The following is a 72089-nucleotide window of genomic DNA, read 5'->3' on the forward strand; positions in this document are numbered from 1 at the left end:
TAAATAGAATTGCTTGGAGCCTAAATTAAACCTAAGAAAGGTAAAAGTTGACATAATTAGGTTTAATAGTATTAAATAAGAGTAAAATTGTTATGTTATAATATTTTTAAAAAATTAAAAATATAACTAAGTCTGTGTACTTTAATTAAAAAATACCTTGCAGAAAGGCAGAAAAGAATAAAAGGAGAAATTACTTTATCGGTAACGTGAATACAATGAAAAGATAAAATAAATTATTTTTTAAAATGAAGAGATTCAAGTGAAAATATTATAGATTCAAAGACTAAAATGTCATATGCTTGCAATACTAAGGGGACATCAATTTTTCGCAAATAATAATTTATTTTTATAGCTTGTTAAGAGAACATTTAGAAAACGATTGGCTATTCCGATCCTACTAAAAGGTCGTCTTTAACTAACGATTAAGATGAATGTTTATTTAAAAATACACAATTTTTACTCAGCAACAAGCTAGAATCACAAACTAGAGGGAACAGTGCCTCTTTCAACAAGAAAGAAAACACATTCCCCCAACGCTTATTCCGCCATAAATGTAACATACTATCTACAGTCATATAGTTTCTCAGCTTAACACCGAAGAATTGTCAAAGCCGTTTCACAGTCTCATTTTTGTTATCCTTTACAATCCCTGTTCATCCATGTTTTGAACTTCGTGCAGAGAGAGAAAATGAGAAACTAAGAATTGACGGGAAAAAAGAAACCTGCACGCATACTTTGACCCTTTTGCCAGAAAAAAAAAGAATAATATTGGAATTTGGACCTCAACAGTGGCCCACAAGCATGTGGACGCTGAGTGTGTTAGCCTTGATTTGTTTTCAAGTATACATCGAAGTTTCAATCTTTACTATGTCAAATTTTAGGTTTCAGCAATAGTTAAATGCATATACAATAGTAAGTCAGCTATATTCATATTAATGTTATTGTGTAGCACATTAGATGAGTTTAATAGGCAGGGAAATTGATTAGTCTTGGTCTTATGTCCGTTGCTTCAATTGACACCATAACCCACTTGGGAAGCCTCCACTATTATATTGTGCACAAATAGGCATTCAACCTCTTTGGTAGAAGTTTAGCCAAAGATTACGACACAGTAGTCCTGATTCCATTGGCTCTGCCTTCTGATCACAACTGGAGACCAATAGTTTACAAATTAATAACAAATTTTGGAGTTGGAAAAAATCTCTTGGAGGAGGCCACATCATGCTAAGGACGTAGTATAATTGAGAGAAGTTGAGGCAGACAGACCAACAAGCTGATAATATAAAATTGTGATTTTGATGAGGCATTGATACTTTATGCTAAACTAATTATATAGCCTATATACATGACCACAAAATAGAAAAGACAAACAAAAATAACAGAATTTTGAGTTTTCGGGTCTAATGTCTATGGACCCACCTGATCACCCACAAATCTATGTACCAAATAATGGTAAATAAGAGGGATAATTGTGGAGAATTCATGTGAAAATCACGTTTGAGAAAGTAAAGCGCACCCACTCAAATGTACCCGAGTAGAAGCTGCTCTCAAAAGGAAGACACAGTACAAACACACGTGAAACAGAAGAAATAGGTACTCTACACACTAATAATAAACAAAAAACGATTTGTAGGTAAAATATTTGAGCATATAAAATTACAATATCTAAAGTCATGCTATTCAATTTCAACATGGGCAACCAAGTCGCTGAACTGTAGCCTTCTGGAGCCCATGCTGGTTTATATTCCTTTGTCTTTTCTTTTTCTTTTCTTTTTTTTCTCCTTTAGCCTCTTTTTCTTTTCTCATAATTTCTTTATTCTTTTTCTTTCCTCTTTATATAAATCTAATTTTTTTTAGGAGAATCATAAAAGACAAACAGCTCTATTTTTATGTGTCTTCCCCTCATTCTCTGTTCCACTCTAAACCAAAACCTCCCTAGCTTAGGAAAACATATCAACATGGAAAGTGATGCTCGGGAAAACTTGTTTGGCATAACCTGCACCTCCACTTCCATCACCATTCCTACTTGCTCACCCTCATCACCAACATCTTCTACTTCATGCACCAACCAAGACTCCAAACCAAGTCCTCCAAATGAATCAACAACAACTGGAAACTCCGAAAATGGCAAGGAGTGCAAGAAAAGACAAAGAAATGACAATGGGAACAAACACCCAAGTTACAGAGGTGTGAGAATGAGAACATGGGGTAAATGGGTGTCTGAGATCCGTGAGCCAAAGAAGAAGTCAAGAATATGGCTTGGAACATACCCCACTGCAGAAATGGCAGCAAGAGCACATGACGTGGCAGCTTTAGCCATCAAGGGTGATTCAGCTTACCTCAATTTCCCCAATTTGGCTCATGATCTTCCAAGGCCTATCACCACATCTCCCAAGGACATTCAAGCTGCTGCTGCAAAAGCAGCAACAACATTCTTTGAAGATGCTAAACATTGCCAAGCCGAAGCAGAACATAACCAAGCTGAACAAGCTTCATCTTCAACTCTGTCTTTGGACAACACTGATGCAGAACAAATTCTCGCAGAACTAGCTTCATCTTCAACTCTATCCATGGACAGTACTCAAGAGTCTTCATGTTCTCCCTCTACTGCAGACGATGACACACTATTTGACCTACCAGATCTTTTTCCTGATGGAAACACTGGACTATTCTCCTATTCTTCTTCTTGGCATTTATGTGCAGTTGACAGTGGATTCAAGCTTGAAGAGCAATTTTTGTGGGAGAATTACTAGCATTAAAGATTGTTACATTTATGAAAAAGTTATGATAAAAAAAAAACCAATAAAATTGAAGTTTCACCTTGTTTAATCACTGCTTTCTGATATAGCAGAATACCACTTCAGGAAAAGTTTTACATTTGAATCTGTAAATTGTTGTCTATTGCTATTTTTTTTTATTTATGCAATGAATGGATTAAAATAGAAAGAAGAGAAAAAAAATGATGCCAAGTGTCTGGCACTGTACAAAGCAATAAAAGAAGCTTCTTTATGCATACATCATATTGAACTTTGATATCATGAGTCTGTGTCTTTCTTTTACAACTAAGGTATTCACTATCATTTTCTCACTATCATTGGCTTATCTGGCAATATCAAGAAACAAGAATAGATCTTTATCGAAAGAGCATTATTCTTTCTTGATTTTGTTCTCAACATTTTGATGAAGGTTTGATGCTGTTGACTGTAAAGGAAGGCAACCTAAACTCTTTCTCACTTTTCTTTATCTTTCTTTCAGTTGGAAAGATATCCGTAAGACTAAATGCATCATATAGTAATCATTTCTTTACCAATTGGCTTATAAAATAAAACTATCAGGTGACAAGTTGTGCTCATTTAAGCAACCAGAAGGACCTCGAGGGAATAATTCTTTTCCCGTAGCATTACTTTTTGCTTCATCATTAAGTATAACAAAATTTATTCGATTCCCTAATTGTGTATACGTACACATGTAGGTGCCCAAAGAAGTTGACAACGTGCATCTTCTAACCCAAGAAGATTTATGTATGACTAGTGTGCTTTACACACACTAAAATTTTTCTGTTTTTTTAGTGAGTTTCTTTTCTGAATATTCATCCAAATTTAGTGTAATGCATAAATTAACTTAATGTATAACATAGTTAAGGACACGCGACTCACTATTTTGATCAATATATTAACAAGATTCAAGTGCAAATTAGGAAAGCAAATGGCTGGTTTTCAAAACTAGAATAATTTAAGTGCATTAAATAAAAGTGCTATGTGACCTCATCAGCTTGTGCAGGCAAGGGAGAGGAGGAAAAAAGTGAAAAGATCAGTGTCAGGTACTATATCTGCTTTGACAATAATGAATAAGTGTACACGATTTAATATGCAATTGGTTAATTATCATTTCCACGTCACAATCGGCTCAGTATTCGAATTACAATGATTACTGCCAGCTTTTCCCCACATAAGTTTTGGCAAATACAAACATGTAAGCTCATTGATAAACCTGACCCACTTTAGATAGTTTTTATTACTTCAACGCAACAAGTATTGTTCCTGTCAGGAGTAACACTTATTTCTTTTAAAAATAAAATAAACAATTCTGCATTCCATTGAAACGAAACACACAAATTTAATAAAATTACTTTTGTGGCAACGCATGGTAAAGTCTTCGATGCTTGTCACCTTTTTTCAATCCTTTTTTTTTTCCTCTTTTTTTTTTTTAACTATTTTTCAATTTTTTTTAAAATTTTTATATGTTCTTTTTTTTTGTAAGTATTTAAATTATTTATTTATTTTTTGATTTGAAAAAATAGCAAATTAACTATTATTTTTTGTATTTTGAATTATTGAAATATATTTTAGATTACTTTGAATACTGTAGTATTTAACAATAATTTTTATTACACAAATAGTTATTATACATATGTATTATTTTGTTTGTTTCGTTATTTAACAAAATTTATTGTCTAAAGAAAACAAAATTAATTACATGACCTAAAAAAGTAAATACACAAAGTATCCTAGGAGGAAAGGAGCTCTGTCAACAATATTACAATTAAGCGATTTTATATGAGTAAAATAAGTTAACACACAATCATTGTAACACTTTAAATTTAATTTTAATAAATAAAAAAATTTCACAAATTTTTAAAATAATAAAAGTTATATTTTTAATCTAAATTTTATCAAACATTTCAAATAAAAAAAAGAGTTACAAATTACATCAAATAGTTGATACAGGACTTATTCAAATACAACAGTTTTCAAAATAATATCCTAAGTCCTATAACAGTTCCATCTACCTCTTCAATGAATCTGGTGCTGATCGTCTTGATTACTTGAAAAATGAATATAAGGGTTAGTACTATATACTAATAAAAAATATATAGTCAGTATAGAATCTCACCTCCAACACATTTCTAATACATTAAACAAATACAATCACAGGTAGCATTATCACACAACTCATGTCAATTTAACACCGATGCACTCATGGAATCGGCAACATTTTACATCCATAAGTACAATTCATAAACTCATGCATACGCACGCCAGCCACACTCACTGTGGCACTGTGATCACAGATTTACACCATGAATGATTGTCGGTTACTCCCGCCTCACGGATACCACGTGGGCAGTCACGAGTCGCTCAGTAAAGATAGTGGTCAAAGGTCTAGTCAGGAAGAGAGTGTGTGGCCCGTGGTGCACCCGTTCTACAGTCGGTGTCACCACCACTCCCTATTCCCCATAGTATTTCTACCGTTCTCATCTTCCACACCCGTAGTGTATCGCTGAACCATTCACAGCACATTACAACGGTGCTAACACGTCCATTCACACATATTCCATTCATGCATACAATGATCATGGTTACACACAGCCCACATTGCATTCAAATACACGACACTAAGCCCACATTTATTTCACATTACACGACACATAGCCAATATTCATTTATATTACACGGCCCTCAAGCCCACATTTGTTCACAATATCATTAATTCATCAATCAATGGCATTCTATCATACACAATTTTCCCAACGGGGCCTAACTATTCCAGCACACATCACATTGCACACCAATTTCCATCAAACACACGAATTCTACTCCCTATCTCAGCCACATTGCATTAATCATTAAAACACACAAAAATTATAATACATTGAGATAGGATAGAGTCCCCCTTACCTTGGATTGAAGACTCACACATTAAATCCACAAAGAAGTGTTCTCTCTCATGGATTTCATCCTAAACACATGGAGAAACTCCATGAAAACTCAAGAAATTGCAAAAACAGAGAGAGGAAATGAAAACAGAAACCTTAATCATTTAAACTCACCTCCAAGCGCTCCCCACACGGATCCAACCTTCAATCAAGCTCCCGAACGACTTTGAAGGCAATATAATCGGTAGGAAAGGGTTCTGAGTCGAGGGATTCGAAGGGATATTAAGAAATAACTTCTCAAATCCTAAACCCCCTTTTAAAATCCCTCAGATCGCGACACTCTCGCTATAGCGAGAAATTTTTGCTGCAGCGAGGCATCTCTTGCTGCAGCGATACCCTCTATCGCCATAACGAAAATCTCAGACGAAATTGCATTCTGGTTTCTGTAGAATCTCGCTACAGCGAGACTGCACCTAGAAATGCATCCCAAACTGTCTTTCTCTTACTACAGCAAGATGTCTCTCGCTACAGCAAGAAGGTGGCAGTTTTGGTCCTTCCTCCCAGTACCCTTTCGTTACAACGAGAATCCTCTCGTTGCAGCGAGGATAGCCTAATATTACAACCTGCACTTAGGCGCTTAGCCCATTTTCAACCCTATCCAGTCATGCATACACATATCCATACTCATTACACACAAAATACCATCATTACACATTCAATGCAAATTTTTAACATCCATTTACACTTATACACACATATACACGCATTTAGATTTATAAAAATAACAATAATTAATATTACAAAATTCGGGGCGTTACAAGCATCACATTTTATTTTTTTTAAAATAATATAATTATTTTGTTAAACTCCATATGAGCACAAGTTTATTTAATTCATCATGTAATAATGATCTAATTATAATAACAAATAAGAGAAACAACTATCATTATTTTGGTTATCTAAAATTAACTATAAAGTCTCCATAGAATAACTTTGTATAACATTTATATACCTCTTGAATGAAATTAAAAAGAATGGCTCACAATTCTGTCTCAAGAGAAGAATAGGGTCTCACTTTATATATAAAACCAGCAATAAAACTAGCATATACTTCTTGAATAAAATCCTCATGAGTAGTAGAACTTGTTTTACTAGTACCAAACTATCAACATTCAATTTTAATGTATTTTGGGTAAGGAGAGACAATTTCAAGGGAATATTTTGTTCAGTCTATTGAAAATACATTTCGCAAAATTCTTGAAACAAGAGACAAAATGTAGCATATGATAGAATTTAAAAAATAAGAATAAAAAGATAAACAATTTTTTTATTCATCAGTCCAAATGTTCCAAGATGTTATTCTAAAAATAACATTCTAATTTGGATTCAAATTCCCTCATTTTTTGGCGTGAACATGAAGAAGGAATCCTTTTCCCTCAAACGATTATTAGTTGTTTTATAGGTAAGACTAAAGTTATAGTAGTTACTAAGACTTGAATAAAAAAATTTACACCAATTAGCTTGAGAAATTAGTTAATTCCAAAATGAGGATGAGAAATTAGTTAATTCCAAAATGAGGATGCATAATAGGAGTCCCTTAAAACATGCATGACTAACTCAAGAGTTGCATTATACCTAAGATATAGCTCTAATGTATATATACCTTTATGAACTCTTTCATTATTAGGTAATAGTTTTTCATGAGCAAATTTCACCAATTCTTTTTAGAAGGGCAAGCCATTTTCAAACCTAGTTGAAATAGTTTAGCACTTAGACCAATTATGTATAAGTTCTTGTAAATCATAGTATATGTAAATTTAATAGAGAATTCACCATCTATGATTAAGGACCAAACAAGAATATCATTCCTAGTCTTATAATTAGGATGATTAACAATAAATATTTGATTGCAAATATAGGGAGGCAACACAAACTTAATTTTATCCTTATGAGACGGAAATAAAACAACTAAAAATCTAATCCTAAAATTGCATAAGAACAAATAGCATAAGCATAAAGGTTTTTAAATCTAAGACCTCAACTATCTATTCAAAACATGGTAGACAATTCATCCCTAATTTTTTAATCCAAATATTTATAAAATTTAGAGTAAATTTGAATCATGACTCTCTAATTATTAGGCTTCTTATAATTTCTACCCATCATTAAAGGCTTACCTATCTAAAAGCTATATTAGCCTTAAGAAAGGTTGATATTTGGGAGTGAGTGTCTCTCTAGAAAGAAAAGAGAAGCTAGTCGCGTTGCTAGATTCCAGGGACTATTCTCGTGTAAGTAGTTCTTTGCAGGACTCCGAATGAATGAGACTATTTTCACAAACCAAATGGAGGAATATTTCAAAGGGAAGAACTGGCCCGATAGAATACTGAGATAAGATAGCGTCTAGGCAGACGCTACTAATTAAATAGTCCTACTACCAATCCTGCTAATCAGTATCTGGTGCTCGTTCAGTCCCACTAAATCATTTAAAAAATTAATAAATCTCCAACATAACTTTAAAATTAAGGTTATGAATGTCTCTAAATCTTAGTCCTCATTCTTGCTTAGGAGCACAAATTTTAGTCCATCAAATTAAATGACATTCCTATTTTGCAAGAATTCCCAAATAATCTACTTATAAGTCTTATTATTTTTCTCACACACAGAAACAAGAATAAAATAGGACTAGAGAAAATAATTGGAGATGCTCATCAAGTTAGATAGGATAAGAGTAACTCTTCTTGCCATAAATAAAGAATTTGCTTTTCATGGAGTCAATTTCTTTCTAATTTTATCAAGGTAGATCTACTTGAAAATATAGGAATACCAAGATAAGAATAAAAATTATTAACTTGATTTGTATTTGAAACATAACTTATTTAGTTAGCTTTATTGAAATCAATATTATTAGAAAATAAAAGCTATTTTCATTTCTATTAACCCATTGATTAGAAAAATTTATTTAACTTGATTCACAATAAGAGCTTGATCAAGAGAAACTTTGGAGATTAAAATAATATCATACACATAAAATATGTGAGAAATTTTGGAACTATTATAGCCAAAAGAGAAAGGAATCCATCCAATGACTCTTTCTTTCAAGATCATGTGTCCTAAGAAATGGTTCTTTTCTAGCCAAAACTCACACTCAACTAATTTGATGTTGAGTTGCTTCTCATGTAAAATCCTTAGCACGAGACTCATATGTTTAACATGTTTCTTATGACTACGAGAGTATATGAGAATATTGTCGATGAACATGATAACAACCAATATATCTAAAGGATGCAAAATGCGATTCATGTAACCCATGAACACTACAAGAGCATTAGTTACACCAGAAGACTAGGTACTATCTTCAGAATATCCTTAGCATTGTCTTGAATTTGGCGATAGACAGACCTCAAGTCTATCTTTCAAAATACAACTACTTCCCTTGATTGATCTATCTAGTCATCAATCATCGACAATGAATACTTGTTTTTTTTATAACTTTGTTGAATTGACGATAATCTATGCAGAATTTCATACTTCCATATTTTTTCTTCACAAATAGCACTAACACTCTTCACAAGGATATGTTGAGTCTTACTAAGTCTTTTTTCAAGTATTCCCTCTATTTGATGAATCCACTCAGTTAGAGGTGAGTTTGCACTGACCAAATTTGCAAAAAGAGTGTATTACAACTTTTTACTAGAAGTTTAACTATGAATAATTCTATCTCAAGAGAAGAATAGGGTCTCACTTTACATATGAAATTAATAATAAAACTAACATCTACTTCTTAAATGAAACCCCCATCGGTAGCTAAACTTGCTTTACTAGTACCAATCCATCAACATTCAATTTTAACGCATTTTGGGTAAGGAGAGACCATTTTAAGGGATTTTGTGTAGTCTATTGGGAATGCATTTCCCAAAATTCCTAAAATAAAAGACAAAATGTAGCATATGATAGAATTTGAGAAACATGGATAAGAAGAGAGACAATTTTTAAATTAAAAAAAAGAATTCTTATCAGTCCAAATGTTTGAAGATGTTATTCTAAAAATAACATTCCAATTTGGATTCGGATCCTCTCATTTTCTAGCGTGAACATGACAGTCATGTTGTTGTGTTTTTGCATTTTTACTTAAGTGAAAATGCAAAAACACAGAACATGAGGGTTATATAATAAGGGGGAATCCTTTTCCTTCAAACAATTTTTAGTTGTTTTATAGGTCAGATTAAAGCTATAGCAGTCATTAAGACTTGAATTGAAAAATTTACACAAATTAGTTTGAGAAATTAGTTAATTCCAAAATAAGGATGCATAATAGGAGTCCTTTAACACATGCATGACTAACTCAGGAGTTGCATTATACCTAGGACACAACTCTAATGTAGATATACCTTTATGATCTTTCATTATTAGTTAATAGTTTTTCATAAGCAATTTTTTACTAAATCTTTTTAAAATGGCAAGTCATTTCGAAACCTCGTTGAAATTATTTGTTTCTGAATGTCTTTATTCTTGAATTTATCATTTTTAGTGTTTTGATTATTTAATTATCTCTCTTTCAAGAACCCTAGATCAAATTTTCTTTGAAGAATGTGTTTCATTAAGACTACTTTTTACAAATTTTAAATTAAGTATTTATTATTTTTATTATAATGATCAATAAATAAATTTTTATTTTAAATTTAGATTAGTACACGTAGTATTTAAAGTAAATCATTTGTTATTTTAAATTCAATTGTTAAATACAATTTTTTGACAATTTAAATTATATGTATAAATCTAAAGTTTAAATGAATACTTTGTTTGGCCTAATTTAGTTTAATTAATTAGAAATTACAACATTAAAATATTGAATTACTTATTTTCTATTATAATTATAATTATAATTATTTTTAAATAGTTTTAAATTTTATATTTAAATTAATAATTTGTTATATAATATTAATTGTTAGTTCAATTTAAAATTGTAGTAATTAGTAGTTAAAAATTAATTTTAAAATAAGTTATTTGATATTTAATTTAAATTTAAAGTAAATCTTTTAAAATTTAGTTTTAACTAATGTTGTAACTCGTTATATTATACACTTAAATTTTCTGATTTTAAAATAGTTTATTCTTTCTTAAGACTTAATTATCACATTATTTAAATTAATACTTTAAATTGATAATTGATTATCCTAGTTAGTAATTCTTAATAAATATAATTAAGTGTTTATTTTAAGTTAGTAATTTCTTATATGATAAATTTTTGTATTTAATTTTAAACTAATTTGTTACTTAAATCATAGTTATTGGATAAATCAAATTAATGTTTAAAATTACTAATTAATTAGGTTAAATATTAATTTTTACTAAATATAATTATTTTTTTAACTTATTAATTTCTTATAAGATACACTTAAGTATTTAATTTTAAAACAGTTTGATAATAAATTTTAATTAGTAAGTAATTTTAATGAAATTTAAGATAGTTGTTATATAAATATAGTTTTATTAATTAGTAGTGTAATATTTTTGGTAAATAAGTTAACCTATGAATCTGTCATTGTTATACTTCTAGCATATTAACTCACATGTCATAAAGAATGTTTAAGCATATTAAATTATTTGTTAAAACATGTTTGGATGTTCCACTAAAGATTATGTCTCATATGAATTTAGTGAATTTCGCTTAGAGTTTTGCAATTGACTCTTTTTTTACTTGATTGATATCTAATTATAGCATTAGTAAATAAATAAAGGTTAAAGATATACATAATCCATATGTAAATTGAAGAGTGTATTATTACTCATCAATCATCAAGATATTACAATTTAAATTGGTTTCCATATTGACGGCAGGCACTAATTACTATTTATTATGCAATTCAGAAGATGCAGAAAGCACATTGGAAAGGGGAGTTGTCGTTTTGCTACGTCGAGGTGCATTATTACATGCTACAGTGAACAGAAAAGAAGATAAAGGGCTATTAGTGCTCAAATATTTAAAATGTTAAATACAGAAAAAAAATTATTCTTTAAAATAACGTTATTTTATATTTGTCACGTTTTTTTAACAATAATAATTAAATTGAATGATAATTATTAATCTTATAAATTAATATTTAAAATTTTAAATTAAAAAATAATTTTATTTAAATTACATATTTCAGTGACTTTCATACATATATATTTAAGCTGAATATATGTAACCATGTGAATCATCTTCATATAATATAAGATAGCTGTTCATGATCCTTGAGGATATTATAATTCCCCTTAGTATAGAAAGACGACGTTAACAATTGATGGAGATATAACGCCACGTGAACCATTCCACAATAACAATTTCTGATTATTTAATTAATTAAAAATTCAATTATTAGATGTTTGTTAATTTAAACAAAAACTGTCGAGTGGAAAAGGGAGACACAATTCAGTATTTCATATTTTCAACTAAACCTGAGTCTAAAATTTTATTATATTAAATAATATTAAATATAATTTTACTGAGAAAAATTATAAAATATTTTCTTATACATAATATTTTTTATATATTTTATATATTTGTCATTTTTTATAATAAATATTTTTATTTTTTTATTAATATTATTCTAAATAATGTAATATATAACTAATCATTATTAAACACAGATTTTGATAAATATAGTTTAATATAATTTAATAATTATTCTTCACTTTCATTTATTATTATTACATAACATACTTTTATTTAAAAATTATTTTTAAAAAAAAAATCATTTGAAGTCACTCACGGTTAAAACTATCTGAAAATAAGTATTTTAACATTAATATTATTTTCAGTAATTATTTTTAAACTCACCCTTCTCAGTTCTGAACTCTGGAGCACACCCTCTTTGTCTATTTCTTTGTGACAATCTGATTTATGAACCCACATTATCTTCAAGATACTGAATCTGATTAGGAAATCACTTTTATTAAATGTTAAAGGTTTATTGGCTTTGAAATTTTGATTGTTTAATTGTAACAATGATTTCTGAATTTTGATTACTCATTACAAAACCGTAACATCTTCCTAATTTTGGGTACTATTAAACTTTTGAGCATTTATATTTGTGTACTATAATTTTTTTATATAATTCATTCCTATAATTTGGCTGTAGCAGCCATCCCTTTACATACTATCCTATTATAGTAATTTTGCTTATTTTAATCCATGCTTTAGAAGGGGGCAGTGCCTCCATATTTTTGGTTCTGGAGGGCCACACCAGTGTCTTCTTATCAATGGCAGGTAAAAGAAATCTTATAAGGTATTAAAGAATAAAATAATTTAAATAAATATTATTTACATTTAAAGAGAATTTAAAGTAAAAGTAAAATTTTATTTTTAATTAAAAATTTTATTAAATTTTTGTGAAAATATTTTCATACAATTTAATTAATATTTTTTTCTATTTTTAACATTTGACAATGAATTTTCTGAATTTTTTATATATAAAATTTTAATAATTTTTTTTATTAAATATCATTCACAATAGTTTTGTTGTTATAATTTTTCACATAATATAACTATCAATTTTAATAAATTTTTCTTAAATATAATTAAAAGATAATAAATATCAATCAAATATAATTTCAACTTTTGAGTTATATAAAATATTATAATTAATTTTAATAAATTTTAATTTAATGTAATTTATAATAATTTTTTTATATTTTATATTTTATAAAAAATAATAATTTTATGAGTGTAATTTTTTAAACTAATTAATAAAATAATTTAAATCAATACCATTCAAATTTAAATATAACTTAAAAAGATATAATTTTATTTTCAATTAAAAGGTAACTCGAGAACTTTACTAAATTTTTGTAAAAATATTTTTGTATAATTTAATCAATATTTTTTTTCTATTTTTAATAATTTACAATAAAATTTTTCAAATTTATATATATATATATATATATATATATATCTATTAAAATTTTGAAATGATTTTACAACAAATGTGTCCCGTGCTCCTTGATTATAGGTTGGTTGATTCTAAGATTCTCCTTGATGTCATTGCACATTGAGATGGTAATTTGATGGCATGATTGACATTTAAAACATCTTTCATTCAATGAAGGCATCTAGCTGGGAGAGGAACTGACTAGAGCTTGGAGTTAGAGTCAAAGAGGAGGGATTGGATGGCATGGAGAGAAGAGAGGTTAATGCTCCAACATATATATTGAAAGATTTGGTATGGTTTGATAAACTCTGATACCAAATAATATGAGTCAGATCCAACAAAGGGGAAAGATTTGAAGTTCACAAAACATATAAACTTGAAAGGGGAACATGAGTTTGTCAATCCTCTCTCCACATGATACCTCTCTGTCTAAGAGACACCATTCAAGCCAACAAGAAATGGAAATCCTAATGAGTTGTCTGCAAAGGGGGTTTTTGGAGGGGAAGAAGGGAAGACAACTTCTATTTTTAAAATAAATATATTTAAAATTAATATTTTTAAAAAAAATAAAATATATAAATTGATATACTGACAATGATATATATTTTTTAATTTAAAAAATTAAAAAATATTTTCTCTCCTCCCATCTCCTTCAAAATCTACCTTCCAAACATATCCTAAAGCAAATTTGTGACTTGGATGATATTAAGATATATATAAAGAAATGGACTGACCAAAAAAGAATGTCTCATTCATTTGTTCTCCAACAAGCCACAAGCAAAGGGGACTATTCTCTTTCTTCCAAAACACACCACGTCAAGTTATACTCAGAATCTACTTGCAACAACCACCAAAAATTGATTTCGAAATAATTGGAGACTTTGACGGGGTAGCAACATTCTCTAGTTCAGTGGCCATAGTCATGGTTAATTTGATGTTTGTCCTATACTCTTTATGGAACCTATTCACGATGTAAATCAAAATTTGAAGACCTGTCTAAACTCTCAAATGGTTACAGAAGCAGAGTTCCTGTCAGAAAGTGTGACGAGGCAACCACGAGGTCCACGAAGGTGAGGTTTAAGAGGATTTTCATATATGACCTCAGGTACATTGAAACAGTTTCTTAAGATAGCCAAGAAAGCATAGTTGGCATCCCAAGCAAACATAATGCCGCAAAAGGATTATTACAAAAGATAAAAAGGTAGGACCGAGTCTCAAAGGCTTGAGAAGTTCGCATTTTGAATTTAAATACGTTGTTGTGGCAAACATTACTACCAATGGTAAGTTTGGAATAGGTAGACCACTCTTGAGAAACGTTTAAGCAGCGTTGAGATGACTGGTGAGGAAGGCATAATAAAAGGCAACAAGGTCCTATTGGTCAAGTGCATTCAAGTTCATGCAAACATGGTTCACATGAAAGGGAAGTTCTCTCACTCTTCACAAGTGTATTTTAATTATAAATCTATCAACGAGTTTCTTGCAACCTTTTAAAGATGTAAGAAAGGATTACAAGCTTCAAGCCGCTATGAGAAAAATTATAACGAAAACAACATATGCAATTAAAGAAAAACTCCCTTCAAGTGAATGAGTTACTGTTTGAGAAATGCCCTTGATCAACCAAGACAAAGATGACATCTTTAAAATTTTGTTTGAAAGTTTAAAGAGAAAAACAAAAAAGATTTGAAAGATTAAAGAGAAGAAAAAAAAATGATTAATACAAAACTCTTATTTAAAAAGAATTCAAAAAAATGAAATTAAAAAGGTTTTGAAAACTTTATAAATGAGCTTCTAAAAACATAATTACATAAATTTTCTGATTCTTTTTCCTTTTCTCCTATTAAATAAAGCCCAAATACAAAGACTAATTTCTAAACAAGTGTCACCAATAGGGTAAATGAATAATTTGACTTTAATTATTATATGTTTTTTCCTTTGTAAATTTACACAACGATATATGATATCTTCATTATAATTTTTTATTACCAGATAAGACATTTGGACAGAAGACATAATTGTAACTGAAAAACTATGAGGATTAAATATAGACAATTTAAACAGTCTAAAATTGCACATGAGCTAAAATACTATAAGTGCGATTAAACCTTAAAATTTCTAGTTCAAAGCACTAGCTGCAATACGCTACAATTTATACCAAAATGGAGCTTTCGTATCTTTACACAACATCAATTACAATAACATGGCATATCACCTACAATTACACAGATTACAAGCTGTTACAAACAAAATTGAACGACCACTTTTAAAAACTAACATATATACAAAAGCCTTTGAAGCCAAAATTTGTATTTCTGCTATTTCAGCAGGAAACAGGACTACAGACGTAAGACATTGTCATTGCACTCTAAGGAGTAAACTTCCAAGGAAATTTTCCATGAAGGCCAATTCAGACTTTTGAATAATTTGTATTATTAATTGCATGGTCGAAGACCAACCTTCGTGACCTCTCCAAATCGCATTGGATGATGTATTTTGATAAATCTGCAAAGAACAAATATCACGTTTCCTATGGCTTCAAGTTCTTTCTATTAAAAATGTAAAACTGAACATCCCAGATTCAAAAAAGAATACAGGTGGTACCAAGAACAAGTACCAGTAAAATTAATCAGTTTTGGTCCAAATGAAAGGAGACAGGCACTCATTGATCGCTGCCATTGTTCCTTATCTCAACAGTTGGCATAAGCATACAATTGAACCTCTTAGGTATACACCAGATCTTTTTTTAAAAGAACACCGGCCTCTGCTCAACAAGCAGGAGAGAACCAAATTTCTAGTTACAAATAAACAGACTTAACATCATTAGCCCCAAAGCTAGCAGCACATTGTGGACATTTGCGATACCTACTCCCAGCAACTTTCTGGATACAAGAGTAGCAGAACAAGTGGTAGCATTTTGTAATTACCACCTGACAAAAAAAATAGATACATAAGTTTTTCACCCCAATAAAAAGTCAGATTTGCTTTGCTTTCTTTCAAATTCTAGTTTGAAAACAGAGAAACAAGTGACAAACGTGCACACCAAAACAGAGCACATCTCACAATATATCCAACAGTGACCAGTGCAACAAGGCTGATATAACGATAAGGAAAAAATCAGAACATATTAGCTGTAGCCCAAGACTTTTACACCTCATGTGTCTACCTTAATCATGCAGTTGATATCCATCCAAAGTACATGTGATAGTGTAGAGTTAATTAGGATTACCTCAGCATACAAGCAAAAAGAAATTTCAGAATAAGGCTAACATTTTGTTTTGTTTTTCAAAGGAGCACAAAACCAAGGCACTATCATCTTGTGTGTTGCAGAAGCTGAAATTTGTCATAAAGACAGAAGGGAGGAATGGTGGGTGATGAACTACACAGGTTAACAAGTCAAAATCAATAAGACAGCCAGAAGAAAAGTAAAATGAATATGGAGTAGGGATCCTCCAGAAGAGTCACAAATAATAAAGACAAAGCAGAAAAAGGAAACACTAATTGCGTACAACTTGAAGAAACTGTGCTCGCAACTAGCCTCCTTGACAAAGGTAGTCGGAAGGTTGGAAATAGAGGTTTCAAAGAGGCAACGCTAAAATTTATTTTCCCTGATCTGTGGAATGAAATTGACAACAGTGAAGTAATTCCCTTTGGTGGACACTGATAATGTATATTAGAATTCATAGTGTTGTCCTAGAACATGTTCTGCACTTAGAAAGAGAAGAAAAGGTGGAAACCAAGCATATCTTTCTAGAAACCACGTATCTAGAACTGAGTTTGAAATGAAAACTTTTGGCATTTAAAATTTTCAAAATTTAAGCTGGAACATGTATATCAGAACAAAATCTAAGGTTTTCAAAATCGGGGTGGGAAGGATCTAATCCAACGACCCTGCTTTGCATTGTCCATTTCACATGAAACACAATTCAGATGATAGTGCGACTCAAGAATGATGAAGGTGCAATTCTGGTCCCATACCAATTCCCCCTTGGATCTTTACTAACAGTTAACTGAATCAGATTGAATTGCATGAATCAAATCTAGATTCATAACGGTTTAACTACAGCAATCAAACTAATCATGCCAAGCATTTATTCTTCCTCTAGCATGACGTACAGTAACTATTAGAATGGTTCATAAAATAAGACTACATTAATCCACTAGTCCTTGAACTATTTGGAAATTTTTAAATAGGTCTTATACCTTAGAAGTCTGTAATTTAGTCCCTAAACTTGCAAATCATTTTTAGTTGCATCCTGGGTTAGGGTTCTGTCGAAGATGTCAAAGTACAGGGACCTATTTGAAAATTCTAAAAAAGTTCAGGAACTAAACGACTGGTTTAATAATCCAGCAGGTCCCTAAGCTATTTAGAAACTTCCAAATAACTTGGACAAGGATCAAGAATATTTTGTCAAAACTTTGACAGAACCCTAGACCCAGAGGCCAATTAAAAATGATTTATATGTTCAAGAACTCTATTGAGATCCCACATCAACTACAGCTTATAAAGGTTAAGAACTTTGAGACAATCGTCACCTTGTGAGTCAGCTTTTGAGATTGAGTTGTACCAAGCCTAAATTAAAAATGGTCGTCATTCCAATATTGGGTCAGCCTTGACTATAATAAAAAAAAATAAAATAAATTGATGCCACAGATTTTTCCAATTCAATTAACTTGACCTCATGAATTTCCCAATGCAATTTACTCAGCCACAGCTTTCCCAATGCAAACAAGAACAACAACCAAGTCTTATCTCACTAGGTGAGGTCATCTACATGACACAATGCTATTGAGCTTGGTAAAAAACCAAATTCTCTAAAATATTATTTATTGCTAGATCTCTATTAATAATTTCCTCTAAATATCTTTTAGGTCTTCCTCTAACACTAGGCTTTCCCAGTGCAAAAAACTAGACTTGCTATTTCCTTGCTCTAGATATTCAATTTTGAGCATTAGGAGATGTATTATGATCTCACACCAACTACATAGATGACCAAAATAGAGCTTATAAAAATTAAAGCAATCCTTACCTTACGAGCTAACTTTTAGTATTGAGTTAAACCTAATCCTAAATTTAAGAACTCAAAGTATAGGGATCTATTTAAAAATTCCCAAATAGAAATAGTCAATGGATTGACAATTAATTTATCATCAAATCAATAATCCCTTCCAGAGTAGATTCACAAATGTATATTTGAAATTATACACTTTCAAAGTGTTAAGGACCACTTAAAAGCACAAGTACCTAAGACTTGCTACAAATTTATGAACAGATGTTAAAAATTGCAATACAGTTCACAGAATCAAACACATGTATATCTGGATGGGACTTAAGCAGGGATCACAAATCACATTATCACAACTTGAAACAGAACGGATGGGTATACAAGACTCTCTTTAAAACCAAGCAAAAGATTGTACAGGTATTCTGGCTATGGGAAGGAAAGGGATACCTACCAAAAGATTGTCGTCAAATTATTCCATTAGGTAATTTTATATTACATAAAATTTCAGAACCATTGAATAGAGAATTTGCATTAAGTAGGTCAAGTCTACAAAGTTTCATATAATTCAAAATAGCAAGGATCACACGTTCAAGGTTGCTATGATTCCACATTTTACATTTATAACAACCAAGCATTATCTCACTAAGTGAAGGCCAAGTACATGGATCACACAATGTCATTGAGCTCAGTCAAAAGCCAAATTTTCATAAATTTCCCTCAAGCTTATGTTATGGACCTATATTTCAGTGTGCTTTTAAGGAACTATATTTCGGGGTTCTAAGTGTGTATTATTTATTCTACCGTAGAGCAGGTTCAGTAGGTTCAATCTAAAGGTGCAGGAGAAAATAAGGAGACTAAACTTTCGTAGGAGTGTGACTTCAGCTTTTATGGCATTATATTGTCTCCTTTTCTTTTCCATCATTTTCTTTTTCTGTCGAACAAAAAATAAAATTGTTTATTTCATGAATAAAATATTGTAGTTGCAAGGTCAAGTCAGAAAAGACTAAAATCTGGCATAAATTTTGAGGCATTTGGTATAACTGCTGAATTATTAGTTCAGTATCATCACACTTTCTATCCCACCGATATCAGGAAAGGGTCATGTGATCTCTCCTGGATGTCTACCTACATGGAAAGGGTCCTTTGTATAGGAGAAAGGGACGACGAGAAAGTAAAACTTTTCCAACGTGGAACTTGAAATCAATGTCTTTTTTTTATCCTTTATCCTTTATTCTCTTTCATTTTTTAGGAAAGCAAAAGCTATTTCATTATTATTATATTTAACAAATGACCCATTCAAAATTAGGTATTGACATTAAAATTTTGAAAAAAAAAACAATCTGAAAAAAAGACAGATTTCTGATTATTGAGTTGTTTTAAGCTTATCAAAGAAAGCAAAAATTACAAGTACCTTCTAAAATAAGAAGTATTTATAATCATAAAAAAACGAAATACAACATAAAATCTCTTAAACATAAATCACCTTTTTATATATTCTTTAAATCACTTTTTCAAAAATCTTAAACAATAGAGTCGTTAGATCCATTAGATGTGAAGCTAATCCCCACTCCGGAATCAGCTTGACCATAACAAGGTGTTTCCAATTGGTTTTGGACCCTTTTACTGCAAGTCCACCCACAGTGAACTAAATTTTGCCAACTGCTACAAACCTCAAGGCTAATACCCTCCAGCATTCAATTGCAACTCTACAAACTTCTTTTAAGAAACCCACATCTAATAGCTCTCAGCACATTAAAAAATTACCTCTTTTGCTCTGTCTTGGCAGACACTGCACTTGACAATTTCCCTATACTCTTCAAGTTCCTGCTGAAGCTTTTCAGTTAAGGAGGAGCCCTCATTCTGTTCTTTAATGCATAAAAACTTTCTCCGAGCAACCTCCAGATCCTCCTCTACTCTTTTCTTGGCAAACCTAGTGACAAAAAGACAAAAGGCTCACAACTGTTGTGGACCAAAAGCATTAGAATAAAATATAACTTGTACACATCACAGACTAAATACCTTTCTTTCTCAAGTTCTACTTGTAACTCCATACGAATCACTCGACTACTTCCAATTGTAGAATGCATTTCCACCACTGTATCCCTAACCAGTTGAGATTGTTTTCTAATATCAAACAGCCTTCTTTGTGTATTTTCCCAAGCAGCAGAACTTTCAAGCTTATCCTCTGCAAGTCTTTGGAGCTGATCTGAACAAAACTTTAACTGCATACCAAGTAAACATTAGTCAACTCCATATTCATAATTGAAGTGCAATTTAAATCAAAACCCAACTACCTGATCCTCAATTCTTGAAGCTTTCATATCATATAAATTCAGGGATATGCTTGCTTGCTGGATCTCTTGTTCCATTACCCGCTTCTCCATGACCAATGAATTCTGCTTCTGTCTTGCCCTTACACCCTCTAAAACAAGCTGCATCAATAACACATGTCAATAAATATGCAACAAAAATAACAAATATCATTATAACAATATACACCTGGTCTTCAATCATAATAAATGTTCAATGTATAACAAATTTTGGCTGACAAGAAATTGCAGTTCTATATTCTGCAAGTAATATTTTCAACTATTTCAAGATGACATGTACCAAACTCAAAACACAGAATTTGCTGAGATCTCAAATTAATAAAAATGAAATTCATTTTTCTTTGATTATACAAACGTCCACCAACCCACGAACCTTGAAGATCACAGAATGATATTTGATATGCAAGGGAACTTTGGTAGTATACAAGTGAGGATGCTTGCGAAGATGCCTTCTCTTAATAATTTTATCATTCTACTAGTCAGCTTATTCAGTCCTATGGACAAGCATCTTGGTTACTTCGATGCAAGGGCTTCAGTTTTTCCTCTTATTGTTGAATTTGGGCTTTAAGGCTGACTCAACCCCAAAAGCTAGCTTATAAGGTGAGGATTCGTTTAACCTTCATAAGCTCTTATTTAATTATATCTTCTTTAACCTTTATAATGCTTTTTCAAGACACTGTATTATTCTAAGATGTAATCAAGACACAATTGGATATTTTTCAAATATTCTAACACTTTCCCTCAAGCTCAAGATAAAGTTTTTACATATAGACCCTTTAAATATAATATGGGCTTCAACATGTCAAAATGATCATCATCCTGAAGAGCTGGTTGGAATGTAGTTCTTTTCCACTTCTATTTGACGCTACCTTCTCGGATACCCATCTCTCTCTGCTTTTTTAGTGGGCACGTCTCTCTCTGGTTTGGGGGTGGCTCCCTTCCCTCGTCTGCCTATGTTTTGCTTCCATCATCAGTCGCTGGAGATGGAGTAGTTGTTGTTGGAGCTGCAGCAGCAACAGTTGCTGGAAAAATAGGGGTTGACGAAAACCCAAAACCCCAACAAGAACAAAAGGCAGAAGATGGAAGCTGAACCTCGAATGAAGAACAAGAAGAGAGGCAATGGTTATTTTTAGGGTTGGGCTCACGGGTTCTTTCTTTGGACTGGGTCGAATTTGCGGCCCAACCCATTTTTTCTGCAAAATCGCCATTTTTCTGTCATGGCTGCCATTACTTCCGTCACCCCCATGTGCGTAACAGCTGCCATGGTGCCACCACTGAAAAACACCGTGCCTGTAATGGAGAGCATGAAATCCACCACCGATTCCCATTATGGCAGTGCCATAACAGTTATTTGATAACACTAAGCATGACCATGCAAAAATTCATCACCTCATGACTCATTACTGAGATAGGAGAAACCACCATCAAAATAATTCAATATGATGGGTTGATATTAATCACAACCGATTTATCTGTCATTATTTTGATGGAAAGAAGTCACCACAATTATCATAATTGGAAGAGAACATCATGATAGACAACAAATAGTTTTGGAGGGAGAAGAGGGGAGGGAGAGTGTTTGGGATTGAATTGGACTGGCGACCCTCCAAGCCACACGATGTTTGGCACAAAAATTGGGACTAGATCAAGTCTAGGACACAGATAAACAAGGCCTGATGACATCTAGGATTGAGATTTCAGACATATCCAATCTAGGACAACAAACCATGACTAGATTGCATCTGAGGGCAAAAACCAGCACAGCCAAACCACATCTGCAACAAAAACCAAGGAAAAATCACATCCGGGAGCAAAAGATAATGAGGACCAGACTGCATCTAGGGCTGTAGATCAATGGGGCCAGATCACATCTAGGATAAACACCTTTGTAATTCTCCATGCTAAACTAGTAATAAAAACTTGAAAAGTGCCATTCCAGTAGTCAGAATAATCACAAAGACAATGCACAAGTTAACATAATATAAAAGGATTGGGCCAACAAGAATGTGGCAGCAACTACCAGACAATACTAAGATCACTTATGATGGACTGCTGGAGACATTAGAGACCATCAGCCAAAGAGAAAAGGCTTTGTGTGTCAAATACAACCTAACAGACGTTGTAAAGGAGAAAAAACCCCAGGTATGGAAAACAAATGTGTACAGATCTAGACAAGCAAGGCCCAGAAATTGTTGGTGGAAATAGGTCTGTCACACACTGGTACATGCACCAAAGATGGTGGAGGAAAATGCACTCGTATCCTTGGGATACAAGACCTGAGATTTGGGCAGCAGACATTTCAGCCCAATGTGAATCTTTCAGTGGGATTCCAGCTGGAAAGGTTGCCCGAAAATTTTTCCTTCAACTGCAAACAGCAGCAAAGAGGAACGGAGACTGCTGGGACTGGGAGATTAAAAATGCATGCAAATAGCTGGGGAGGTTTATAATAGTAATAGGGACATCACTAGGCAAAATCAACACAGAACATGTGGCCTGCAGCAGAAATTGAAAAACAGGATGCAAAAAGGATGACACACAGCAATGGTGTTTTGAAATGGTGTTTTGAGAGACAGAAGGTGGAACATAGCAAGACAGAAAGCTAATTTCAAGGAAGAAAAAGAATGATGAAAAAGCATAGCTCAGGATTTTAGCAAACTCAGCAACAAAGTAGTGAGGCAGATCACCAAGTATCATATTGTTCTAATACCATGTTCAAATTACAAGATTTTATATTGAGGAAATAGTAAGAATACGTACTTTTTGAACTCCTAAGTATTATGATGTGCTACAAATATAATGTGATACAAAACATAAAGTACTAACCCTTTAACAAAAACTAGGTCATAATCCTAACTAAATAAGGAAACAAATCATGAATTAAGAAAATATAGAAACCAATCATAAGAGATAGTAAGGAAAAATGGGAAAATCCTATGACAATCTTAAGATACTTTTCAGGTTAAATAATACTAGACATTACTCTTTGTTTAGTCCCTTCCTTACGTGAAAAACTGTTTACAAATCAGTCCCAACTGTTTATTGAAGTTAAAACAGTTTATTTCACGTAAGGACCACTGAAAAAAAGATGTGTTAAGTGAAAGGATTTCAAGTATAGAGCTTTATTCGTATCAGGACCAAAATAAAGTGCAAATTTATTTCATTTATGGACTAAAATAAAAAATGGAGTCATGTTTCAGGGATAAAATCTAATAGCATTTTAACTTCAGCAACAGCACGGATCAATTTGTAAACATTTTTTCATGTAAGGACCAAAATAGAGTATTTTGTGTAGGAACTAAAATGAAAAATGGTGTCAGGTGTATGGACCAAATTTATAATTTAAAAGTTAATAATATAAACAATGAATGAAAGAACAATAACATATAACAAATGCAGAACAACCAGAATAGAACAATACCATCAGGTTAGCTCTAAGTTCTGCAAAACCAAACCAATTCCCATTCAAGAATGTATGTTTTATGAAATACAGAGGGCCTTGTTTATATGAGATGGAAAATGCAAAGGCCACACAGCTTTAAATTATAATCACTTTTAAAGTAAACTGTAAAGGTGTAACCAATTTCAAGACAAATTACCTTAATATTATAATCGTCTCTCTCGGTAATCTGCTGCAGCAGGTGTTGGTTTTGAGTTTGCATGTCATCATATGCTTGTCCAATTGTCTGAGGAAAATCATCTCAATGTCAAAAGATCAAAATTAACATTGTATTAGTTATAACAATTACAAGCTAATAATCAGTAAAAAGATCATTATGTGGCAAAGAATTCCATCCCATTAAAATAAGAAATCCAACCTCTATTTCAGATAAGTAGGCCTCATTTTCTTCGTTCTTAGATCTCAAGACATCAGACAGTTTATACATTTCCCTGGAATAGGAAAACATTATGAATATAGTTAACCACCATAAAGATAATAGAGCATGGAGTTAACGGCATACAATTGCAAGCCAGATATGAGATCTTATTAGCTGCTTTCACTTAAAAAAATGCAACAACTTCCACTCTACTGACAAAAAATAAGCAAACACATTCAATAACTGAAAGAAAAATGAAGTATCAAGTTTCAAGCTCCGAAGAGACAACCCTCAGCAAGTACACAACAATATATTACAACTATTTTTCCTTATGCTAACATATCAGGAGAATTTAAGAAAGAAACATCAAATAGGAGCATTTATAGAATAATAATGAAGTACTGTGGATTCAACAATCGGAAGCTCACACAGAAATGCAGAGAGAAGCTCATAGAAAAGATTAACAAAAACAAGTTTTTGTTTCTTAAATAAGAACTCCAGCAACCATAATTATTAGAAAATGAAAAATGCATCTGAAAGCACCTACTATGAGAGGGAAGAAAAAAGCACATGTAAGATAAATATATTTGATCAGACCACACTCTCAATGAGTAACAACAAATTACGGGTTAACCTTTTAGAAGCTTCTAATTTCTGTCTCATGTCTGCTATTTCAGCTTCAGCAGCAGCCAGCCTTTGTTGAGATTTAGCCTCTGCTTCAATGGCTGTCTTAACTCGATGTTCTAAGTTGTGCTCATCTAGAGATGATTTCAAACTTTGAACACGGGCCCATGCTCTGTACTCTGCATCCCGCGCATCCATAACATCCCTGCAGATGCAAATTTCTGTCAGCATTCTACATATTTGTTTCATGCATTTGCTGACCTAGCATGGCAATTACCCCAAACAAGGACTAGATGAGACAAACAACTTCACTATGTTACTAGTTTAACCAAATTTCTACCATAGTCAAAGCCTACATGTCATTTTTTTTAAGTTAAGTTGTGTCTTAAAATTTGTTAAAAGCAACTTAAGTTAATGAAGTCAAATAGTTTGGAAATTAAATTATGTATGAATTGAGTGCAAGACTACATATACAGCTAATGAAGTTACAGAACAATGAGTTGTACCCATTTAGTAGAAATACATTATAATAGCTAAAATATCCTCAACTCTAACAATCACCCCTTATGGAACACATCCTCATTCAAGCATGAATACCAGTTTATCCAAACTTTGAAAAAAATATGGAGGAAGTAGAAGCAAGCATATCAGTGCTTTAGTGCTTTTCCTTTTGTCTGTGTAGTGCCTATGCTTGTTCAGGTTTTTGGCCCCATTGGTCTTCTGTTTAACCTAGACTCTGTCCTTGGGGCCTTCAGATGTCATACTGTTTTTAAATTAATAGAGGGAAAAACAAATAAAACCTATACTCTGCTTTTCAGCTTGAAGCTTCAGCACCATAAGTTCATAGCTCTCTATCTCACTCACCAAAGTCAATTATTCCAGGTTTCCAACATCAAGGAATGATAAACACTTTCCCTCCAATCTCAAAAAAACCTGCCAAAAATCATGTTTTTCAGAACTGGCTAGAGTGACCCAACCCATCATATTTGTGCATCATGCAAACATGCATGAATCAAAAAATTAATCCCAGATTTGCGATTCTCGCAATTCAGATGCACTTCAAGTCATTGGAGACCAATTTGTGGTCAAAACTGATACACTTTGCAACCAGTCTAGATGCTCCATGAATCAAATTGAATCGAGATATGAATCATTTCATTCTATGCATAGTAGTTAATCCCGGAGCAGCCGACTCCAAAAACGCTATAGCGGCATAGTAGATAGCGGGATGACTGCTATTATGAAATTCTAAGTATACCTATTATAAATTAAGCTACACACATATATGCTAAAAAATATAAAATTAGTATCCAAAACAGAGCAGGAAAATAAATATAGAGAAAGAAATAAAAAATAAAGAAGGGAAATAGAAAACAGATAGTTAGTTAGTCACTGGAAATTCATCAGTAGTTTTGTTGGAGATGGAGAAGATGACTGAAAAATGGGTCACATCGTAAGCTTCCCTGGAATTGAAGATGAACATAGATGAAGACGACAACTAAAAAACGTCTGAGTAACATCAAAAGCTTCATTGGAGATGAAAAAGATAAATGGAGAACGACTTTGTCACATCAGAAGCCTTGCCAGAGATGAAGGAGGACGCCGGAAGCAAGATAATATCGCAGAAAACGAAGATGAGAAAGAACAAAACGAGAGAGAACTGAGAAAAACTGAGAGATGAGAATGAGAACTTAGGGCTCACAAGGTAGAAGATATTAGAAATGGAAAATGGGACAAAATTACAAGATTGCCCCCATTTAAAGTCATCCAACATTCTAAAAGGGAGGGCAAAGTCGAGTTTTGGCCAGGGATGAAATAGCCGCTGCTATTCTCCAGCAATTTGGCCGCTATTCGCGGCGCAGTGGCCGCTCCACTAAAATGCAACAATACAAGCTCTTCATAGTGGCATAAGTGTACAAACTACAAAGGCATGATCACCCTTAGCAGTCACAGACAGTTGTGTCAGATGTAGTGACTTGTAGTCCGTAAGTCTGGTGCAAGCATCAGTTACCCCGATCTCTCTCTATAAATACATCTTAAATCAGCTTAAGATTAACTTGAATCAGCTTAAGATTAACAATAGAATATTCATATTCTCTTCATATTTTGATTAAATAAATTCTCTGGCATGATTTTAACATATATAAATTATTTAACTTGTATGTAAAATTTTGCAATAAGCGCCATCCCACTATTGCACTATACCAGTTTCACCCATCCACTCCACACCACTATCCAGGACTGATAATGCTGTTAATATTGTGTCTCATGTACAATAAAAAGAAATTTTAATTTTTTTTAACTTATTTCCACAATTCATCTGTCCTAAATTTTCTCAGAAGGCTCCTTGCAAAGTTAAAACTTAAAACTGAGTTACAAAAAATAAATAAACCAGTACAATCCAGAAAATCAAATGTATTCAAGTTCATAATTGAAACTCGAACCTTGAATCAATGGACTCACGTCTAAACATTTCCAATATCAACTTCAAGTCCCGCTCACTCTCTCTCAAGTCTTGAGCCTGCATCAAAAGCAAACGAAAGCTTTCAACACAAAAAGGAAATGAAAGATTAGAAAAAGAATTGTATCTGCCTTCAAGCTTAACTGTAAGAATTTATGACTTTGCATGCATAACAATTCAAATTAATAATCCCTATTTATTATCCAAGTAAATTAAAATGTCAATAATGCAGAGAGAGTAACGAGAACCAGCACAGCCTGGTTAACATGGTCATTCCACTTGAGGATATCAGATTGTGATTCAAATTGTGAATCCCCCAAGGTAACTTTAGGGATTGTTTGGAAAGGGGAGTTTTGGAGGGGAGGAAAGAGGAGGGTAAAATTTCTATTTTAATTAAATATATCTCAATTTGATAAATTTGCAAAATTAAAGATATAAAATGCTAAATTAGCATAAACATAATGTATCAATTATTTATTTATTATCACAAATGACATATAACTTATTAATTTAAAAATAAAAATTGCCCTCCTCCCCTTCCTTCAACTCCAAAATCCCCCTCCCAAACAACCCTTAAAGTCGTGAAGTATCCCATATTAAACCATAATCCGTAAGATTCTTAAAATGTGAAATATACCTTCAATAATTAAGATTTAAGATAGGAGATAATATTTGAAAAAGATACTTGAGAGAAACTACATCAATTGAGTTAACTGGCACTTGGCAAAAAGGAATTTATGGACAAAGTGAATACAAAACTAATAAATACAGAATATAATTTTCAACAAAAATTAATGATCTAATAATTCTAATTGTGTTCCCGGAGTTACAAACTATCTAGGCTACTAGGTAAGTGGAAGTGTGGAACAAGTATTTTATTCTGCAGTTTCCACCACTCCCCCTCAAGCAAGAGCATAGATCACAGAAGCATCCTGCTTTTTGCAATTTACAAAGGTGTTGATTTTGCCAAATGTAATCTTCCAGTTAAGATTGCAAACATTATCTGTGTTTGGCCTGTTAATGGAAGACTGCATTAGATGCAATGTAGAGTGCTACCTGATTGAAACAAATTAGCTTCATATTTCCAATCTCTATCTCTTAAGAGCTGTATAATGATATACATTCACATGCTGTGTCCTATAACTCAATATCCTACTTTAGCACTTGATTGAGCAACAAAGTTCTGTTTCTTGTAGTTGGATAAAATTAGGTTACCACCAAAGAGAACACAATAACCTAAGGTTGACATTTAATCACTGGAAGACCCAGCCCAATCAATGTAAATAATCTTGCCTTCATGGCCTCCTTTTCCAAGAGATATCAAGGCCATATTGTATCTTGAAATTTTAAAAAATTCCCATATCACTGTATCCATGTCAATTAAGTATAAAGGCTTCATGAATCATAAGACGTTGCTAAAACAGATCAGGTTATACTGCACAATCTTTTCTGTTTTGCTTTGCGCACAGAACTACCATCCAGATCCCAGAGTATCGTTCAGAACCAGTCAAATATAATGTCATACAATGTCTTATACTATAAAATATAAATAAATAACTGAGACAAGCTTAAAAACTGCTTAAAAACCACATAAACCGGTGTAGCTAAAGTTTTTGTGAGTCAAAATACAAGTAACATACCACAGCAAGTAGCCTCTTTATCTCAGTAAGTTGACCAGTAGACCTAACAGATAATACATCACATTCATTTACCTGCAATTTAAAACAAATTTTTCAGGACCTGTGATTTTATGCTACCAAAATGTAAAGTTCATGTAAACAAATAGACCAACCTTTCTGTCAAGAATACTAGAAACAGACTGCACATCTGCTCGGAGAGAATGGATATCCGAAGCTGATTCTTTATACTTACTTAGTTGGCTTTGCATAGACCCCATTTCCTCAGGAAACGAAGAAACCAGAGATTTAAATTCTGCAATAATTTGTTTCCTTCCTGAAGCCAAAGCAAGGGAATCACCATAATAAAACCACACAGCAATAAAATAGCATGCTTTACGGGAATACGGGAGAGTCCAAACCTGGTTCTCTTGCTTCCTCGTTCAGCTTATTTTCAATCACATTTCTTTCCTCTATCTGCTTCTGTATCTCAGAGCGTATATCAGCCACTCTAAAATCTGAAACTGCCACAGATCTTTGAAAAACATCTGCTAAATCATTTTTAATGTACCACTCCCTCTCCCTCCAAGCAAGATTATCCTTCTCAACCTTCAAGAATATAACAAAATTTGGTGTTTGGAGATGGGAGGCAGTGTCATTGTCAGAAATATATCCTAGGAAACAGGACAACAATCAGAAGACATAAATGAAACTACCGACCAGTTACAACCTGTAGTTTCTCATACAACGCCTGGTACTCAAGAACTTCTGATTTTGACTTCTCTATCTGCTCTCTAACCAATTGGAATGCAGGGGAAGAAGTAATACACGACAAATTCTTCAAAGTGTTCTGATGCAATCATTCAACATCAAACATTATAACATAAAAAGAAAATAAACATACATGAATTGTATATCATAAATACTAACTAAAACAAGGACAACAAACCTGAAGATCACACAACTGCTGTAATAATCTTATTCTTTCCTCATGAAGACTTTTCAGCTCCATTAATCGAGTTGAACCTTGGTCCTGAGAAACTCAACAATTAAGGTACAATATCCTACAAATTCTAAAACTAAATCAAAGAATTCAACAACAATACCAATAGCTCCTTCAGAGCAGATTCCATATCTACCAAATCCTTTTGCTTGTCTCTGATCTTATCACTGGCAATGTGCGTACTTCCAACATTTAATACTGGGAGAACTGCCCCTTTTGCTGCATCTCTTTCTGCCTTAAGAGTTGCAAGTTTGTGATTGCTTTCATCTAAATCTGCAACAGTGCTTGCCAGTTCCCCTAAGTAAATCAATGACAAGACAAAAAATAAATTGCATATTACAGCCCAACCTTTAAAGCATAAAATAGATGGCTAGTAGGAGCATATTTTTTATCTTTTCACTTTTACTTAGCCCTTTGGAGGAAGAGAAATGAAATAAATATTAAAAGTGCATGTGACATCCAAAACAATTAAATTATATACATCTCTGTCAATTATGACAAAATAAGGTAAAAACATGTACGGAAGAATCTTGAAAGATGAAAAAAAGAAACAGAAATTTTAAATTATAAAATCTAAGAAGACATTTGGTTCCAGCTCCCTTCCAGGCTCAAATGCAGAAGAATGCCAATAGTGAATTCATACATTCTGGTTCAGCATGGAGAAGAAATGGTGATCCATGATTCCAATAAAACCTTAAATTTCACAATTTTGTCCATAATGGGTGTTTTTGGTTTCACTTTATGTAGTTTCCTAATTTATGACCATTTGTTTTGTATTTATGTGTCCATTGCACACTAACTCAATGTAATGAATACAGAAACAATGAAATAAAATGTGAATCCATCCATAATTGACCCATACAATAGAATGGCAATGACCATTCTATCCTCATTCTGAGTCAGGAAAAAAAAAACTTGATATTAAACTGCTGTCAATGCAAGGTTGATGGAGTTGCACGCTTGCAGCAGTTGCACTCAGTGGACGAATATATTGAATAATCCAAGTTTGTGGCTCATGATGCTCATCAAGTTCCTAAAATTCCTGAGAAACAATTCATGGCATATTTTATACATGGATGCATGATCCTCTAGCGCAGGTATTGATAATGGAATCGGCTTGCACAGCAGTCTATATTATCAATGATGGCCCCAGATTCACAAACCGGGTCATTCTGTTAGAGGGAACCAGGAGTTGCATACGGAGAACAATCATACTCAGTTCTAAAAATCTGAAACAGAGAATTCTAGTGGAGCTATGACAGGAAGTAGGCATGGCAGAACCAGAACAGCGGGTTAAGGAAGTGAATACAACAGGGCGCAGAGGTAACAGCAGAGGTGATAAATGGGATTTAATCCTACCAGGAGTTAATGGAGCAAAGGAAGAAAGGCTTGTGTTACGAATGTGGCCAGCATTTTCATCCTCAACACTATTGTCCAGAGCAACATTTAAAGATAATCATTCTGGATGATGATGATGATGAATCAGGTTCAGAGGGCAGCATTATAGCCCATGAAACGGATGACTGTGCAGAAATAGATTTTGCCAAAATCAAGGCCAAAAATCTAAATAAAGCCTTTATTAACAAGACAACCCTTCTAGAAATCTAATTTGCTATCAGGACCCACTTCAACAAGGAACAACCACCAACAATCAACTGCACATGTTCCAACTTCCAAGAGATGTAGAACAAATGCATGATGGAAGTCCAAGACTATACCACCCATGGTAGTCAAAATCAAGATTCTACATAGGATTGGAGAGGGGGTGAAAGATTGTAATTCGTAGGATCGTAAGATCCTACAAAATTATATGAATGCATGTAAAATAGTATAAATATAAAGATGAGGGAAGCTAAACAAAGATAAATGAGGGAAGCAAGCCACCTTCAACTCATAACAGAGATAGAGATATGCCCACTGAAAACAGAGACAGAGAAGAGAAGGAAGAGATGGATTAGGTAATGTATTCTAATGGAAAGACTATTTTACCCTTAAAAAAACTTAAAGTCATTTTAAGGGCAAAAAGGGAAAGTCAGATTATTTTTAAAAGATAAGAAGTCCTTTTTACCCTTAAAAAACCCTAAAATCTGCTTCATTCTGATAGAAAGGGATAGTCGACAGCTTTTACTCCAGCAGCACTGTTGCACTGCAAATTAGGCTACGATGGCTGCAAATACAGATGCGATGGCCACCACAACAAAACGGTCCACTATGACAAGGTTGCCGGTGTAGAGAAGAGTGTCAGCACAGACAAGGTTGCCAGAGCAAACACAATCATTGCAGTGAAAGCTTTAGGGATTGCAGAGGAGAGGAACAAAGTCAGATTAGAGGAAAGGTTTAGGGATCGCAGAACAAAATCAATTTTGCGGTTTCAAGCAAACTGGGTCACAAAGTGGGTTGCAGGTCGTTAGGTTAAAAATTGGGTTTGAAAACACGGGGAATTGCTGGTTTTACATTCTGGCACGGCGATCCCACCTGATCTCACTAATTCAAAATCCTGGCACCAACCTAGCACGGAAAGGGGGTTGGAGATCGTAAAATCATGCAATTTTACATTCTGGCACGTGATTTTGACTACCATGCTACCACCTCAATCATCATAACCCATCAATAGCCTAGGTGTGAAAGCTTTTAATTGACAGATTCAGGAATAGAAATAAAAAAACAAGACACAAGGCATGATGGGATGATGAACAACAATGATAGCTCAGAAAGTTGAAGCTAGGATGAGGATTATGGGAAGCCTTTTATGCATGGATACGCAAGAAAGGTTGACATATGCATGTTGTATTCCCGTCTGATATGGATACACATACAATACACTTGCATCTGTTTCTATTTCATTACTAGTGATATTTTTTATATTTTATGGAATTTTTTAATATTTCCCAATTTTTAGGGACATTTTTTTGTAAAATTGTTATTTGACTAATATTAGATCAAAATTATCATAAAATATTGAAAATCATACATAAATATAAGTATATTTTAGTTAAAATATCTTGTTATACTTGTATCTTAATATTTACAAAAATTTCCATATTTGAGTATCATATTGTACCCAATAGTACTCATACTTGTACCCGTGCATCACATGGAAGAACATATACTCTATGCTTTATTTACCACACAATTTGAACCAGACCCCATCTTTCAAATCTTTTAAGACAATCATCTTACAATCTTTCCCGCCAATTGTGATCCCGATCTCAGCTGTAACTCATTGTTTACTAAATTGGTGGAATCATCACATAAAATCGTAGGATTGGTACCCAATCTTTCACTTAAACCTGAAAACCCATGGCTGAGCCATTTTCTGACCAAGCCCCACATACACCCTAAATGACTAGTTTTCAGCTGTACCTCTCTTTCTCTTCTAGTTCTTGTGTGCCTGTGGTGCTGCCTTGTGCATGTGCCCACCTCTTCTCTCATCTCTTTCGTTCTGTGTTTCTTGCTTGTGTGTCTGCTTTGTCCTCCAGTACATCCTCTATCTCACTCACTCACTGCCTATTTATGCTATTTTATAAACGCATGAATTTATATGCAAATATTTATGAATTTTGTAGGACCATACATACAAGCCACAAGTTATGATCCCAACTCCCTTTCCCAATCCTAAGCTAAATCTTGATTTTGTATACCTTGGATCTGTGCAATACCACTTGCTCATCTGGCCAGGAGCAACCATGTTTTTTTTTAAAAATCATTAACATCTAACGAGTCAACTTCAACGTACCCCTCAGAACAGAAAGAGAAAAAAATACATACCAAACATAGGCGCATGCGTCCAAATTTTACAGGCATTGAAATCTCTGTGGTTTCAACATATTTTTTGTACTTGAAACAAGTTAAAGATTTCATACCATATGATATAATTTCAAAGCAAAAGGATAAAATGTAAGAGAGCACAGTAGACAAAATTTACCTTTTAATCTTTCAAGGTGAGCTTTATTTTTGGCATAAATATCTCTCCGAATTTGGAACTCACTTGCAATAGTCTTGTGCTTTAAATGAAGTTCACTGAATTCCAATCTCAAGTTTTTAACTTCCAATTCTAGATCAGCAGACAATTTCTGCCTACATAAAACTATAGACAGGAAGTGTAACCAATAGAGCAGAGAGACTGTTCTGAAAGTATAAGTCTAATGTTTGACAATCATACACAACAAGAACTCATATCTTACCATCTCCAGGAAGCTTTTTCAGTAATGCAGCATGCAATCCATCCTTCAGAACCCAAAAGTTATCAATAGCAGTCACTATATTTTTTAAAACGCTTTTAGCTTTTTCAGTAGTAATTTCTCTATGCTCTTCCATTTGATTTGCAAAGTTATATGTGGAGGAACATTCAGTTGCACCAGTTTGCATAAGTCTGCTAAGGAAAACATCCTGAACAGTAGACGGACTACCATCTAGCAAAAACAGACCAAAGGATCCTTGTTAGCTAATTATGTCCCCAACATACAGACATTTAATAAAATTCCTGATTCAATATCAAAAGAACAAGAAATTTAAAGATAGAATTTGTAATGCCAAGAAACATAGGTAGCAAAACACCATACATTGAAAGTAATTCAAACTTCAGCTCTTCAAGGGAGTCTTGAAGAAAATAGACACATCAATACAGGTTTGGGAGACAAAAACATCAAAAACCAGAAACATGAAAACTCCAAACATCATTCCAGGCTGTTAGTTCCAAATAAGTATTCCAAACAGATTGAGAAAACATTGCCAAAATGAAACACATTTAAATTTTAAAATAAGAAACATACGCTAAAGACTTTCTGCTAGATATAAAACTATTTCAAAAAACAATTAGTCTAATACTATCATTGGCATGAGGAAGAGAAGACATGAATGAATCAAAGTTTTGAAAATTTAAAACATTTTGTCATATCGATAAAGGGAAAAGGGAAGAGGAAAAATATGAATAGAAAAATTCAAAATAATTTTTTTCTTCAACTCAACTTAGTGCACCTTGCTCTATTCCAAAGATAGTAAACAAGCTGCAGCAGCGCAGTTCTGCTTTCATGAACAAAATAGCTCTCTTTCAATTATCACATAATCTAAAAGTTAAATTATTTTTTCAATTTTTTACCTCATCTGAAGAAAATCACTTCTATTTTTCTAGATGTTTTTTGTTCTGTTGTGTTTGAAAACAAAACAGTAAAAAAAAATTTAATATGCAAAATATTAGACAATGTTAAAACAAGTAAATCAACTGTAAAAAGCTTTATTCAGATATTTTTTATATATTTTCTTTTTCTATGTTTATCACCAAATTTGAAAAGAGATATCCTTTCTAATTTTTTATCTTTATTCTTTTATCACATTGCTCTTATCTTAAGAATTTGTAATCAAAATTAAAAAATCATTTATTATTTTTCAGATTTTTTATTTATTATAATTGTTTAAATTATTTAAAATAATAAATCAAATAAAATCAAAGAGAAATACAAATAAAAAAAAGTGCATTAAATGTGGCTGCACAGCACTACATAAAGGACCTTGGAAATTCAACTTTGTAAGAAGTATGTGTGTAACATTTCTATCATAGAGTTCATATTGGTTACTCTTATTATCAAAAAAAATAAAATAAAATCCATGGCCCTGCAGCTTTCTCAGTGCAGTCTAACCAGTCCTGCAACTATCCCAATGCAACTCACACCCACATCAACATAAAAATCAGTCAACAATTTCCATGCTCCAGATATCCAATCCTAAGCATGGAAGGGTTGTACAGAGATCCTACATCAACTATAGATATGGCCAAATTAGACCTTATAAAGATTAAGGCAATCCACGCTTCATAGGTAACTTTTTGGAGCAAGTTAAGCTCAACTTTGTAAGACTAAATTATATCCATTCCCAAAAACCAAACTAGAATCTGCTTTCCAATCATTTCATCTCTAATACTAAATTAGAAAAGGACTCATTTTCCAGTTTAATAATTCCTAATCCTAATCAATCAATTACAGCTTTTGCACCAAATATGACCTTAAAACTAATATCAGCTGGGGATTTAACAGTCTAGGCTAAATGTTTTAGGGTGTAGTATAGCAAGTAAATCAAGAACTTGGGTCAGAGGTTGGTGTAAGACTGTAAGAGTAGGCTGCAAAGCAAGCAGCAGTAACTATGAAATACTGAATTGATAGAATTAGATATGAAGTATATATAATGGCTCTAAAATATGATTTTCTTGGCATGTTTTATAGGTCCACATACAAAAGATTATATAAGGAATCTATCAAAGTAGAAGGAAACAGACCAAGCCTTGCTGTAAGTTGCATGAAAGAAATCAATTGAAGAAATTTAAGCTAGGTATAGGGCTGGGATCTAGGTGAATAAGTTCCACAATATGATAATTACTTTTAAAAGAACATAAAATTAAATTACATCCAATATAGATTCATCAAAAGTTATCCAAGAAAGACCATGATAGTGCTCTAATCCTATAAGGAAATAGGTTCCCCACTAAAAGTAATACCAAACCAAGGATGGTGCAGCAAAATCAAAGAATCAGCATTTAAACATAAAACAATGACCTAGAAAAATCTAAATAGTAGATAATTTAAGTTCCGTTTAGCCAAAGCCCTAAATGAAGACAGGAAAAATTACTTGATGAATGAAAATGAAGCATCCAGGCCTATAAAACATTATAAAGCCTAAGTTATCGAACTCTAAGGTTCCAATGGGGATTTCAACAATAAGACACAAACAATTGGGAGCTAGAATTAGCTTTTACACAGCTTTATTAGCTGTGTTTTTGAATTAGATTGATTTGCTCCTAGAAAAGATTTTCTTTGTTCCAATGTCCTAAGACTAAGAGATAAGCTTTCAGCTAAAATTTAGAGCGCAGAAAGCTATTCCAAACAAGCACAAGGCCCTTAAACACCTTGCAAGAATGATCAATCACATTGGCTGAATTGATATCTGAACCAAAGAGCTACAGACACAACTAGAGATATTTAGGCAATTAATGGTTGGTTTATCTGGAAAGTTAGGATACAATCTATAACTCTAGTTGATTTTTATGCTTAAACTTAAACCAAAAGTAATGAATGCATGAGATGCATGTTGCCCATTTAAATAAAGAAAGTTCCCTCTTTTTTCATGCCTACTGATATAAATTTACATCAATGTGGTACACAAAATAATAGTTGGGGACACACTAATGAAAGATCACAATTAATAACCCAAAAGAAAAGTATAAAATTAGTGTTTGTATACACACCCAGCACAGAAAGTAACATATTTGGTAAAATGATTTTGACCTCCATGGATCAGTTAATTTTATATCTTATCTATTTTATACAATATACAATTATACATAGAACAAGCTTTCTAGCATACAATGTTCCTCAAATTCTATAAACTGAAACCTTCTGCCCAAATTTTCAATCCTTTCCACCAAAAAGAAAAATCAAGGATCAGATGTTAATTGAACAAAAACAAATAATGTGTCAAATAAATGCACTTGAACAAAGAATTAAATCAGTCCTGCAACAAGACAACAAAAACAGAACATCAATGGCCACCAGCAAATGATCTCACCTTCCATGACTGATGCAAATCTAGAATTTGATTTGCTGCTTGACTCTCTAGTACGTTCTGAAGATGACTCCAAATCATTAACCAGCTATGCACACGATGGACAATACCCAGTATGTCATTGTGATATAAATCAATGGAAAAAGATGATGATATAATACTACAGAAATATTATAAGCAAAAATGAAATGGGAGCCAATTACATGTTCCCAAGAGTTCTTGACCACTGCTAAAGTGGAATCATATGATCTTTGCCTCTGCTTCAGTTGAGAAAATTTATTCTCAAAAGCTGCATATTCTAACTTCTGAGCTTCTAATTTCTGTGTAAGCTTTTGATTTTGATACTGAAGTACAACAATATCAAGCTGCAACATAAGAGAAGAATGCATGAGTTTAAATAAAACAGCAACCCTGTTTATTAGCTCAGTTCTCCCTATGTACTATGTAGCGAGTCAGTACATGAAATCCATATAATGTACCAAATACACAACCTACATTGCCATCCAATTAAAGTTCCCCAAGGCAAGATAGGGTAATAACATTTATTCAGGATTTGTAATCTGGAATAATCATATGAGCATTACTTTACGAAGTAATGAAAACTAAATCAGAATTTTCCTGCATAGTCATAAATTTCTCTTCTCATAATCACTCAATAGTGTGCAATGACAATCAAGGAATCAAATGAATTTAGTTAGAAAATTTGCAGTGTTTAGACCAAGAATATCATTTTCATCCTCAACACAAAGAAAAGGGATTGGCAGGAGCATAGGAAAACTCAGCCATAAAAAATATAGATTAAACCCAAAACAGGCTGAAGCCACAAAAAATATACTGCAGCTGATTAGAGAAACACATTGGCAGATGTTCAAAGGACTGTAATATTATCAATCAATAGACAATCAAGCATATAAAAAGTTGAGAAAGAAGAGCAAGGAGTTATAATTAATGCACTTGCACTAACAAAGTAAAATATCATCCATTACAGAATTACAAAAAGTAGAAATGAAACCTATTAATGTATACCTAATAAGCAAATTACATAGGGCATTTGCTTAAAACCAGGTTCAGATTAACAGCAACATCAACCAAGCCTTACCCATTAGGTAGTCTCAACTAGATCAAAATAGACAACATATGCATATTATCCAATTTCATTAAAAGCATAAAATAAAAAATGAGTTCATCAAAGGGCCAACAACTAATAATCAGCCACCTATTTTACGAAAAACAAAAATAAGCAGAAAAAAAAAGGGCGATATTATAAGCAACTTTCAGAAAATTATTTTACTTGCAAACATTCTAGCTAACCATCATACATAATCCTCTATGCTAAGCCAAGAAAATTCAAGCAACAGACAACAACTTTAACTTAAAAGCATTAAAGCTATCTCCAGAAAAACAAGAAACTCGTGAAATGCTTCATGTTAGAAATCTGAAACAAAAACTTCAGATATTAAAAAAAAAAAAGCAATGGAATGAAAAAAAGCGGCACCTTTTTGTCTTCAGAAACAGGTAAGAAGGGTAGTTTCTTAGCAGTAGCAGCGGCAGGTGTAGGGGACAAGGAGCTAAAGTGACGTCGTTTTCTGTCAGAGTCACCCATACTCCCCATTGAAACCACACACACACACACACAAAAACCCTAGAAGCCAACCACTTCACTCACATCACAAAATTTCAAAATTATTGGTTTGAAAAACATCATTCACAAGGTGCCCCAGTTACTCGAAACACAATCACATACTTCAAATCGAAAACAAACACAGATTAACCAATCCCGCAAAACCCTAATTCAAACCCCACCCAGTAATAAACCCAAAATATAGAAAATTAAAGAAATAAAAGCATTTTTTTCCTTTGCTCTTTCTAATCTACTTCGTGACCTTGATGAGAGGTACCAAACCTAGGGTTTCAATTTCAGTATGTTTTTTTCTCTCTCTATAAGTTCCGTGCATAGCTGTTTTCTCTCTTTCTCTGAAATGAAACGCGAAAGGGGAGAGAGAAATGATTTTGTATTTTCTACAAAGAAATGGTTACAGTGAAATTTTGGCACGGCTTGGAGGGTAGTTTCGTAATTGACGATTCCCGCAGTGAGAGAGGCTTGGATGCGTGCCAAGAACTCCGTGGTGGTGGTGGGGCTATATTCGGGAGGATAAATTTCATTATTTTATCACTCTTTTTTAACATCATAATTATAAGTATTTACTTTAATTAATAAGTATGCATTGTATTAATATTATTAAATTAAAGTAAAATTACTAAATGAACAATTAAAAATACTTATATATAATTATTTTAAAATCTTATAACCATAAAAAAAAGTAATATAATTATTTTTATTTTATAAAACTCTAAAACATATTTTTATTTAAAAATTTATGCTTATAAATTATATACAAAAATTTATTAATAATCTTAAATATATTATTAGATAACTCTAAACTAAATTTAAAATAATAAAAAAGAGTAGTATATTATATGTTAAAACTAATAAGTAAACTTACAAATTAACAAAAAGTAAATGTTAAATATATTAATTTTTTACTTTTAAAATTATCTTATTATTCTTTAATACGGGGCTATCAAGTAAGTTCTTAATGCGTGAAAAATGATATATATATATATATATATGCCTTCTCTAAAATCTCATTTTAACTTAATTATCTATCATAATTAAACATTTGACAATACATATTAAAGCACATCATACATTAAGTCAAAAGTTTTACGTAGTTAGTATGAAATATCAAATATGTCCTAACTCTATTTTCACATGCTACAAATATAATACATCGAAATTAAAAAGAAATAAGCATCTTAAGGATAAAGTACCAGCAAACATATCTTATAATATATATATATTTTCATAGTAAATTTATAATCAGTTTAACTGTCAATCATCCACCAACATCAATCCAAGTAATGTAAGGGAAAGTTTACAAGAAATGGAATTTTAATCCTAAGTAAATCAACCACTACTAATGGAGCCACACAAGGGTTATCAGATTTCCATATAGTATAATGTATGATAGCTTGATTGATAGCATTATAGTCCCATTAACCCATCCTAAATGAAAATACTATGCATCTCAAGATTGTTCTTCTATTATTCATCATGTTCTCAATTATTTATGCAAAAGAGACACAATGAACAAAAGGGTCAATATATTCAACACATAAACTATTAAGAGAGAAGAAAAAATAAAAAAGCATTTATAAACTATATGTGTTTCAACTACACAACAAAAATTACATTTATATTAATAATAGCAATAATTCATAATATTTAAAAAATGTTCAGTTACCTAATTAACATAATTACAAAGATAAACTTACCTTATTATTATAATTACATATATTTAACACTCCCACAAGGTAATGAAGCATATAGGTCATATGCACTAAATTGAACACATATATAATAATACAAGGACCTCTCAATGATTTGGTGAATATATAACACCCTAATTTTATTTTTTATTTTTTTGTTTTAAAAATGGAAGAGTTTCTAAAAAAAAATCCTTTAGCTCAAGCAAAATTTTTTAGTTCAAGCTAAAATAAAAAGGAATTGTCCATCAGTATTTTAGCTCAAGCGAAAAATTCTCTACTCAAGTAAAAAATCCCTCACTTAAGCGAGAATGGGTACCAGAAATTGAAACTATCTAGTAGATTTTCACTCAAGTAATAATGATCTTGCTCAAGTGAAAATATCAGCAAATGTGTAGCAGATTTTGTCTGGTTTTCTTACTTAAGCGATAATCGTTTCGTTCAAATAAAAATCCTCGAGAAAAAGGGGTATATAAGTAACTTCAATGTTTTAAAGCTTGGATTATAAGCCAAGTAACTTTTCCTCACTATTTTCTTTGTTCTCTCTCATTCCTTTTCGAGAGAAAACTCCCTTAACCCCCAAACTATTCTTAAATCTAAGCTTGGACGTTTGTTTCACTCACTCCCAAGCAAGTTTCTTAAAGTTTAATCTCTCAATTTCATTTTTATTTCTCCATTTTCTTCTTTCTCAAAAGTGTTCCACTTTGTAATATGTAGGAAGAGCTTAATCTTTTGGACAATATCTTCTACAAATCTTTTCGCAAATTTACTCATCAAGGTAAAGAGAGCTCTATTCTATCATTAAAATATTATATATATTTTGTGCTCATGAAAGTGTCATAGTATGCTTTTTTATGAATTATTGAAAACACTTTTAGGTTTATGTGTGTGAGATTATATGCTCTTTTATGTAGAAATATATGTTTGAATGAGATTGTTGATAAATTATTTAAGTTGATGAAGTGGATGAAGTATGTTTTCATTATTCTTGATGGATATGAAATATATGTTGTATTGAAAATATGATTTAGATTGAGTATAAAAGTGTTCGACCTTCGGCATGATTAAATGATTTTATGATGAGAAATGAAAAGGGTAAAATTTTATCATGATGATAAAGGACAAAGGGAGAAAGTTGTGTTTTATTAAAGGTGATAAAAATGCATATGGATAGTTACAGATATATACTTAAAGTGTGAAAAAGGAAGGCAATTTTAGAAATCTATAGGAAATGTAAGATGATGAATGCTTTTTGTTAATTATGCATAATTAATGAGTACGAAAGCATTATAGACTTCATACTCATTTCCTGACCTAAACTCTTGACCATACTTTTTCTAAAAGGGACCGTATTGACACATGTTGTATTCGTGTTTCTATGGCTAACTAGCAATTATCTATACATGTGAAAGATCTCAAAAAATTCCAAGGGTAGTGAATAGTTGAGATAAAGAGCCCAAGAATACTACAAGTTAATATAATGTAATCACAATATACAAAAAATGTTGTATGCATATGATAATATTGTTGATAAGATTGTTGTTATGAGTTGATTGGTGTGTTGCCTTAAATATGTGTGTTATAAAATTATTGAATTGATCATATTTTAGTGGTAAGAAGAAAAGTTCATCATTACTAATATTTAAAGAAAACAAGGATGACCACCTTTTAAAGATCCTTTAGACTAATTGAGTGTACTATAGAAAGTAGGTTAAATTATATATTTTAAGAGTGGTAAAAAGTTTGCCGCTATAAACTTGTAATAGCTAATGAACATGGAACTGATAATGTAATTACACTATAAATCATTGTAGGGTACAATATTCCCTTTTCATACCCTTTTAGTGGTAGAATCCACCACACCCTCAACTTGTATATATATAGAGGGACAATATAGATGCTAAACACTGTAAATTTTGTTTGTACTTTCTGTTATTACAATCATCTTGGAAGACTAGTTTGTTTTACCCAAGAATAGGTAACCAGCACAAAGGTCATTGCAGACGCTGGAGATTTCTATATAGAAGACTTGACATTAGAAGAGTTGGAAGAGATAGAAGGCTAGTTTGAGGTCCTTATAAAGTATTTTAATTTTGTAATCATGTAAATGAAATCCTTATGTATTTTGGATAATAACTTGTACATATCAAACTTCTGAATTTAAATGATATCTAATGCACATGTTTCCTTAATGCTCAAGCAATGTATAACTTGATAGTAAATGTTTACTCATATTTTTACGTTTACCATTTTGTATATCATTGAAGTTATTTTTTAATTGAATAATAATAATTTAAATGAAAGTTTTAAACTTTTATTAAATTTTTCACGTCATGAATGCGAAGAATTTTATTTAATCAATTTAATTTGAAGTTAAAACTTTGGATTAAATGTATAATAAATTAAGAAGGTCACAAAATATATCTACTAGTAGATCATTTGAATTGACAAAGATAGTGGTGATGTCTCCATATAGGATTTTCTCCTTAATGAAGTGGCTATCTATCTCAATATGCTTTATTCTTTCATGGAACAATAGATTTGAAGCAATATTAAGGCTGCTTAATTATCGCAAATGAATGTCATTTTCATAATATCTCCAAATCTCAATTTTTTAAATAGTTGTTTCCACTAAATAAGTTCATTTGTAATAACACCCTAAATTATCACTACTTGAAAATTAGTTACTAGATATATTATTCTTAATAAACTAGAAATAAATAATACATTAAAACTTAGAAATTAAAGCATACTTAATGAAATTTACTCGAAACAAAATCAATTAAGGAAGACTCAGGTGATGTAATTAAAGATTAATTATCCAAAAATTAGTTATTAGATATATGTATTGTCTGTTTAAGACTTTTCAAACCATCTTCTTTCCTTGTTATGTAATATTTAAATAATTAGGAAAAGTGTTGAAGGTCTGTAATAATTATCATGCATTATGAATATGACACCTTTAAGACATTATATTAGGTATGATATTTATGATGGTGTGTTATCTTAGGGATCATGATTATTATCAATTTTTTATTTTATTATTCCTAAAACTCACCATTAGAGTTGGGATGACAATTGAATAGGGATGTCTCACATGTAGCTAATATTATGGGTTGATATTCTACTTCTACATTCTTAAAGATTTGACAAGTGTACCAAGCTTTCGATGTAGTATAAAAAGTTGTTGTGTCCAAAGGGAATGATGATACTCAAGTAATTCTAGTTATCTAATTAAAATTAACAAATTTGTAAATATTTACAAATGTACAACTAAGTTATATTTTGGGTTTTTGATAGTTTGGTCCATAGAAAATAAATGCAACTATAAATAAAGCAAATTAAATTACTATGATAAAATTGAGGATTGAACTTCATCAATCATTCTCTTCATATTTTTATTCCAACACACATTAACAATTATCAAAGTTCTATTATGCACTCTCATTATATTCACTTGTTGAATTCCTCTTACTCGATATTCTAAGATATATTTATTGAGTGATAATTCTTTACCTAATCAACAAATAATCCAGCATTACTAGCAAGAGTTATATAGCATACAATAGATTAAAATCTATTTCTAGAGTCCTAACCTATTATGTGTATTTACCCCAACTGGGTTCCAAGGTAGTTTCCCAACTCACCTTAGATTCTTGGATCATGAATTATTCCTCGTAAGATAGAACAAACATTAAAATCAAAATAAACACACCCAACTCATGGCCAATGAACAAACATATATTAAAAATATCAAAACATTCAGAGTATAAAGATTACATCCAATCCCTAGAGTTCTAGTCATTCATAGGATACATTACAATACAAAAATGCAAGGAAAAAGGATAGAAATTGGTTCCCCTAATGGTTCTTGATCACTCTCCCAAGTTCCTCTATTACTCTATAATGCCAAATTAGGTTACTGTGTGCTGGAGCTCCAAAGCTCACTTCAGCTCTCCCTTTTTGAGCTAAATCTTCTATTTTTATAAGACAATAAATAAATTCTTGCTCAAATGAAAAATAGCCTGAGAGCAAAGTTTGTTCCAGGATTTCTTGCTCAAGCACCATTTCTAACCTAGATTCTCGCTCAAGTGAGACACTTCTCGTTCAAGCAAAAAATAGCTAGGAAGTAAAGTCTGCTGCAATATTTCTTGCTCAAATTCTTGCTTATCTTGCTCAATTCATTGCATATCGTAACACAAATGATTTTCCCTTATTTGTAATGTCCTTATTTGTTTATATGATTGAGGAAATAATTTTATATTGAAAAGAGGAAACTAAATTAAAACTTGCTTGTATTCATAATGGAAAGTGTGGAAATGTAAAGCTTTCATTTAAATTACTTATACTTAGTAAAATTTTTCAGTAATAAAGTAATGGGAAACAAACAAATTTAGGTAAAAACAGAGGCTAAAATGACAATATGCACACTGATTTCCTTAATAAACAAAAATTTGATATTTACAACATATGATTCCAAAATGCATTAGAACTTATTTACCATATTTACAAAATATAAAATGCAGTAAGTACTAATGAGCAGTATATCCACGAAAAGACTAAAGACGATCCTAGTCGTCATCCCTTTATATTTACTAGTTCCTCTTGGGATATATCATCGTCTTCATCAAGAGCGCCCGTGTCAGCTACTACTTCAGTACCCGTGATTTGCTCTATAGTAAAATGGCTTGGTCTTCCATATGGATCATGACTCAGAAAAGTATATACGTAATTCCACGCATTTGGTTGTCTAACTAAACCAGTGTATATGAACAAGCATAGGGTATAATAGATCCTACCACTGCTAGGATAATCAAAAGGTACATCGTATCCTATTATCATTTCTAAGTAAATAAAATGCCTGAGCCATCATTACTATTCACAATAAAGCTACAATGGCATAACCGATGCCATCTTATATTCATAATTTAGCCTACTACTAATAAGCAGCTCTAATAATCTAACGAGTCTCTAGAGATCTATCATCTTTACTCCTTGAAAGCTTTTTTTTAAGGATGAGCCTCTTTTCTTATTGCTAAATATGAATTCACAATAATATCAAAAAATACAACCAAGAATAACACATTAATCAATTAGAAAATACAGTTCATTTTCATATGCATACAATAATCATCAATATTATGACTTTATCATATTTCCTTTATACCATTTTTGGATTTCTCATTTCAAACTTTTACTGCTTTTGGGATCCCTTGAGGTCTTTCTTAGTATAAATAGTTGCTGGATAGATAGTTTAGTTCAAGAAATGAGTGTGAGGCCTGTGGTGCTTTTACTCTTATTAATATGCACAAATCAAGAAAAACCTCCACCACCCTCATTTCTCCAAGATTTTTAAAATTGCCTCCATCTTCTATACTTCCAGTATATCTCTGAACTATTCACACTTGTCCTTATCATCTTTCCTTTCTCATCACCATTTCCTTTTTAATATTTCTCATCATAATCTAAACTTAGTACTTTCACACTATCATGTTGTCTATCTTCTCCTCATTCTATTTTCTTCAAGTTGAATGCCTATCTCACATATTAATCATTCATTACCGGAGATTGGTGTCTCCGGACTCAGTCCACAACAAACATATATTTTCAATACACATGTCATTCCAAGTAATCAAGAATAAGAAAACACATTTTATGAACGAGAACAGTTAGACATATATTCACAAACAAGAAACACACAACCACATCCATATGAGCACAACACATCTTGTTATCAGTAACAAAATAAAACTCTCCTTACCTCAAATCGACAATATTGTAAAGTAGTAAGTGGAAGAGATTGTCCACAGACTAAGGTTTTCCTACATATTACACAGAAGAGTACCCTTTTAGAAGAGAGAAAATAAAGGTGAGAATGAAGAGTCAAGTTCTAAAATACTCACTAGCAATTTCTTAGTGTGGAGATTCAAGCTTGGATTCAGAGTTAGTTTAGAGGATTTTCTTTGATAGAAGGGAAGAGAGAGTTCAGAGAAAAGAGTTAGAAAAGATTTATTGGATTGTAATGCAAGTTTCTAGGTTGGAATCCCTTAAATAGCATTGAATTCTCATGCCTATTGCTTGGGCGAGACTATTCTTGCCTAAGCGAGTCCTTTCTCGTTTGGGTGAGAATACCAGACAGTGTTTCTTTCAAGCTTTTTCTACTATTCTTACTTGAGTAAGAGTCATTCTCACTTAAGCGAGAAGACGTAAAAAAAGTTGGCCATTTTTCCTATGAGTGCTTGCTTGTACGACTCATCTCGCTTAGGCAAGATTCCTTCTTACTTGAGTAAGATCACCTTTCATCTAAGTGAAGGGACAATTGGACTAAGTTTATCCTATTCTTACTTGAGCAAGACTTATTTTGCTTGAGCGAGAATGCCTTGAAATCTTGTGGTTCTGTGTGCTTAGTCTCGCTTTAGCAAGATCTGCCACACTTGAGCGAGATCTGCCACGCTTGAGCGAGACCCCTTTACACCAGACTTCTACCAAACACACATAAATCATTTCGAAAACAGATTCCAACATTATATCAAATAATTCACCAATTTATATATAAATGAAAAAGAGGGTGTTACATAATTTCTATACTTAATTTAGGTTTAGTTTGTTGTGCAACAACTAGGTGCAAAATAAAGGAAGTTAGCTCCTTAATTCTGCTCTTATGTTTGTTCTCTACTGCCATTTATTTAGGTTGATGTTGTCAGATCAGTGTATTTATCATTCCAATTGAATTATGCTGAGTATGCTTAAAGTGTATGAATTATCTATTTATCTATCTATCTATATATATATATATATATATTGGAATGCGAATGTAAAAGCTGTATGATTGTCGTGTGATGAGCTGTATATATTTTTGAATGCTGTATTATAACGCTGTCGAGTGTCATGGGTAGAACTGATAGAAATTAGTTGTTAAGTGTGTTGTACATGAGATAAACTAGGGAGTATGATCAAGAACCAATATAATCTTATCCGAGAGAGAGATTGGGAGTTCTGGGTGTAGGGTGTCTCGCACAAGCGAGAAGTTGTCGTGTAGAATTAGGAGTCCTGGAGTGTTCTCGCTCAAGCAAGATCAGTCTCGCTCAACCGAGAGCAGATAGGATCACCCCAACTGTCCCCTCACCCAGCCGAGAGGGAATTGCACACAAGCGAGAGGTGACCTCGCTCAGGTGAGGAGTCGCAGGAAAATTAGGTAGTTCTCTGGATCTAATCTTGCCCAAGCGCGATGCATCTCGCCCAAGCGCGATGCATCTCGCTCAAGTGATGTGTTTCTCGCTCAAGGGAGAATATAAGAAAATTTAGAGATTCCACTGTTTAGTTTTCTCGCCCAGGCGATAGCAAATCTCGCTCAAGGAAGAGCGCGCGGGCTGGAAGGGTATTTAAGGGGCCTCAGCGCCCAAAAATTTCATTTTCTCACTAGACATCTTTTCTCTCTGTTCTCTCTCCTATTACTCTTAGAGAAAACTTCCTCAAAGCTGAATTCCTTCCCGATCAAAGGAAGACTTTCCATCTCATCGAGGTCTAGGTGAGTTCTCGGAGTTCAGTTCTTCATTTTTACCTTATTTCTTCTCTCTCTTTCTCAAGGGACTTAAATCGAATTATTTTAGGTAAATCTAACCTGAACAAGCTGTATTCCACACCTAAAACGGTTGATCTCTCTATGGAACTCACTAAGAGTAATATTTTGGAACACATTCCAGGTAAGGAGAGCTTACCTGATTTGATCCAGTTCATTTAATAGAAATCGTGATGTCTATATAAATTATTTTATTCTAGCTGAGAATAATGGGCTGTATGTGTTAACTTTGGACAAAAATCCAGATTCTGTGTAGTTAATTAGATTCCTCTGCTGTCTGATGATTGTTTAGAAAATTGTGCTTGAATGCAATACGCCAGATTCTGTGTAGTTAATTAGATTCCTCTGCTGTCTGATGATTGTTTAGAAAATTATGCTTGAATGCAATACGTTATAATATAGTGATATATTAGTTGAGAGTGTTAATATGTACTGGAATATTTAGTTAATATTTTGAGTTGCTTAGTTTTATTAAGTATTATGTACTTAAATGTTTGGTATTGTTGTTAGAATATGGACATAGCTGAGTTGTTGAAGTTAGGTGAAATAATATGTTTGACTGAAATTGCCGAAATTGAAAAGATAAAAATGTATTTACTGCTGTATTGTTGAGGCTGAAAATGAATATTTTGTTGTGCTGTAATATGCTGATTTTGCTGTGTTGCATTCTATTCATTATTATCATTTAGAGCTGATTAGGATGATGAGTTGTGCTGTGTCTAGATCCAAATATCGGGATAGGTCGCTCCTAGACTGGAAAATAGTTCCTCTAGATTACTTAGGCTGTGAAACTAGATGGAAATTGAATCACTGCATTTGCATTAGATGGGCTGGGAATGGGTTGAAAATGCTGCATTGTTGCATTGAAATTGTGTAATACTGTGTGCTGACTAATATGAGTTGTTTAAATGATTTTATCTATGTTTCATTAATAATGTAGTCAATTATATAAGCTCATCCTTGCATTTTGGTTGTGTTGGTATGCATGTGCTGCAATGATCGTACAATGCAATGCATCTACTTCTCAAGCTAGAAGGTCTGGCTAAGAGATTTTGGAGTTAGCCTTTTGGAAGAGCATGGAGTTAACCATTTTGTTGGGATAGATTTGAGTATTAGGCCTAGACTAATGGGTCACTAATTGGCCAAGGAATGTAATTATATTTTTAACTCTTGTATTTTGAGACCTTCACTGAATCATTAAGTTGTAAATATATAAATTTTATGTAAATTTTTATGTTACATGGAAATATCCAAGAAGTTTCGTTATTTTGTTAATGTGAATGCCGAAGTTCCATTTGCCATAAGATTATGCTTTTAAACCCATGTATATAAATTAAATAAATGAATTAAGAAAGGTGAGCAGAAATGTCATTGATTCTTTATAAAAAGAGGTCGTGACAGATGCATATTATGAACTTCTCTTACCAACATCATGACTCTAGTATTAAACTATTGAGAAATTTTTGCCATATGATCAATTAGTGCTCTAGCTGCAGTTGGTATTTTATCCATAAAGGTTCCATCGTTCGTTGCATCAAGCTTGCTTCACTCCACTAGAGCAAGGCCCTCATAAAAGTACTGAATAAGAACCTAGTCGCTGATCTAGTGGTGTGGACAGGTTGCACATAATTTCTTAGACCTTTCCCAATACTTATATAAACTCTTTTGAGTGAACTGCCTTATGTCACTTTGTCTCTTTCTTGATTGTTGCTGCTCTAGATGTAGGAAATTTTTTTTCAAGAAAAATCCTCTTCAGGTTTATCCAACAAGTAACTAATCCTGATTGAAGATAATAAAGCCAATCCTTTGCTGCACTATCTAAGGAGAATGGAAATGCCTTAAGTTTGATGTGATATTTAGGAACTTCTTAAGGTATCATTGTTGAGCAGACTATATTAAATTCTTTCAAATGCTTATGAGGATCCTCACCTACTGATATGGGCATTAGGAGTGAAGCCCAAGCCCAAGCGCAATCGCAGGCTCAAGCCCAACTACCACAAGAAACCCAAGATCCATTACAAGGCTTAGGAGGACCCATGACAAGAGCTAGATCAAAGAAGGCCCAATAAGCTCTAAAACACCTGCTGAGCACCATGCTAGAAGCTAACCCCAATATGAGGCCCAACCCTTAAGTGAAGTCTAACACTTGAATTCTAAAGTGTACACATGCATAGCCCACGTAGAATAAAGAAAGAGCCCAAAGCTTCAATATGAGATAGACTTTGTTTTATTTATTTTTTGAAGACTTTTATTTATTTTGGTATTGTAACGGCGAGACCAAGACTCTTACTGCTTCCTATCACTTTACTTTAGATAACTTGATGTGTAATGTATACCGATTGCTATAAAGAGTCTTGGACCAAATCGAATTTTTTTATTTTTTATAACATAAGCACGTAAGATCATTCAACCTGGTTTATGGATATCACTATAATTCTTGAGTATTGAGAACTTACTTTTAATATATTTTTTTAAAGTGATATGTAGTCACGACATTGATCTTGATTCTTCATGCACCTGATAGACAACAATTTATAAAAATATATGTCATGCTCTTATTACTAATAATTACTTATAAGATTCCATTTCCTTATTTACGCATACTCAAAACCTTTAGAACTCATGATATTAGTAAGTACCACTTGAATAGTATAGCCATACCATGTATTGGCGTAACCATGCAAGTAGACTCCAATCTTTTTCATATGCTCATGAGCCAATTACTAACAATATCAGATACAACATGTGGTTTATCCCTTTAACTAGAACTCTCTTAGGGGACGAACTCGCAGAGTTCATATTTCTTACCTGCATGCATTCAAGAACCAATTTTCTAGCTATTTAATTCCATCCAAATTAAAATCAGAAGACAATGAATAACATAAACCTAGTCATATAGATAAATCTCATAATTGTTAAAAGTAATCATAAATTATCCAAGAGTCTTAAAGATGCAATCCACAACCATCAGAGTGCTAAAACAAAGTACATTACACCTAAGTTATCAAAATAAAACATAATGTATCTAGTCCTCCACCATACAACAAGTGGAGTCTTATAACAGCGAATAATAAAAAAAATAACTAAACATCAATTAGGACTTCTTGGAAGGGTCCTCCTCTATCTCTTCGGTATCAGAAGGATCCTCCTCAAATTGAGCTCAACGTGGAGAGTAAGATGGAGAAAGGCCATCCTTAAGATTTGTGACAACTAAAAGAAAATGTCAAACACCACAACATATTTCAACAAAGAAAAGAAGTAGTGAGATATATTTCTAAGTAAATAACCTTCAGAAAAGAAACAAAACAAAGTATGAGCATACATCACATTAACATGATCGTAACTTTTACAATCTAACAAAATGTAAGTCTAATTACATGATGCATGCTTAATGCAAATGGTAACTATTGATTTGGCAAAATCTCATTTTCATGCTTATGCGACTCTAGATCCATAACAATCCTATTGTTCAGAAGTTCGTGGGAGTTTCACTAACCAACCTATATTTTACATGTATGGTGGGGACTCAAACCTCCACCGACCAATCCAGCTCGACCAACAAGATAAGTCTTAAGAGAAGGTCAGGATAAAGAAGCATCGTGTGGAGACTCTCAGCCAGAGTTCCGGGGCCTAGGACACTTATAGGGCTATTGATAAGTCACCCAACTCCATTAAATCCCCTAGACGTTGAGGTTCTTCCTATCTTTTACCAACAACAGTTACAAAATAACCTCATGACTTTCTTCACAGGGAGTGAGATTTCTGACACATTTGCCTTTTGAATAGTCATGCACACTTTTGGAGTTTCACTCTTTTAATCACGCACACAGGCGCTGGTCAAATTTAAGATTTCATATCATTTTGTCAACTATTTAGAACCATATATATATATATATATATATATATATATATAGAGAGAGAGAGAGAGAGAGAGAGAGAGAGAATTGGCAAGTACTTATACCTGTGCCTCAATGCACTTTCTCTAAGTGTTCCAAGCTCACTAGCTTCTTTCCTTTAATTCCAACAATTACCCAACTAGAGTTACATTAATTTATTTTCAAAATAAAGAAAACAAAGTTTTCATAAAGATTTACTTTTAGTCATTAGATTCAATTATTGAACTCAAGGTTGGAGCTGAAACCATGTCCAAACTCCTTAAAACGCATATACTTACATACCAATTTACTCTCAGCGTATCATCATGCATTTCCCTACCCTCAAAGGGCTTAAGTTCACAAATGGTGCCCACTCAGCCTGCATATGCCTATATGCATATTCTTAGTGCTTTACACAATCAACACATGCGTCAAACCATATATCTTTAAGAGCACAACACACAAGATATCTAGTTCAAATACACTAGGCATATTACTCATATTGGACATTTCGATAAAGCATTCCATTTAATTGATCTTCCGTTTTCAACAAGCTTTGAGTAAATAGTTCACTTCAAATAATTCATAATTTTCACAAAATAATACTTACTCAAACATCAAGTGTAAAATAATTCTTGTAACATCCCCAAATTCGTTCTACCTTTATAGATCGTCTATTGCTAACTAGTGTCTCTTTTCTTATTCTCTTTCATCCTAGTTTGATTCTTGTTGTGAATTAAGCTATTTTTATGTGTTGTTTAATTATTGACTCTGTTTTTTTTTTTTTAGTTTTGTTTGCGGCCCTTGCTTGCATTTTATTTATGCAATAATGTGATAATACTCAATGTACTCTTTCTCTTATATATATATATATATATATATATATATATATACATATATATATAAGTCTTCATTGTCATGTAGAGAAAATTTTCATTTAAGAGAGAAGTGTGCACGTGTGGCTCTTGCCTTCCCCTAGCCTTTATTAATGATTCTCTCTCTACCATTAATATCCACTTTAGCCTAGTCATAATGGGCCCAAGCCTTTTTGTTTCTCCATTAACTAGGCGCACCAGGAGCCAACCATTTAATTTGGGTAATAACTCATTTTGATGCTATATTCCACGCGAAGAAGAAGAAGCCCAAATGACACTTTCCCACTTACCCCATTCCATCTTAATTGTGGTAACTGAAAATGCATAAATGCTTAAGAGAGAGGGAGGGAACAAGCCTTAATGACCCTAATCAAAACACATATTATTTATATTTAATGCAAATTTTCGTATTCTTAGCAACCCATTTATGACTAACTGTTTCACCATAAATCACCATAATTTGTGTGGCAACTATTTGAAAACCTCCTTAATAATGACGCCTTATTTATTTCATCAATAAACCATGTATATTCCCCCCCCCACCGTTCAAACCTTCATGGGAATATGGAGTGACATGCAATTATTCACCTCCTCAATTAATTCAAAATCGTCGGCCTGTATTAAATGGGCATCCTAATCAATGCCAATTAATCATTCAAAATTATCTCCTATGATAATTGTTTCTAGAAACTTACATCTGACCTTAATTCTTGCCTTCCTACTTTCTTCAATTACCTTGCATTTATTGCCTATCATGAAGACGTTTTGCATGCACGATGCTCAAAGGGAGGCGCAACTCTTTAGGAGAGCAAGTGAAAGGTCACGCCCATTCAGATACATAGTGGATAGAGGAGAAAACGAGTGCCTATCCTGGCCTTTCATGTGCAGATCCCTGACCATAATACCTATTGAAATGAAAAGACACCACTTGCACCTTATACCTTCCTTCACTCTCATAAATCATGCTCACCATATATAAACCTTCTCTACCTCATGCGTTCTCTTTCTTTTTTTGAAAATATCTCTTTACCATCGTGACTTGCTAAGAAGGACAGAGGAGCACGAAGAAGACCCTTGCCTCTCACACCTTCACCTTTCTGCCAACACTTACACAACCACTAAGAAACTACACCGTGGATGATTTTTCTGCAAATGACAAAGACGACCTTCTAACTTCTCCATCATTCTTACTTCCAACAAGGCAAGGGGAGCCCTTGTGTGTGTGTCAATGTGTGTGGTTGAACGTATGATTTTTAAATGTTGCATGCTTCTTTCTCTCCTTATTCTTGCTTCTGATCCTAATCAAAAGTTTACATGTAAATGATTTTTCTTTCATCCCTCAACGATTCCACTTGAATGGTACCGTAAAAATGACATTTTATGACTTGCATGAATGCGATTGTGGTTGAGTTGTATTTGCATGTTGCTGATTTCTTGTTACTCTTATTACTCTTGGTTAACCTTGCTTTTTGATTTAGTATATAGAGTAATACTGAAATAATGTGTTGTTGCATGTTATTGTTTTGAAATCCACTTGTTTCCTTTTTGGTTTACATCTTTCTATTCTATTACAAGTTAAATTCTCTATGAAACCTATTTCCTTTCAAACTTTTACTCTCACTGAGAGCAACTAAACCATTTTCCTTAAATCTTAAAGTTTTTACTACTCATTTTGAATTAAAAATAACTTGTTCTACATTTTAACCCTAATTTTCTTTGATTGTTGTTTTAAAAATCAGATGCATGTGGAGTTAAACTCGTGACTGTCCTATGTAAAATTTTCAATAATATTCATTTAGAATATATATCTCTCGTTCCATTCTCTTCCCTTTTCCTTTTTTTTAAATCATGTATGAACATGGCTGTTGATTATGAATATGTTTTTAATATGTTTGGGGGAAAGATTCGAAATCTGTGATGTTTCTGCTTTATCATGGTTGACAGAATTATTATGTACTTCTTATTTACTAATATTCTGATTGTTGTGCTGCAAGTGACTGCATTAGTTTAAATTGTGATGATGATTATGAAGTATGATATTTTCTTTAAGGTTGAATGTACAAACTAAGAATGACAATGTTGAGTGATGACAAATATCAAGTATGGATGTTGTCATCTAATTATTCATATGTATCATACATGGAGGTGAAAAAGGAGAGTCAAGGTCATAGCTTGGCATCGCTAAGGAATGTGGAGTGTTCAGGTTCAAGGGAAGAACATTGGGGGTAGTGAGGGGTTGGCCCAATGGCGCGGAATAGCTCACCATGGCCGGAACACTTGCTAGCAAACCTTCACTAATCGTGACGTGAGCAAGCATTGCTGAGGATCGTGGTAGAACTCATTCCTGAGGAATAAAGATAAATTGAAGGATATATATATATATATATATATATATATATATATATTGTGTGCTTGTAGGGAATGAGGGTCTCCGATCACTTTGACTGGAGGAACATTGGAAATTTAAGGGAGTAAAGAATGCATGAGCAGCATACATTTCATTTAATAATTTTGCTTGATTTTACTGTTAATTTCAATATGATTGTATGAAATTTTGATGTGAAATTTTGGAATGAATGTTTCTTTATAACTCTTGTCTTGTGCTTATTTCATATTTGACTACTTGTAAATTATTGTGTTGGACTCACCCTTTCTGTTGTGTTTCTCCTTATGTTGTGCTCTCTTGTGTGTTTTGCATGACTATGTAACAGATGGATCCACAACGGGCGATGATATGGGGAGGAGATTCTGAAGGGAAGGAAGTATGGACATATGACCCAACGACGCGCCGAATAATCAGCTTGAATTTGGGACCTGTCGTTGAGGATGGCTGGAAACCCTATTGGAGCGATTGCCTTCTTGCCAACATCTTCGTACCCTTACCATCTAAGAGAAGTATTATTATCCACCGACCTCCTACATCTTCACCAAACCAGACACCACCCCTTGAGTCTTCTAACAACCCCGACAAAGGTAAAGCCCCTATGAGTTTTAAGCCTTCAACCATTTCTTACCCTGACTCTACTTCTGAACTTGAATGGAAGGACATTGGAGTTGTTGAGTCTTCCATCCGGCCTGTACCTCGCGGTTCCTTAAGACTTCATGTACCTTCTTCTGATGAGGTTGGACCTTCTACACGACGCCCTTCACCACCACCTCCACGTGTTTTTCATTCACCACCACCCACTATCGGATGGATCGATAGCGACTTAATGACTTGCCACCTTTTCCTCGTCTGATTTTGATGGAATGGAATCCGACCCCAGCAAAGATTCTCTTCCTTTGGAATTCTATGTATAGATTAGTTTATATAGTCATGGGTTGACACTGCTCATAAGACCTTGGTTTTGTTTATTTTGAAACACTATACTTTTTAGGGTTTACCAAAAGTGAACTTTAAATATAGCCATAATAATAATAAAAAAATGCTTCTTTTTTTCCATGTGTTTTTCATCACTCTACTCACTTGACCCATTTTACCAAGAGTGAAGTTTATATTTCTAACTTGGTAAAGAACCATTAACCCTGATAACGGATGCGGTGCAGATCTTGATTCTTTCATTCCATCAAAAGACTTCGCATCATTTCGGTATTTATGACTAGGCTTCAAAATAGTCGATGACCCTTAAAACAATATTTTTTTACCATGAGCAAGCCTTATAGATTGAGTGTTTATATTGCAAGAAGGACAAGCAAATTGGATATGTGTGCACCATTTAGATAAAGCACCATATGTAGGAAAATCATTTATAGTCCTCATTAGAGTTGCTCGCATTTGAAAACTCTCCTTAGTAAAGGCATCATAGGTTTCTACTCCCAAATCTCATAATTCATTCAATTCTTCTATCAAAGGTTCCAAAAACACATCAATGTTATTCCCAGGTCCTTTTGGTTCAGGTATAAGTAATGATAGAATGATAAAATCTTGTTTCATGCATAATCATGGTGGAAGATTATATGGTATTAAAATTACTAGCCATGTACTATAAACACTTTGGATTGTACCAAATGGATTAAAGCTATCAGTAGATAATCCCAAGTGTACATTGGGAGGATCTGTAGCAAATTCTAAGTGATAATTGTCAAAAGTTTTCTAAGCTTCTGAATCTGTAGGATGCCGTAAGACTTCATTTTTATTACGCTCTTCATCATGCCATCTCATCAATTTAGAAGTTTTTGAAGACATAATAATCTTTGCAACCTTGATTTTAAAGGAAAATATCTAAGAACCTTGGCAGGAATTTTTTTTCTTTGTTTTTCCATCTAGAAGTCCCATACTTTGTACATTCATTAATGTTCTTGTCAGTAAAATCATTTCTAAAAAGTATACAATCATAGGGACAAGCATGAATCTTTTCATACTTTAAACATAATCCTTCAACTATCTTTTTGGTTTCATAATAAGAAAGGGGTAACTTTTCTCCTTCAGGCAATGCATCCTTCAATAGTGTAAGTAAAGAATTAAAAGACTCATTTGTCCATTTGAACAATCGTCTTATATGATAAAGATGCAACAAAAAGCACAATTTGCTAAATTTTGTACACCCTCGATATAGTTCTTCATTAGAATCTTTTATCAATTGTTCAAACTTCACCTTTGAATGAGATACATTTTCTTCTAAGTTTGGCTCAATATCATCACTTTCACTAAAGTTATTATCCATGACTTAGGTATAGCCTCTAAAAGCATCATGTATCATTCCAACCATATCATCACTCTTATTAGTCTCTTCAATATAATTTGTCACATTTAGAGACTCTCTACGGCAAAACCAAGTATCATATGATAGCATAGTACCATTAGCCACAAGTTGATCATAAGCTTCTGCCCATTTAACTATGTAATGTAGAACACATTTTTTACAAGGACACTGAATTGTTTCTCCAAATTTTTTATGAAAGGGATAGTTTAAAAAATTTTCAACTCCATCCAAATATTCTTTACTAACTCTATCATAATTCATCCATCTTTTACTACAAGGATTGTCCATGACTATTCGATAACTATCACAAATTTTTTTTAAAAAATATTTCAATATCAAAATGAAAAAGACAACCAAAGTACTTAAATTATTTAAAATAAAGTGTTTAACCTGAAATTGACTTTGACAAGAAAAATATGTGCCACATAATCTTGAGACTCCAACAATTTTCCAAGAGCTGTACAACCCTCAACAGCAAGTATCCAAACAAAATCTATAAAAACAATCAAAGAATACTAACTAAAATGATCTCCAAATGGCATGTGCATTCAAACAATAGCACTATAATTCTTAACATAAACTTCTAAATTATATTAATACAAGTAGAGTTCAACTGAAATTACAATCTGCGACCAACTACTATTCCATAATAAGGACACAAATGATAATATAAGAAGGAAGGTCGATCAACTGTTTTTTATTTTTAATCAATATCCTAATATTGATTAATATTCTCCAAAAATTGTTTACATGTATTAATTTGTAACTAATTAAATTATATGCATGCTTACATGTTTTTGTATATAAAATAGTGTATCAAAAAATGAATAGAAAATATAATTAAAAAAAAAAACTCAAGCATCCTTATAATTTAAGATTCTTACTACCCAAATTCTATAATGTTTTAACACCATATCTAATAATACGTTGATATGAAAATGGCATAAACTCAATGACAATGACTATACCAAGACTCCCCAGCATGGCAAATGAATGTACTTAAATGTAATAAAGATAGATGATATCTTTTCAGTCAGAAAAAGCTCGAAGATGATTTAGAGGAAAACATGGTAATAAATATATCAAAATTTCCAAAGAACAGATCCATCATAAATTATGGAAAGCTGAAGACTAGAAGCTTTCATAATAAGTAAAATTAAAAAAATGTTGTAAGGATGGTTTATTCATTTACAAGCTTTGTTTAACGAAAACAGGTGACCCCACCTAGAGGGAAAGCACTTTGTTGTTGTTGTTCAACTAAAACAGCAATGTTGAACCAAATGGATAAATCTTTATTCACATCTATTTTCACCCTCCAATGTGAAAGACTAATTTAGATCACTTTGAAGTTGCATTAAGCAATGCATAGATTAATCATATATAAAAAATGACTCTTTTTTATATGAAAATATCAATATTCATTCATTACTAAACATATTAACAAGATAGAAATTAGAGTACTATGCTTCGGTTGTAAAAATTATAGTCAAGTTACTTGTGTTATAATCAACTTGAAATATAGGCTATATAGTTCACAAATATCTCAAGATTAATTTTGAAAAAATTAAGAAATAAACTCTGAATATGTTAAATTTCATTAACCTCATTGTTATCTAAAATCTCCTAAATTAAAGCACTATATATAGTTAATCAAGTTATTGTATGCAACTAATGCACAAGTTAATGCAGTGATTTTACAGTGAAGATTCTCTGTAGAAAGAGTCACATTAATATGTTTCAACTTACATTTCACAATATCCCATTCCATATGCAAACTAAAAATTAGATTATCTAGAGAGAATTAGAAACAATAAAGAAGAGAAACATATCTAGGAAGTTCATATCTTGTGAATAAACTTTGATCTTAGAAGTGTCTATTCTTTTCACTTCCATAAAATACTTGTATTTATTATATTTTGCAAGTAAAGATTTCTAGAATATCATTTCAGCAAGCAACCTGCATACCACTTGCTCTTGAAACAATGTACATGAGAATTTTTAAAATGACAATCATAATAACAGTAATTAAATGGCCCTCCACAACCAAAAAGAGAGAATCTCTTTTCATAATAGCAAGCAAATTCAAGTTGAATGTAAGTGAAAGGAGCACAAAAAAGGGAGGTGGAAAGGTGATGATAGACATAGTTAAGAAGGAAGCCCGTGAAATGTGAAACGAGCATAACTTAGTATCCTTGAGTAGTAAAATAATTTTTAAAACGCCTAATCATTTGACAGCCTTGAAAGACATTATATACAACTATGAAAAGCCAACTAAAACTGAAAGCAAGGGCACACAAACATAACACATAAATTGATATGAAAATGATACTTTCAGTTGAAATAATATATGTTTATATGACCTTAGATGGCAAGAAGTTCTTGTTTTGATGGATCCCTCTATGCAAATAATATTAGCATATGGAACTTTGAAACAACACAAACAAAGTAACATAAATTGAGGTTGAAATAAAGAAATTGAAATCAATCTTTATGACATTGGGATGATCAAGTTTATGCCAAACAACAACTTCTTGTATAAACGCTACCTTCAAGGAAGCAACTTTTGCTTGTGTCCTTTGGCCTTCTTCGCTCCAATCTAATAATTTCACTGAGCATTAAGTAATCGCAATAACTCTGCTTAGTTCAATGCAAAAAAAAAATACCCAAGGAAACAAAGAGAACATATCTTGCATATTAACAAAGATTAAGCAAGATTTGAAACATCACCTACAGAAAAAACAAATGAACACGAAGTGGAAACTGAAAATCAAGAGATTGAGCAAGATTTGAAACTCACCTTATAAATCTTAAAATCAAGAGATAGCGAGATTTAAAACTCACCTCACGCTTGCCATGAAATGCATTATATTATGCAGAATGAGAGAAAAATATGAGTGTCGAGCAAGTAAAAATGCAGAGAATGGAAGAAACACGTACCTTACAGAGTGAAAGCTGAATCATGCTATAAATGAAAGCTGAAACCTATACCCTATGAGTAGAAATCAAAGGAGCTTTGCTGTATCACTTAATCGTAACTCTACTACTAATCCCTGATTTTGAAAAAAAAAATGTATTACGATTAAGAATGAGAGTGTGAGAGTGTTGAGTGAAACAATACGAAAATGAATTATCAGAAGTAAGAATATAATTTAGATTTTAATTAACGGCCATTTATAATAATAGTTACCATAAATTTGATTTATGCCTACTAATATTTAATAAATATATTAATTTATATTTAAAAATAAGTTATTGACAAATAATTTATGATTTCTAAATAAATGTCACTAAAAATTAATTTTATTGTAGTGCTTGTAACTCAATGATCCGATGTCCATTTTTAGTGAAACAAGTTGGACTAGAAAGATTTTTTACTGCACAATCCAAATATGCAGAGGTTAGGCTAAACAAAATATATTCATATGGTCAAAATTGATTCACACAATACATAACTTGATTTTGCCACCTACATTATGCATGTTTGTAAGCAAGAAGGTGGAATTGCCACCTATGTTTTGCATGCAAGGGCATTATGATCATTTCACACACTTAAAATCTAAAAAATAAAAGGTTTTTTTAGGAGGAGCTACTTGTGGAATTTGGCAAATAAGAGGTTGAATTTGGTTCCTAAAGGTGTGATGTACTCCTTGGCCTAGCGTATCATTGTGAATTCTAATTCTCACCATCCAAGTTCCTAAATTCTGAATTCAACACATAAAATTATTGCAAATATACTATTAATTTTGTATTTACTCCACAAAATCTATTAATCTCAGCTTCTTCTTAATGAAGGTCAAAATTTTCAACACCTATCATGCAATTTTTTTCAACACATAGATCATGCAACATGTACATATATCAGCACACAACATGCAAAATTTCTCTGAATTAGAATGAAGTAGCTTGTAATAACTTGCAAAACATACATAACAAGATTATTTCCATTATGCAAAATTTGATCTAAACACAAAGAACATGTGAATATGTAGAATCAATTCATGAGAACATTACGAATATAGAAAGGAAACAGATAACACAAACAACACAGAAAATAATTAACAAGAACTCCTAATATAATTTGGAATTTAAAAGTGTTCCATCTCAACGATGCCAAATTTGATCTGCAAAGTCGCAACCACAAATCAAATGAACTAGAAATTTTAAAAATATAGTGTATGATAAAACCTAGGTTGAACTCCATAAAACACTTATATTTTCGAAAACAATTAGGAGGGACATGTTTAGAGGATTTATCGTTTAACAATAATCAATTAACAAAAAGGAAAAACGAGAATTATTTTTGAAAAATCAATTAGCAAAGTTCATCCTAGAGAACTCTCATGCAGTGGTTCAATTCATCACTGATTCTAGTATTAAGCTTCTGATTAAATCATATTTGATTAATCAAAATTCGAATTCAAGTTTAAGTGCAAAATGTCAGAATCAAACCAATGTAATGAGGAATCCTTTAGGTTGAGTGTGAAAATTAGCCTTTCATGATTATTGCAGCAGTGACGAAGACCGAGACCCGACAATCCTACTACTGTTAGATAACTTGATGTGTAATGTATATAGATTGCTATTAAGAGTCTTAGACCAAATGGGATTTTTTTTCTTTTCACATATGTATAGGATTATTCAACCTGGTTTATGGATACCAATATCATTCTTGAGTATTGAGAAACTTGCTTTTTAATATATTTTAAGGTGACACGCGGTCACAACATAGATCTTGATTCTTCATGCACCTGATAGGCAACAGTTTATAAAGATTTATGTCATACTCTTATTACTAATAATTACTTATGAGATTTTGTTTTCTTCATTTACTTATAGTTTAGAAAATCATAATATTAGTAAGTACCACTTGATAAATATAGCCATACCATGTATTGACATAACTATACAAGTGGACTCCAATCTTTTTCACCTGCTCATGAGCCAATTACTAATAATATGAGATACAACATATGGTTTATCACATCAACTAGAATTCTCTTAGGGAATAAACCCACAGAGTTCACATTCATTACCTGTATGCATTGAAGAACCAATTCCCTGCCTATTTAATTCCATTCAAATAAAAATCAGAAGATAACTGATAACATAAACCTGGTCTTATAAATAATCCCATAATTATCCAAGAATCTTAAAACATAATGCACGACCATCAGAGTATCAAAACAAAGTACATTACACCCAAGCTACCAAAATAAAATATAAAGTATCGATTTCTCCACCCTGTAGCAAGTGGAGTCCCTTAGCAGTGGACAAAATAAAATATAAAGAAATGACTATTTAGTAGTCACGGCTCCTTGGAAGGGTCCTCCTCTATCTCCTTGGTATCCAAAGGATCCTCTTTGAATTAAGCTCAACGTGGAGAATAAGGCGGAGAAAGGCCATCGTCAAGATCTGTGACTATTAAGAGAAAATGTCAAACACCACAACATATTTCAGCAAAGGCAAAGAAAAGAAGGAGTGAGATATATTTCCAAGTAAATATCCTTCAGAAAAGAAACAAAACAAAGTAAGTACAAGCATACATCACATTAATGCCATTGTAACTTTTACAATCTAACAAAATGCAAGTCTAATTACATGATGCATGATTAATGCAAGTGATAACTCTTGGTTTGGCAAAATCTCATTTTCATGCTTATGCGACTCTGGATCCATGACAATCCTATTGTTCGGAAGTTATTGGGAGTTTCACTAGCCGGCCTACATTTCGCATGTATGGTGGGGACTCGAACCTCCACTGACTGATCTAGCTCGACCAACAAGATAAGCCTCAGGAGAAGGTCAGGATAAAGAAGCATCGTGTGGAGACTCCCAGCCAGAGTTCCGGGGCCTAGGACACTCATAGGGCTATTGGTAAGTCATCCAACTCCATTAAATCCCCTAGACGTCGAGGTCCTCCCTATCTTTCACTAACAGCAGTTATAAAATAACCTCATGACTTCCTTCACAGGGGAGTGAAATTTCTCACACATTTGCCTTATGAATAGTCATGCATACTTTTGGAGTTGCACTCCCTTAATCACGCACATAGGCATTGGCTAAATTTAAGATTTCACATGACTTCATCAACTATTCAGAATCATATATATGTAGAGAATTGGCAAGTACTTATATCCTTGCCTCAATGCACTTTCTCTAAGTGTTCGAAGCTCACTAGCTTGATCTCTTTTCTTGAGTTCCAACCATTACCCGACTAGAGTTACACTACTCATTTATTTTAAAAAAGAAAACAAAGTTTTCATAGAGGTTTACTTTTAGTCATTAGATTCAATTATTGAACTCAAGGTCGAAGCTAAAATCATGACCAAACTCTTTAGAGCGCATATACTTACATACCAATAATTATCATGCATTTCACACCCTTAAAGGGCTCAAGTTCACAAATGGTGTCCACTCAGCCTGCATATGCCTATATGCATATTCTTAGTGCTTTACAAAAAACAGGCGCCAAAACACATATTTTTAAAGAGCACAACACATGAGATATCCTGTTCAAATATACCAGGCATATTACTCATATTGGACATTTCAATAAAGCATTCTATTTAATTGATCTTTGGTTTTTAACAAGCTTTGAGTAAATAGTTCACTTAAAAAAAATTCATAATTTTCACAAAATAATATTTACTCAAGTATCAACTGTAAAATAATTCTCAACCAAAGATTGAGATTCGTCAAAATCAAAATATACTTATAATTATATGTTAAAACATCAAAAGTCTCAAGTAAATATTCAAAAATGTTAACATGTAATTCAAACAGCACATGTCTCCTAATACATGTGTTCTAGACCTCAGGGTTAAGGGAAAACCCTCTTTGATTTATTTTCTTTCTTACTGTTTACTTGAAATACCTCCTGCCCCTTACATTGGTGAGTGAGGTAGTCTGCAGGTTCTTTTTCTTGGGCTTTACGGTGTCAAAATTTGCAGTTTCTTGGTTCCTAGTTCAGACAGGAGTTTATCAGAATCCTTTTAGTCAAAATGACCAAGAGCTAGTATTTTTAAAAATTCATAAACAGCCATGCACTTATTGCAGAAAATAAAAAAACTTCAGATTTGCACAATGTTTGTAAAATTAAGTGTAACAGATTCAAACGATGTCCAAATCACGATCCGCAAATTTTGTTACAAAGCTAAGATCCTAAGGGTAAAAATAAACTTTTAAAAATTAAGTTTTCATGCACAAGAAAATGCAAAAAAAATTAAACTTCACTTTTGTTCACGCAGTTTTCAGATTTGCACCATTATGCGTTGGAAAGTTGTTTTCATGTAGTTTACAAAAATTAATTTTTTAGGTTGAAATAGATCAATACAAAGGGCGTAAAAATTATTTCTTTACACTGTTTCTGTAGAAAACGTAGAAATGAAAGGTGCTAATGTATTCTATGCGATGGAGGGGGCAAACGATGTATTGATCACAGAACTGATCAAGATACACCGTTGGAAAGATAATTCTGCAAAGAATACATAGGGATGTTGCATGTTAGGTTTTGGAGATCACAGAACTGAGAAAAATAGTCTCCTTTGCTGCTGAAACACTGAAAATGCAGAACAAGGAGTGATTTCACCATTTTCACTATAACTTATGATTTTGATGTCCATTTTGAGTGAAACCACTTGCGTTTGAAAGATCTTTTACTGCACAATCCAAATATGCAGAGGTTAGCTAAAAAAAAAAAATACGTTCAGATGGTCAAAATTGACTCACACGGTGGCTGGGCGCAGAAAGCTCCATGCTTTTTTCATGGAGGAGTTGCAAAATCTTTATCTCCTTTCTTTGATTGGTTAAAACATTGAGAAAGAAAGATGAAAGAGTGTTTTTACCTTGCTTGGATGTTCAGAAAGCAACCAACACACTCCTTTCAACATGCAAGGGCAAAAGAAATGAGTTTCCTTGGTGTAATGGAGGTTGCTATTTCAAGTTTTGTAGAAGGAAAAGTAGGAAAATCTTGCTCAAAGAATGGAGGGGAGAGTGTTCAGGGTTTTTGGCTGTGGAAGGAGGTTGGTTTCCAGCATAATGCTTGCTACAAAATGAGAGAAAATGGTAGGGAGAGAGAAGACAAACCGAGAGAGGGTGAGAGAGCTTTGCAATTCACATACTTAAAAATCTGAAATGAAAATTTAACTTGATACTTGAACCCAAGTCCTCCAAGTCCAAAGTAAAGGATCATCCCTTATACCACTACACCACCTTTGTTGGTGTGGAAGAAATTTGGAAATCAATTATACTTAAGGGATTCTAAATAATTCAAAGTATTAGAAAATCTTATTTTTCAAAAATAAATCAAACATGTATTTAAAGACGAATTATTTTAACGAAATAAAAATAAGTACTTTTACTAATATCATAAAATTTTGCAAAAATGCATTTAATTACTTTTGAAACAGTTTAAATCGTGCTAACACACATGAACATGGAGGGAGTAAAAATTAGGATGTTACAATTATCTCTATTGAGGCACAAGAACTAGAAGTTTATAGTGAAATAATGCTATTTCTAGAACAAAAAAAAAGTATAAATTGAATTAATGAATGTCTAGTGTCTTTTCAGATTCCCTCTAAACCAAAAATAATTATCTGAATACAAGTGAAATTCCTAACCTACCCTTGCTGCAATAAAAATCCCTTTGAATAAGCTTTCCAATGAAATATAGTTTTCTTGATTTGGGCCTAAATTTAATGAGGTATGCCTATTTAAGTGAAGGAAGGTCTTAATGTTTGGAAGCAACTTCGTATCAAACTTTGAACCAAGTTTTGATCCTAAATTTGATTTAATTAACCAACAAGCATTTGAGAAAAATTTTAGATCTCTATCTTAATGATAATTGTGTATAATTGATGGTATTCATTAGATATGTAAAATAAGTCTTTTGCAACTTTGAGTGTGATTATTTTTGGTCAAATTGAAATCTAACATAGAGACATACATTAAATATAGACAATTATTACTAACTCCAAAGAAAATATTATCAACATATACTTGAACTATGATAAAGTTTTGTTATGATTTTTTTTAAAAAAAATTGAATTTATTTTTTCTCTAGAAAAGTCTCTTAAAATAAGAAGAGAACTTAATGTGTCATATCAAACTCTTGGGACTTGTTTTATACCATATACAACTTTTCTTAATTTAAAGACATGATCTAAAAATGTTACAACTTTAAATTCTAGCGGTTGTTTCATGAAATCTTATTCTTTTATAAAAATATTTAAAAATGCATTTTTCGCATTTATTAAAAAAAATTTAATGCAACATTGTATTAAAAATACAACAATTTTATGCATATAATTTCTAATCTTGCAACAAGAGCAAAGGACCATACATCATTCTGTGTTAATTGATTAAGTTCTTATACTGCACTAATCCGTCCATTATTTATTAAAACCTCATGAATAGTTTTTAGCTCTACCTTAGACATTTTTGCAATGATAATTTTTTCTTTGATTGTTAGTCTTATTCTTATTTAATATGTTTCTTCTAGCTTAATTTCTTTAACAATAAGCATCACTTTCCATTTCACATGGCAAGAAAATTATAGTTGCCCTAGTTGAATCGAAAGGAAGTAGAGCAAAATGAAGCACATGATATTAATATTTATATGTCATACTTGTCTACTATTTCTAGCTGTATGAGGGATAGTTGACGATCACCTTCATCATTTTCATTATCTTCATTAATGAGATAGTCAAGATTACTTGATTTAGGACTAACATTGTTACTTTCGTACATGTCACTTTTGAATTTACATTATTTGGGAGTTAGAATGAAAGGAAAAAAAAGATAAATAACAAGATTCAATCAACAAGGAAGAAAGACTAGAAAGAAGTAAAAATTCAAAGTGCATTTTATTCATAATATAATTAAAAGAACACCTTTAACATAATTTATGAAATATATTTGTGAGCTTAAGTTACGAAAAATAGAGTTTCATTTATAAAAGAAGCCATGTATTAATATTTTCAAAAAAATATCATCAGGCTTCACATAATTAATTAAAATAGGCAATAAAAATCATGAGAAGTTTGATAATTTCCCAATTTCTTACTTTATGTTTGGTTTGCAAACATGTTATAGGTTGGTGACATCTTTAAAAATATATTCATTAACAACAACCACTAGATCTTGAAACTTAAATCCTACTATTTGGAGGCTCTTTAAAGGATCACATATGGAAATTCTTTTAGTCTTGGGCTCTATACTTTCCATCTTAACTAAAATGTTATCATTATTTCTAAAGTACTCCACTTGTACTACTTTTCTATCTAGTAGGTCTTATGTGGTTGTTGTGATTTTGGTTCCATTGATAGGGTTAGAATAGTCTAACAGAAGATACTTTAGGTAAATAAGGTGTTGTTAGTTGGTAAGGTAGTGGTTGATAAAGTTGAAGATGAAAATTTTGTGAAATGATAGTGACATGTAAGTGTGATTTTTGAGGCGTACAAAAATATTGGTTAGAATTGAGGGGGTACTAAGTTAGGTTTAATGAAAAAGAACTTCTCCTAGATAAAAAAATCATATCATTAGTTTTTCTTCCTTCTTCTTTTACTATATATTTAGGAATTTCTTTTCATTAGATGTCTAAATGAGATGATGGAACATTTTAACACTTGTTATTCCGTTCTTTACTCTATCTTCGATAATTACAACGTTGAAGAAGTTTGATGATATGCTTCCAATTGTCATGTCAAATAATAATGACCAGAGAGTATTACTGAATATTGGGGAGAATTTTGAATGCAAGTAAGAACGTAATAAAAAAATTAAATACATAGAAATTAGTTCTGAAATCAATGTCAATCTAATTTATGAATTAAAATTTAAGATGCAATGCGAGGTGACTGGCATGGAGGGACTCTACAGTCACCTAGGGGATAATTAGAGTTTAAGTCTCTCAAAGAGTCTTATGAGTGATCTTGGCAAAAGGCTCTGACTGTGAGTTTCTATTCGATACTCTTTTATCCTTACTTACTATTGAGATATATCTTGTTAGTAGAGTTAGTTGCAATGGTTGGAGGTTCAAGTCCCCACCATTATATATAAATTTTTGGCTGGCTAGTGAAACTCTCAACAACTTTCGAGGATAGGAATGGATCCAAATGTCAGATAAGCATGATACATTAGTTTAGGCTAAACCAAAAGTTAGCATATGCATAAGGCTCATGCATCACGATCTTGCATTGAGTTGAAGATGTATGAAGTGTGTGCTTGTGAATGAGTGAACAAAATTTATTATATAATATTAGCTAACTTGATTTTTCTAAGAAAACAAAGGTCTTATGCAGGTTTATATATATTTTCTATTTTTCTTTCCTTTCTTTCAAATTCTAATTGTTTTATAAGTATTTGAAAAGTCTCATTTCTCTCCTTTATTTTTATTTTGCATTTCTTCTATGTCATTCCTGAGGGCTTATGCTTACGAGAGGATTATGGCAAGATTTTGTCAACAGGATTGCTACCTTTAGAAACATAGTTGTGTCAATCAGATCATGGTTATAAAAGGGGGTTCCTACCCTCATATAGAATTTCGTTAGTTATATAGGATAATGAGAGTCATTAAATAAGTAATTCTTTGAAGTTGGATTTTATTTATGTTGTATAGGCACATTAAATCCTTGAAGTACAAGGTGTAAAATGATATGAGATGCCTTACAACTTGTTTGAATGTAAAGTTAGTCTCCAGGGCTATCGAAGAGGAAAATCTGACAAGTTGTTTGTAACTTGAAACTATGTTTGAGAATGATTCTATTACAAACTGAATCCAATAATGAAGAAATTAAGAAGAATAATGAAAAAGATGAGAGAAATATACTGAGTTTATATTATTGAACAGTTAAAATATCAGTAGGAGTACAACTGTTATTGCCTAAAGTCCTACTCCTATAGAGAGCTATTGCTCTCTTTCCATAACTAACCAAAAGATATTCCTTGATACCTTCTCATTACACATGCCCTTCCCTATAAGGAAAGATGCATCACATCATAACTAACTCTTGCTACTGCCTTGTCTCTATGCTAACTCGTCACTCATTCCTTCCTTTCTCCTATTTCTTCTCCTATAAACCCTCCAAATTGTGGGTCTTTTATATGGTTGCTAGATCATAATTCTTTCCTAACAATTTTGGGCCACAACACCACGTCCCTCTTGAGTACCGGCCTTGTCCTCAAGGCTAAAGCCTGGAAATTGATTGTGGATAGTAACTTCATCCTCCCAAGTGACTTCATCAGCTGACTACCCATTCCTGTGAATTAACATTTGAGCAATTGTTTCCCTACCTTTGTTTACAAGGCAAAAAGCTAACATAGCCTATAGTTCTTGCACCACCATAGACTCACCATCCAAACCTAGTAGTAAATTTTGTTCAACCTTGTAATCACCCACAACCTTCTTGAGTAATAAGACATGAAACACAAGGTAATTTCTTGATGTTTCAAGAAGTTAAAACTTATAAGATACCACCGCAATATGCTCCAACACTTTGAATATACCATAATATCGAGCCATAAGTTTGGCATTAATACGGGGGCAACAACAAAAACTTGACGATTAGGGCGCACTTTGAGAAACACCTGCTTACTTACTTCAAAACTTCTCTCCTTCCTTTTCTTATCAACTTGATTGTTCATTTTATCTTGAGCATGATGTAAATGGTGTTTAAGCTGTCTAAGAGCTTCTCTCTATCTAGCAATTGATGATATACAGCTTCTACATTTGTTTCACTATGGAGGAAACAAACTAATACTAGGGGCTTCCTCCCCGTAAACAACTTCAAAGGGTATCATTCCCGTCATCTCGTAGAAATTGGTGTTATACCAATATCTACCAAATGCAACCACTGGACTTAGGTCTTAGGCTGATCCGCAACAAAACAATGCAAATAAATTTTTAGACAACAGTTTACGACCTTCGTTTGGCCATCTATCTAAAGATGGTAGCAGAACTCATTTTAAGTTAAGTACCTTGCAACTTAAAAATCTCTTGCCAAAAGTTGCTAACGAAGATAATGTTATGATTGCTGCAATGGAAAGAGGAATACCATGTAGCCTTACCACTTCTTTGATAAATAACTCTACCACAGACCCAGCAGAATAGGGATGCTTCTAGGGGACAACATGAGCATACGTCGAGAGGCAATCCCCCACAACAAAAATTGCATTATACTTCTGGGACTTAGGCAATCCAATAATGAATTCCATAGAGACCTCTTCCCAAATCTGCTTTAAAATGTTCAACGGCTATAAAAGACCACCGAGTGACATAGCCATATACTTCTGTCATTGGCTAACATCACATTTTCAAACAAAATACTGGACTCCCTTTGTCATCCCAATCCAATATAGGTTCACAGCAAGCCTTCTGTATGTTTTATAAAAACTACAATGCCTTCTTTGGAGAGAAGCATGAAATTCTTTTAATAATTTAGAGATCCAAGGAGATGTGGATGGTAGGACCAAACAACCATGATAAAACAAAATTCCCTTTTCATAAGTGAACCCAAGTTTGCATGTATTATCCTTGTGCAAATAAGCAATAATTTTAGATAAAACAGTGTCAGTGCGAATTTCTTCGATGATTTGTTCCCTATCACAAAAAATTAAAGGAAACTAACTAGCAAGTGTAGTAGGTAGCTGTAGCAAGTACTAAAATTTTGAAATCAAAGTGAGTCCCAAGTATTGTCCTCAGGGATTAGTTCTATCAATTACCACTTCACAAATCAATAACTAGTTGAGCCGAGTGTTTTGAAT

General features: G+C 32.5%; 2 protein-coding genes across 4 annotated transcripts; one reads left to right on the plus strand and one right to left on the minus strand.

Annotated features, from left to right (window-relative positions):
• Nucleotides 1–1958: 1958 nt before the first annotated feature.
• Nucleotides 1959–2753, plus strand: LOC113849547 (ethylene-responsive transcription factor ERF034). Its single transcript, XM_027479533.1, has one exon. The coding sequence runs from the start codon at nucleotides 1959–1961 to the stop codon at nucleotides 2751–2753; it is 795 nt and encodes a 264-aa protein (XP_027335334.1).
• A 12889-nt stretch (nucleotides 2754–15642) lies between these two features.
• LOC113851607 (E3 ubiquitin-protein ligase BRE1-like 1) lies at nucleotides 15643–40091 on the minus strand. Of its 3 annotated transcripts, XR_003502215.1 has the most exons (20): nucleotides 39462–39956; nucleotides 38170–38331; nucleotides 37970–38054; nucleotides 34600–34827; nucleotides 34341–34502; nucleotides 30519–30712; nucleotides 30362–30445; nucleotides 30143–30262; nucleotides 29835–30021; nucleotides 29589–29749; nucleotides 29437–29508; nucleotides 27780–27856; nucleotides 25346–25540; nucleotides 24712–24784; nucleotides 24493–24579; nucleotides 20861–20998; nucleotides 20586–20788; nucleotides 20331–20496; nucleotides 16178–16490; nucleotides 15643–16065 (listed from the first exon to the last, which is right to left on the minus strand). XR_003502215.1 is itself a non-coding variant. In XM_027482135.1 (19 exons), exons 1-19 carry the CDS (start codon nucleotides 39576–39578, stop codon nucleotides 16359–16361), a joined length of 2643 nt encoding a protein of 880 aa, XP_027337936.1. In that variant the 5' UTR covers nucleotides 39579–40091; the 3' UTR covers nucleotides 15651–16358. The 3 variants fall into 3 exon arrangements, 2 of the variants coding, with proteins under 2 accessions (XP_027337936.1, XP_027337937.1); XM_027482135.1 differs by having other exon boundaries at nucleotides 15651–16490; nucleotides 39462–40091; XM_027482136.1 differs by having other exon boundaries at nucleotides 15690–16490; nucleotides 30552–30712; nucleotides 39462–39954.
• Between the last annotated feature and the right edge of the window lie 31998 nt (nucleotides 40092–72089).

This window comes from Abrus precatorius, unplaced genomic scaffold, assembly GCF_003935025.1.
Source record: "Abrus precatorius isolate BTA unplaced genomic scaffold, Abrus_2018 Scaffold9, whole genome shotgun sequence".
NCBI classification, from domain to species: domain Eukaryota; kingdom Viridiplantae; phylum Streptophyta; class Magnoliopsida; order Fabales; family Fabaceae; genus Abrus; species Abrus precatorius.

What these genes read in the sequence shown, in the direction of transcription:
- LOC113849547 (XM_027479533.1), top strand. Translation starts at nt 1,959, where the DNA reads ATGGAAAGTGATGCTCGGGAAAACTTGTTTGGCATAACCTGCACCTCC.
- LOC113851607 (XM_027482135.1), bottom strand. Translation starts at nt 39,578, where the DNA reads ATGGGGAGTATGGGTGACTCTGACAGAAAACGACGTCACTTTAGCTCC. An exon ending in TCAAGAACTCTTGGGAACAT is followed by an intron (nt 38,055 to 38,169) that starts GTAATTGGCTCC and finishes TCGTGTGCATAG; the next exon opens with CTGGTTAATGATTTGGAGTC. An exon ending in GAGACGATTATAATATTAAG is followed by an intron (nt 20,999 to 24,492) that starts GTAATTTGTCTT and finishes TTATTGATGCAG; the next exon opens with CTTGTTTTAGAGGGTGTAAG.